This window comes from Nicotiana sylvestris, chromosome 8, assembly GCF_000393655.2.
Source record: "Nicotiana sylvestris chromosome 8, ASM39365v2, whole genome shotgun sequence".
In the NCBI taxonomy this organism is placed as follows: Eukaryota; Viridiplantae; Streptophyta; class Magnoliopsida; order Solanales; family Solanaceae; genus Nicotiana; species Nicotiana sylvestris.
Genome location: NC_091064.1, coordinates 73,643,231 through 73,715,319, shown reverse-complemented (window position 1 = coordinate 73,715,319; position 72,089 = coordinate 73,643,231). Strand labels below are relative to the sequence as shown.

The 72,089-nt window shown below is 40.8% G+C and overlaps 1 protein-coding gene across 1 annotated transcript; it reads right to left on the bottom strand.

Moving 5' to 3' along the window:
* Positions 1–42,296: 42,296 nt before the first annotated feature.
* On the bottom strand, positions 42,297–42,917 carry LOC138875206 (uncharacterized). Its single transcript, XM_070154030.1, has one exon. The coding sequence runs from the start codon at positions 42,915–42,917 to the stop codon at positions 42,297–42,299; it is 621 nt and encodes a 206-aa protein (XP_070010131.1).
* Positions 42,918–72,089: the final 29,172 nt, after the last annotated feature.

Below are 72,089 nucleotides of genomic sequence, written 5' to 3'. Positions count from 1 at the left end.
TATTCTTCAGAGTGGTTGACATAGATCTATATCCGAGAGATTGTTCGTTTGCATGGCGTCCTGGTTTCCATCATTTCAGATAGAGGTACTCAGTTTACTTCGCAGTTTTGCAGAGCCGTGTAGAGAGATTTGGGTACTCAGGTTGAGTTGAGCACAGATTTTCATCCTCAGATGGACGGGTAGTCTGAGCGCACCATTCAAATATTGGAGGACATATTGCACGCTTATGTCACTAATTTTGGAGGGTCATGGGATCAGTTTCTACCGCTTGTAGAGTTTGCTTATAACAACAGCTATCAATCGAGTATTTAGATGACTCCATATGAGGCTTTGTATGGGAGACGGTGTAGATTTTCGGTTAGTTGGTTCGAGCCCGGTGAGTCTAGGCTATTGGGGATAGACCTAGTGCAAGATACTTTTAAAAAGGTGAAGGTGATTCAGGAGAGGCTTCATACAGCGCAGTCAAGGCAAAAGAGCTATGCTGATAGAAAGGTTCAGGATGTGTCCTACATGGTTGGCGAGAAGGTTCTGTTGAAAGTTTCACCCATGAAAGGTGTTATGAGATTTGGGAAGAAAGGGAAATTGAGTCCTTAGTTTATTGGGCCTTTTGAGGTGCTTCAGAGGATTGGGGAGTGGCTTATGAGCTTGCCTTGCCACCCAGCCTATCGAGTGTGCATCTAGTATTTCATGTTTCTATGCTCCGGAAATATATTGGGGATCCATCTCATTTTTTGGATTTCAGTACGGTTCAGTTGGATGATGATTTGACTTATGATGTGGAGCCAGTAGCTATTTTAGGTCGTCAGGTTCGAAAGTTGAGGTCAAAGGATATAACTTTAGTGAAAGTGAAGTAGAGAGGTCGGCCCATGGAGGATTCTACCTGGGAACCCGAGCAGGAATGCGGAGCAGATATCCTCATCTATTTGAGGCTTTAGGTATGTTTCTTAACTTGTTCGAGGATGAACGTTTGTTTAAGTTGGGGAGGATGTGACGACCCGGCCAGTCGTCTCATGAGTTACCGCTCCATTTCCCCTATTTCTGCTTCTTTATGCTTTGTCTATCTGTGTTATGTGGTATCGGGCTGGTCGAATTGAATCCGGAATGATTTTGGTAAGGTTTGAGATACTTAGTCTCTTTTAAATAAGCTTAAGTTGGAAAAGTCAACCGGATGTTGACTTAGGTGTTAGAGGACTCGTATGTGATTTCCGAGGGTTCGGTTAGCTTCAGAAGGTGATTTATGACTTAGAAGTGTGATCGGAATGTGTTTTGGAGCTCTGGAGTAGATTTAGGGTTGAATTGACGAAATTGGAATTTTGGCATTTTCCGGTTGATAGGGGAGATTTTGATATAGGGGTCAGAATGGAATTCTGGAAGTTGGAGTAGGTCTGTTGTGTCATTTATGACGTGTGTGCAAAAATTCAGGTTATTCGAACGAGGTTTGATAGACTTTTTGATCAAAAGCGGAATTTGGAAGTTTTTGAAATTCTTTGGCTTGAATCTGATGTTAATTTGTTGTTTTGAGCGTTCCGAAGGTTGGAAAAAGATTGAATAATGTTATGGGATATGTTAGCATTTTTCTATTGATGTCCCGAGGGCCTCGGGTGTGTTTCAGATGCCCAATGGGACATTTTTTTGACGTGAGGATTTAGCAGTTTTGCTGGTATTCTGTTGCAGACGTTTTGCTCTTCGCGATCGCGTAGGCTAATTTGAGGCAGAGGTGAAGTTGTTCTATGCGTTTGCAGATAGGAGGTCGCGATCACGTATGTGTGAGAGGTTGTGCTTCGCGAACGCGTGGCCAGGGTCGCGATTTCATTGCTTTACTTGATTCTCGGATTATGAATTTAACTTAGTTGTTTCGTTGTTTATTTCAGAAAGAGACTACTTGGTGATTTTCTACTTATTGATTCGATTGTTGTTCCCTTTATTATGCTCCGACCCCATTAGTACATTAAATACTTTACTTGTTATTTTTTATGCTTTATGTATATATCTTGACAAATTTTTAGTAGGTGTCTTATCTTAGCCTTGTCACTACCTTGTCGGGGTTAGGCTCGAAACTTACGGATTACATTGGGTCGATTGAACATATACTACACTTTTGTACTTCTTGTGCAGATTATGGTGTTGGTCCTAGCGGCGTCTAGCGGAATTTCTGCTTGGACCATTTCTGCATCTAGAGACTTGAGGTAGACTTGCATGGCGATTGCAGTCTCTAAAGTCCACTTCCTTATCTAGTTTTACTATTTATTTTATTTCAAATAGTTGTATTTCCATTCAGATATTGGTTGAATCACTTTTAGTATGCTCATGAACCTGTGACATCGGATTTTGGGATTTGGCTAGTCAGCGTTTGGAGTTATTATATCTATTTTGGAATTCTACAATTTCATTTCTTATTATATTGCTTTCAACTTGGTTTAAAAATAATTAGTTGTGTACTGATGTTGGCTTGCCTAGCAAGTGGAGGATTGGCGCCATCATGGCCCCGTGATTGGGATTTCGGGTCGTGACGAGAAGATTCTCTACCTAACAATTTTAATGGTGCATTTGGGCACCTATTTGCAAATAACTCTATTTTAACTAGTCAGCGTTCCCAAGGATCGGGTAAGGGTTCAAATTACCTCGAAAAGAAGGAATTACGCACTCTTCGAGGTCCACAATTGTGGATACGGTCAAATTTTAAACTATGTGGGAATATTAAGTTATTAACTAAGTTATCCTAGGTGGACATACGAATTGATTCATTATTAAGCTAAATAAGTAGGTGATTAAATATGCTACTAATTATTATAGGTGGGGCGAAATGACAGAATATAGTCCAACTTAAGATATTTAAACCTTAGAGTTACTTAAACAAATCCTAAATACTACTCATTAATCAAGAAAGGACACACATGAATAATTAGACATAGTGGGGAGTCTTTAATTTTTAAGCCTAAAGGATTACCCCGTGCAACATAAATAATACTTCACAACTTTAGGTGCAATGATTGCTCATATTATCCAGTGAGCACATAGTATCATCTTCAGCTATACGATTACTATTTTTAAGGTCTTTGCCTAAATCACACTAATTCAATTCTAAAGCGTGCCCTATGGGTGCCTATCCGTCCCAATTCTATAATCCAGGAGGTGTTGTACAACTATGAGGGTGGTTCTAGACTCGTCCTATGGTTGCTCAAACATTAAAAATAGGACTTCAAAGAATACAATTAGCATGTAAAGGACTCACATAAACCTCCAATATAGACTCATATATAGGTGCACAGACTGTTACTAATTATATGTGGACATGGTAGACTGTATTACAAATTGTGTTCTATGAGCATGAATTCTAAACATTGTATTACACTGGGCAGATCTTTGAAATTGGCATGTACTATTGGATTAATGTTTCATGCCTAAAACAAGATTTCTAGGTGACAGTTGTGACTGTAGTGACGGATAGCGTAAACTGCTTAGGTAATATAGTTAATCCTATAGGCATGATCTCTTGGTAGCAAAAAATACAAAAGCTAGATTTTATTATTTTAACCCTATAGGCAGAATTTCTACGTGGTCAAGAGTTAATAAACACGAACCAGTTAAGTGATAAAAGTAATCAAGTAGCTAGGTTGTTACTTGCAGTCCTATAGGCATGATTTCTAAACATAAGAACTTAAGAACATGATATCAAGATAGTGGTGAAGATAAGAGAGAAAATTAACACATAATAAATCCTGTAGGCATGTTATCTAGGTGATGTTTTTTAATTACTAGGCTTCATAGGCGTGTTATTTAGGCAGTGTTCAACCGTATTAGTTAAGGCCCTAGAATCATGTTTTCAAAGGGAGATATAAATCCTATAGACATAGCTTCTATTTTGACAAGTAAAATGTAAGATTTCAAGACCTATATGCATGTTTTCTTTTGGCAAGTAGCACGTAGTAATTTAAAACATATAGGCATGGTTTCTACCTTAATATAAATAAAATTCTATACACATGATTTTCAAAGATAGAATGCTCGACCCCTAACATCCAATAGCCCCCATAACTATTTTTTACAAGAGTCATTATTACAGACCCAACAGAAAGAGATAAAAAAATACACTGGGCCACAGGCCCAGTGATATAGTAACTAAATAGTAAAAATTGCACGGGGCGTCCTATTTGGTCGCCCCCATTTAACTTATACCCATTTTTTAAAAAAGTTTTAACTTGATCCTACTTTTTAAATAATTTCAGCCCCTTTTCTCCTCCTCTTTCTCCTCCTTTATCATCATCATCATCATCATCATCTTCTTCTTCTTCTTCTTCTTCTTCTTTCTTCAGCTGCTGTTGGTGCTGCTTTTATGAAACCACAGTTCATGAGATGATTGCCATAATTATGTTTATCAGATCATTTAAAAGTAAATTATAAATAATTGCGTATGTTAGTAGACAATAATTTGTGAATATTTTCATGTACGGAAAGTTTAAGGTCACACTTAGTGATTCTTTTCATGATAATTTTGTTCTTTTCACATTTATTATTTCCAAAATTTTATGATTTCGATACTGTTGTTAATCTGATTATTTTTATAGTAGTCTGATTATAATAAAACTAATGAATCCAGGACAAAAAAACTTCAGCTTATTTAGTGCTGAAGTTTTTACAAATGAACTAAATAACTTCAGCATCTTCTACTGAAGTTTTTGAACAAGCTTTATGACAAAACAAATGAATCCAGGACAAAAAAAACTTCAGCTTATATAGTGTTGAAGTTTTTACAAATGAACTAAATAACTTCATCATCTTTTGCTGAAGTTTTTTGAAAAAGCTTAATGACAAAACTAATGAATCTAGGACAAAAAAACTTCAGCTTATTTAGTGCTAACGTTTTTACAAATGAACTAAATAACTTCAGCATCACAAAACTTCAGCTACTAGAATGCTTAAATTCAGAAATTACAAATAAAAACTTCAGCGAATAGAGAACAAAACTTCAACACAAGAATGTTTAAGTACAACAATTACAAACAAATATTTCAGCACACTTGGTTCATCAATTTTTGCTACTTCAGGTCCGTCTACTAGAATGCTGAAGTTTGCGTGCCTTTGCTACTTCAGGCCCAAATGTTAAAGTTACGCGAAAAAGTGGGTACGCTTGCAATTTGTTTTACAAAGCGGGTACAAGTTAAAATGTGACCAAAAAAGCAGGTATAGATGCAAATGCCCCAACTAAATATAATATGAACCAAAGTGTATCTGGGCTTCAGAATTTCTAGAAAAAATGGACGAAGCCCATAAGTTTCACTCATAACTCAGCATCAGTGAAAACGCCTTGTTGAGTGTGATTTTCGACTAATCTCAAAGGCAAGGTTCCCCTAAACATACTCTAGACAAATTAGGGAACTAGTCTCAACAAGACCTACATCCCTAGAGGCAGACTTCGAAATGCATGTGATGGACATACAGTGCATATTTTACGGAATCAGTCATTCAACAAGATGTGAAGAATAGGGCTTCAAAAATAGCACAAAATGAGAAATAAGGCAGCGTGATATATCATATCATGCTTGTTCCTGGTACAGACAAGTAAATCATGAAATCAAGTCATGTTGGGCCAACGAACTTGCACCAAACGAGTAACTAAAGTCTGTAGACAAATTCAACATGGAGTAAGTAGGTGTTAAGAAGTTATAGATACCACAGAACTTAAGCACATAAATAAATGCCTTCCAGTTTCAGGTCTTATTAGTGACCAAAGCAGTAGGAGCAGAATTTATGGCAAATTTAAATGCCGGCTTAACATGGTAAAAGAACGCATGTGAGCCCTCTCGTCAACCAACATGTGAGGTGAATCTGTAACCTGCACTCTAGCAATCCTAGCCAATTTCAGTCACATTCTAAGTTTGATAGGAACTAACGGGCGAATCATATGGTAGAACGGTCACCAAAGAGTGGTAAGACAAACACCAAATTCAAAAAATATCCTTATCCAATTGATTAGACATGTCTAATTATACAATCAAACATCGAAGCATAATCATGATTCTAACAGCAAACAATCAGCAATTGAACTTCATGAGATGAACCAGTAGCAAAGATTTCCTATGAGCATGCTTTGACTAATCAAGAAGAGACCGTGATTCGAAAATCATTCATAGAAAACTCTACGACTAAGCAGGCAAGAGTAAAATAGAATGGCCAAATATAATGACCAGTCAAGATAGTAATAAGAACATGCAGTAGAAATTGAAAAGAGTGCCAAATTGTGTTCCCCGAACCTTGAATCCCGGGAAATCAGAGTTCCCGAGGACCTCTAGGGATCCGAGTAGTGCTTATGTTGCGAAAGGTCTAAGAATTAATGTCTGCTGGTTATTTCAGCCGGCCACAACTAAACCAAATAAACAGTGAAACCAGGAACAACAGAACAATAGAAACAACAAGTGTGAGTGAGAGATGAGAGGTGAATGATCTAGGTCTTCCTCTGAGGGGAAAGGGGAGGGGGTTTATATAGTACTCGTAAAAGGTTAGCAAGTAAGGAAAAGATCAAAGCCATGCAAACCTAGTTGGAATCGAATTTAGGATAAATCACATGCAAACCCTAGTCAAGAAGAAATCAGAAGGAATACGCCAGAATGGGAAGATATTCTCTCTTCCCGGATATATATAAAGCCAAGCTCGTGTCCAAATCCATAAGGTCAAAACTGTATCCACCCATTCTTGCCATAGACGGACGGGTAATGAAAGTTACCATAACTAAGTAACTAATAACAAATAAGGCGGGTGAGTCCGCGTATGAACGCGTAAAAGGAAATGGTGAAGGGAGATCTTCAGATTCGGCTAGGGTTTTGCTTTAAGAGATGAAAAGAGCATTTGAGGGCGGCCGTGGGTGATAGTGGATTTTGGGTTGAGGTTGGGGGTATATAAGGAAAAGAGGAGAATTGGTGTGGATCGTTGACCATTTAGTATCAACGGCTGATAATTAAAAAATTAAATGGGGCGGGTGGCAGGTCACCGGCCAGGTATGGCTACCGGGTCACATATAATTGGGCTCAGCGTTGTTGGGCTTAGAGATTTTGGACCTCTTTTGGTCCGAAATTCAACCTAATTGGGCTGCATATTTTAAAAACATATAAAACTGATTAAAAACTAAATTGTAAAAATAGATAAAAAATGTATAAGCATGCCATTTATGAAATTAAAGACTTTAAAATAGTAGATTATGATTATGAAAATAAATGTTATTTTGACATAAAAAGTATAATGAATATAATTACTGCGAAAGTATAGGCTATTATTGCAAATAATGCATAAATAATATTGTCACGACCCAAATATCCCACTCTCAGGAGTTGTGATGGAGCCTACTCGTAAAAGTTAGGCAAGCCAACACTTTAGATATTACACATTAACAATGAACCAAAACAGATATAAACAGTAACTAAGGCTAAACAAATGAAAAGTGCACAAGAGTTATAACAATCTCAAATAGTCCAATACACGTCTACCCCCAAATCTGGTGTCAAAAATTCATGAACATCTACGAATTACTACAAACACTGGTCTGAAAAGAAAAGTACAACTGTTCTTGGAATGAAAAGAGACAGCAGAAATCTAAAGCATGGAAGGGAGACTTTAGGCTCTGCGGACGCCAGCAGATCTACCTTGGTCTCCCTGGACTGAAAGCAGCTACCTTAGCTATTCACCGGGTTCGATACCAAAATATGCATAAAAGAGTGTAGAGTGTAGTATTAGTACAACCGACCCCATGTACTGGTAAGTGTCGAGCCTAACCTCGGCGAAGTAGTGACGAGGCTAGGACACGACAACCATATAAACATGTGCAGTTAAATCATATACAAATAGAATTATAATAACAAGAATCAATATAATAAGCTGGGAATGGGACATGCTGCGGGGGATATCAGATTCTAACAGTAAACCAATAAAGAGGCATCAATAAAGAAGCATAATGAACATCATATCTATTAATAAGAATAATGAAACGGTAACATGTGCACTGCCGTCCCATCTCCATGTCTTTACAATTAATGCATTATGTACTATGTTGTATTTTCCCCTTCTATATAGAGGGGATCCTCACCACTTTGTAAAGGGACGTTGTTGCTCTAATCATTCTACACAAGATCAATAACAACTCTCTCTTTTTTCTCTCTAACTTGCTTGCTCGAGGCGACTCTTTCCATTTATTGCTTTCATACGTGTTCTTCTTTTATTGTTTGATACTGGCCATAAAGAGTCTCCTTTAATCATATCCTAACTGTTATTCCCCTCCCGATTACCCCCATAGCTCGAGCTCGAGCCCAGGCATCGACCTCGAGGCCTTTCATCGATCAGTCCGAGGCCTGGGTAGCAAGCCTCTCGATTTGGTTACTGCCCCGTGTTAGCTTGTATTTCGTCGAATAACTTCACATATCTAGCATCCACTGCTCTAACAACTGGCATAAAAATAGATCATGTATTTTTAGAGTCCCTTTTACAAATTTAATTGTTATTACCATTTTCACGGTAAACAGTTTGGCACCCACCGTGGGACAAAAAATAATAGTGATTATTTTCTTGCTGGTTTTGTTACACAAACGCAAGTTATCTTTCACACTTTTTCTTGTCCAATATCTTTTGATTTCAGGAAAAAATGTCTGGCTTGGTAAACAGAGTCGAGAACAGCAACCTTTAATACCACAAGGGAAAACGGTGTGGTTGTTCCAATCGTCGGCGCACCACCGCAGAATCACAATAACGCGCCCGGACCGATTTTAGCAGACGTGGATTCGCAGGATGCATAGTAGGTCAACAAAACCTCACATACCAGCATGAGCATACGACACGACGACCAACAAGAAGCCCACAAAATCCCAGCCCGGAAAGAATAGGAAGTCAGTCTTCATGTTATTTTTGAAATGTTGCAGGCTCAATAGTTGGCTATCGCTTAGTTGCAAAGCCACTCGAAGACTCCCAGCACAGTAGCGTCAGAAACTACTTCCTCAGCCGAACAGGTACCGGAGAGGTCAAGCAAAAATGTATCAACAGCCGATCCTGCCATCGTGAAAATGCTAGAGGACCTCACCAAAAGGATCGAGTTAGGCGAGAAAATGACAGCAACCAACGATAAGAAGGTCGATACTTATAACATCAGAGTCGACCAAATCCTGGGCGCACCCCCAGTCCTGAAGGGTGTAGATTCGAGGAAGTTCGTACAACAGCCGTTCCCAGAGGAAGCAGCTCCGAAACCCATTCCAAAGAAGTTCAGAATGCCAGAACTCCCAAAATACAATGGGATTTCAGATCCCAACAAACACGTCACTACCTATACGTGCGAGGTGAAAGGCGACGACATAAAAGGCGATGAGATCGAGTCCGTCTTACTGAAGAAGTTCAGAGAAATGCTCTCGAAGGGGGCCATGATGTGGTACAACAACCTAGCTCCTAACTCCATAGATTCATTTGCCATGCTAGCATATTCCTTCATAAGGGCGCACGCCGGTTCCATCAAGGTAGCGACAAAGAAGTCCGACATATTCAAGATTAAGTAGAGGGAGAATGAAATGCTACGAGAATTCATGTCTCGTTTCTAGACAGAACGGATGGAGCTACTCATGGTCTCTGATGACTGGGCAGTGCATGCCTTTACTCAAGGCCTGAATGAACGAAGCTTGGTGGCCTCAAGACAACTGAAAGAGAATCTGATCGAGTATCCCGCTGTAACCTGGTCGGACGTCGACAATCGGTACCAGTCAAAGATCAGGGTTGAGGATGACCAGCTGGGAGCCCCCTCGGGCTTAGTATAACCTAGCAGACTCCTAGCATAGAAGTTAAAATCGAATAAAGAGAGGTACCAGTCGTACCCCGATGATAGGAGAAATGCTCCGAGATGCAACCCGCCTTGAAACGATCGATTGGTAAACAGAGGACAGAACCCTCGGGGACCCCTCAATAGAGAGGGATTCGACAGAAACATGGGGCCAACAGGGGAACCTCGCCTATCAGAATACAACTTCAACGTCGATATGTATGACATCGTGTTCGCCATCAGCAAAATCAAGGACGCCAGATGGCCCAGGCCTATACACTCGGATCCTTCCCAAAGGAACTACAACTTGATTTGAGAGTTCCATAACTTACAAGGGCACAAAACCGAGGATTGCAAGAAACTTCGAGAGAAAGTGGCCCGACTACTCGATAACTGGCACCTTCAAGAATTTCTCAACAATCGGGCTAACAACTAGTCCTGAGAAAGAGAAACAACCGAAAAGAACAAAGCAGACGATCCCCAACACATTATCCACATGATTTTTTATGCTCTTCCTCGGACGTATTCAAATAAAGGACCACATAGCATCCGCCAAACAAACGCCGAAACCCGAAAGCTCCATCGCCACCAAGGTATAACCACCTCTCCCTTTTTCTATCTTTTACTTCACGGTAACTCTTGCGCAGGCCAGTGAAGAAGGCCTTCGGGACGCCGCTTCGGCTCGAAGGCCTTGAGGTTTTAAAGCATCTGCTGCACTCTTTTCCTTTGACCGATTTTTTATCCCGAAATGGGTTTTTGCCGGCAAGGTTTAACGAGGCAATGTCCACGCACTACCTAAGAAGGACTCAACAAGACTATTGGATTATCTTTGCAATCAACCCTGTACAGGGAAATGACAAACGAGGTTCCAATAGGAAATGATGTACCGGGCCAAACGGTCGAACGAACTGTGTCTGCATAAGCGGGGATTACGGCAAGACAATGACATGTATTTACGCCAACCAATCAAAGAATATCTTTCGCCAAAAGCATCTTGTACTCCAAAAGAAAATTCAGCATGCTCACGGCAAGGATCTCTCCATCGAGTACGTCCCGAAATACTCTGAGACTTAGCATCAACAATTTGGCACCCACACGACCTCAGGGTCGGAACTCCATGATTATAAGGCCCCAACGAGGCAATTTCGAGCTCACGAGTAACAACCTTCGAGCCTAAGCAAACTCGATGACTCGGAGACTATCGTCAATTTCCATTCACTGAAAAACCTGAGGCCGTAAGACCCCAAGCGGGGAAACTCGGTCTAGCCAGATCTATATTACATAACAACAAGAAACTGTAAGACCTCAACAGGCATGAAAAAACTGTAAGACCTCAACACGTATGAAGAAATTATAAAACCTCAACAGGCATGAAAATTTCGCAAGACCTTACTACAGGCATAAAACTCAATCCCGAAGATTAGGCTATATGTCGCATTTGTATGACTCCCAAAAGGGCATACCCTCGATGTATATGCCTAAACTACCGCATTTGGGATCAAAAACTGCTATGGCCGAACATATATGACTACCGTCAAAATGGCTGCACCAGCTAAATTAACGCGACACGGGGACGCCCGACCGTCGCTAACAAAATCACAGGCCATTACATCGAATCTACTTCAAAAACAACTGGTTAAGACAGGTTACCCTCAACAGGCAAACAAGTTTCGACCATGTCAGCTCCAAATCACAGGGCTTCGAGCTACTCAGCCTACGAGCTAAACCTTCTGAGGTGCTCGAACATCGCCGCCAACGACATGAAATCGAGGTTCTTCCCGAACCGATGACGGATCAGGAAAAATTATTTCAAAAAAGTCCTTAACGAGGGAAAAACAAAGCCTACATATGCCTAAGGGCAAAAACATAAGAGCCATACTCGCCAGCCAAACGAGCCTTAGGGCCACACACTAAAAGGTCGCAATGACCAAAAGCGTAAGATCCACCGTTGCCAGCTTAAAATTTGAAAACTTGAGGATTAAAATGAGCTCGAGTCGTAACCCGATTCGGAGACCGGATCCAAAATAGTTAACTATAAATGCCCAAGGGCATAATGTATGAGCCATCATCGCCAGCTTCACAAGCCTCAGGGCCACATACACATAAGGTCGCTTCGACCCAAGGCATAAGAGCCATTGTCGCCAGTCCACGCAGGCGTAAAACTTGAGGGTCGATTGAGCCCGAGTCGGAGCCCGACTTGGAGATTGAACCCAAAACAGTTACCGTTTTCACTGACCTAAGGAATATCAGGGCCATATTACAGGTTCAGAGATTCCTACCGATCCAAAGGTCGAATCGACCCGATTGAGATCTTGGCGAACAGAAATACAGAAGATACAAATTGCGGGTTTTCCTTTTTATATATATAGGCGGTGAAATTCAAGCTCAGTCTAGAACATATTATGGAAGCTATGAACACAAGAAGGAGGCAGGGAATAAACGTTTCCCCCTTCGGAAACTATGGCCCGAGGGTCCCTCTTCACCGTCTTCAGCATCGGATAGAAGGAACTTGGCATCATACTCCTCCCCCTTGGCTTGGTCGATCTCCCAGGAGATCGAAACCCCTGGCATAAATTTCCTCGAGGACTTCTCTCCGGGATCTGCACCTCGCATACTCCTTGCTATTTCTTGTAGATCGAGGGTTCTCTTCAGGTCAGCTTTAGCAGCGGCAACACTCCTCGAATAGGCCGCCACGTTCTGTCCCACTGTCACGACCCAAAACGATAGGCCGTGACGGGCACCCGGTACCTTACTCAACCGAGTACCAACGTAACATATCTTTCTTATTACATTATCATATACACATGACATACGGGCCTAATAGGCTAATATGATCTTTAATAAACACGAAACATAGGCCGACAAGGCCGCACAATATTTCATGTACACGACATATGTCTACAAGCCTCTAAGAGTACATAAATGTCATAAAAGTCGGGACAGAGTCCCACCATACCAAACAATACACGTCTAAATCATACTAACCAAACACGCAACTCCGAAGAAAATGGAGCGCACCAACATCTTCCGCTGAGCTTATAGCCTACTTGGAGGGCTCTCGACCTGTCTATCTAGACCTGCGGGCATGAAACACAGCATCCCCAGGCAAAAGGGATGTTAGTACGAATAATGTACTGAGTATGTAAGGTACATAAATAAGCACATAACAGACATGGAGGAAATATAGAGTAATTGACTCCACCGGTAAATCATGAAATAATTATAGCATCATGCATAAATGTCATGTCGTGCATAGATACATGTCTCATAGCATCATCAACCTCTGAGGGCTAACCATCATATCATCTTGGCCACTGTGGGCAAATCATCAATGTATACCAGCTAATCAGGTGGTGGTGCGTATATAAAATTATAGCCTTTTTCCATATCCCATATACATATACATACATATATACGCGAATATAATGCCGGTTGAATCATATTTCAGCCACTGTGGGCAACATCATCATCATATACCAGCTGATTAGGTGGTAGTGCATATATAACACCGTAACCTTTTCCCATATCTCATATACATATATTTACATATATACGCGTATATAACGCCATCTGGTCATGGGTCAATGCACATGTATAAATGAGTGAAATGCATGAAAAATACATAATAATCTTGATATTCCTTCCGGATAAATTTTTTCAACTGCGTATTATTTTGAGCCCCATGAACAGAAGATAATAATAATTCTCATGGGGCATCAAGAAAATAGACACCCCTACTATTTCTATGAATAGAATAATTCATAGAAAACTGTTTATATGCTCGTTTCTTTAGTATAATTTGGACCACGCCAAAAGAAAGAACTAATGGTCCTTACATACCTGGAGTAGGAATAACTCCGTATAATTATCCCATTAGAAACCTTCGTGGATTAAACTTAGACCCAAAATTTGAATTTAAGAATCGATGTTTTGCTTAAATGCTAAAGTAAGAATTGATGCAAATTTTTGGAGTGAGTCTTGGACGCTTGGTGAGCATGAAAATGCTTCTGCCTTTCCCTTAAGAAAATGCAAAATGTTTATGTTTTATCCTAAAGTGAAATGTTTTTTATCTCTCTTTTGATTCATAAAGCTTTAAAACAAAGTCTTGCCAAGACTTTGAAATTAAGCTTTTGACACTTGTCAAGCTTAGATAATGGCTCACCTTATGCTAAATGGGGGGGGGGCTGCCATGTTCTTCCTTGGGGTGATTTTAATTTATTCACTTATTAGTTAACCGGGTAATGTTTCGTTATCCGGTAATTAATCTATTACCCACATAATTTAAAAATTATCACAAATTACTTAAGATTCTATATATTTTCAAAATACTTCATATATACTTTATATATTACACTAGCGTTGTCATATGGTACCTTACATGGTACAAATTTATAATAATCGGATATTATCGCTCGACCCGTATTTTATTCTGAATTGGCCATTCCCAACGAAACTCGTTTTCGTTAATCCGTGTACCCCTTTATCTTTCATAACACTTATTCATCGCTTGTTATAAATAGTATAATCCTTATAATTTCCAAATTATCTTTTGCTTGGACTGATGTCAATTATCTTATGGCAAATGCAACGTACAATACTACAAGGTGCAACATCATCGTAACCTAATACTGCAAAGTGCTGGGTGCAATACTGTCGTAACTTAATACTGCAAGACGTAATATCGACGTAATATTACAGGGCGTAATATCATTCCCCCCTTTGGAACATTCGTCCTCGAATGTTGGCTGATGCTCTTATCATTTTCGTAACTTATAGCTTTTGTGAATACCTTAATACTCTTCTTGCCATTTAAGCAGTTGCTTTGTGAATAAATCCAAAGTCTAGGGTATTCTCCCTTTTTGTCTTTTTGCTCATATCATGACCTATGGTTGAAATCTTCCTAATCTTGCAATTGTTGTTACCTCATGTCATGCAACCTGTATGACCCTGGCTTGTAAGTGTACTTATGCAATTCATATTTCCTTTTATCTTTTAGTCAATATCTAGGACTTACTTTGTATATACAAGGCTTAATAGGATGCCTCTCTAGGCCTCTATAGGTGTACTGAAGTCCTTTGCTCGATACTTTCTAAAATGTAAAACTTGCGAATATGGTCATATCTCATTTCATAGATCTGGTTACCCATTCATATGACTTTACTGCATTTACATGGGTTATACTATACACTAATTTTTGCTTCAATCTTCCTTTATTGAGGTATGCTTACCAAGCTCTCAGTTACTTTTGTTGCCTATCCTTTAGGTATAAATCGCAGTCCTTCAATGCTCCTTCATTATCGTCCGTCTTAAGAATTGCAGCCTAATCTCATCTCATACTCTGTGACTTTTGTCCATCCCTTGTTGATTTACCTCAATATTAATCTACAATATACCACTGATAACTTTAAACTTCTTACGTCATACTTTGCCATTAGGGCTTACGTTCCATCGAGGAATATTTGAAGTGATTTTCCTGATCCACTTAGGGGTGATACTATACTTCAATGACCATATTTTATAGCATCCCAATGTGATTCACTTATGTAGGTATTTTAATCTCGTACAATCCATGGAATCCTCTTCAAATCATTACTTACTCGAAGGCCTAAACGTCATCCTTTATCCATCACAATTACACCCTCATTGTACTATCAAGGAAGCATTCCATCTTTTCCAAATGCTACTAGTCTTAGACTCCTTTGAGTTCATTCAGGCGATACTGAACTTTCAATTACTTAGAGAAACCATCAGCTCTTCTTGTTTTTAGAGGCTTAATCCCGAGGACTTATCCATTCTCGTCACCTTCTCACTCGCCTTTTCTTATCCTTACTCCTGTCTTCCTAAAACCTTGTCGCTCTACCATACTTTATCTTGTAACCTATACATATCCATTTATACTACTTGCAACCTTTCTTCAACTTGCTTGCACCATATATTTCCTTATGTTATTCGGGAATATCAAGCGAGATGTCACATTGTCTCTAACTCTTCTATACTCTTTTAACTACACCTCTCGATACGTAGAAACCATAGGCTGGAAGATATGCCACTAATGATGCTACTATCATTCCTGGATATTGAATCCCCGTGCTTATAAACTTCTATCCGAAGTATGAACTATTCACAACTTTCTACATTTTAGTACCTCGTACGTTGATCACTTTTACCTTACTTACTTAAAATCTCGTATCATATCTTCTATCTCTTTCATAACCTCCCTTACACCTAGGTGTGATTCAAGTCCATAACTTGAAGCTCTATTATAATACTCGCACCTCTGATATATACACAATTCGGTGGGAGCGTCGTACTGACTTCTTATGAGGCTGGTACTTCTTCTAGTTGGCTTCCTTGTAAAGCCCTTATAGATTATGGTTGTTGTGTTATTTCTCTTGAACGTCTGATATTAAGAGCGATTTTGTCATGTTCTCAAGCACAACGTCTGTAATTTTTTCTAGGTCTAATAATCAGACTCCTGATTCAATTAGGTAATGTAATTTGTTAGTTTCCTTTTCCTTCTGATCAGCCTTTATGTAGGCTTAAGCTATCTTCCAATTTGTGGCTCATGGTATTAGTTATTACCTTAGCCTTTCATGGGAATTATGGAATATCCATGATACAATCTTCTAACAATTCAATCCTTTGTCTATGCCCTGGGCTCAATTCTTTCTTTTAACTTATACCGGAGTCTTCTATGGCTGTATGATTGTTAACAAATATGCTGCATGGATAATGTTCCAAAATCTTGAGTGTATCCATAACGTACTAACATTGGATCATTGTTTAAACAATTCTTTTGTTCCGTCTTTGCTTTCTTTCAACATAAGCTATTACTTTTCCTGGTTTTTCTGCCCCCTTGTTGTGTCCATACTTTGCTTATCTTAGTGCCCACACTTGCTAGAGTTTTCATGCAACTCATATGATCTCGAATATTACTTTTAATTCTTACTTCCCATTCATTAGCCACGGTAGGTGCCATTTTCCTTTGGAATGCTTACAAAGTTGTTACGAGATTGTTGTTACACGACCATTTCCTCTTTAGGTCATTGTGCTTAGGTTGAAGCCTTCTTCCTTATCTCCCCAGCTAGTCTTTTGTTGTAGTACTTAGGGAGAACCCTTGATTCTCATAAAGTCGTGAGCTTATTACGGACCTTTTTGATGTCCTTACTTGCCTATAATCTAATCATCCATAGTTGCTTACTTTAATGCCCTTGTTCTTGTATGGTTGCTTCTGAACTGATATTTTAACTGCCTTCCCAGTGGCACTTTCTTTTATCCCCGTAACACTCATACGGTACCTTTAACTAACCCGATGCTTGTTTGAATATATTTCAAGTATTATAATAACATTCTTCGAGGCTGAATTCTCCATGTTGGGTTCTACTATGTTTATCTTACACGATCTGATGACTCATCTGTAACCTCCTGTTTAGCCATAACTGGGATCTTCCTGACCAATTACTAACTACTCGTTGGCCTATTCTCATATCAATATTTCTCGTAATCTTTCTTGGGTTATTTCCATTGTCTTAACTTACGTCTCACACTGGCTCCTTATTTATTAATAACAGCTCGGGCAGGAACCTTTACTTCCTTTACCATTCTATAGTCACTAGAACCACTTAATTCTGACTTAACGCCACATCACTCCATATTCCCCCCTTTAAGGGTGTACTAAAAGCTGAAGCCACAAGGATATACCTATATATGTTTTACCTCTTCATCATTGGCGTCGTTTCTCAACATCAATGATCCTTACTCGCCTCGCGACAATCCTTCTGTACCAAGGATGACAAATTACTTTACTTGCGAAGGTGACACTTAGCGTAACTGGAACATACAGTCTCTTAAGCTTAACTTTGCTAACATTGCTTGCTGTAGGGAAGCGTCTCCCTGAATGACCATTCTCTGAATTCATCATGAATCTCCTTCTATGGTCCATTCTATTACCGCCGGAACAAAATCTAAAATTACCATAATGCTGAGCACTTTCCAATCATTCGGTCCCTAATTCATATTTAGTTTATATTTTTTACCAACCCATACTGATTTCTATTACTTTGGGGATTAACTCTCCCCTCTGGTAATCGCATTGGAGTCACGAACTTATTTCTCGAAATGAGGATATAACCTTATGGCCTATACTCTTTTGTTGTCTTAAGGCCCATCACCTTTCGTCTCTTCCTTTATTTGACTATAGGTTCTGTAACACTCTACCGTTTTCATCCATGTATCATACCTTATTCATAATGCTTCCTTTTCTCTATTCTCATTACTCTGCTAATATTTCTGCATATCCCTTTTCTTGTGAAAACTTTAATACGATATTCTTTCGCTTTTAGCTTTCCTTTGCTCCATCTAGTGGCTCTTCAAGTTGCTTAACTTTCTCGCTTTACTAGGGACGCGAGCCCCACTAAGGTGACATTTATCCCTTCAAGGCTTATAGTGCGTGTCTTTGTAGTACTCATATCTGGCTGCACTATTTTAGAGTGCACCATCTAGGTGTTTCATAAAGAGATCTATTAGCACATTTGCAATATCCTTCAAAAATGTCAACTGACGCAATCAATTCATCCATCGTATCTTCTTATACTACTTTTGTTAACCTCCATAGGGCATATCTGGAAGGGGTGCGACCAATTGTATATACCTCTGTTACTATTGAATATAAGTTAAAAATCTTATGTTCCTCTGCCTCAATTATAAACGTTGTTAACCTTAATTAACTGGGTACCTCGTACCCTTTTTCACCTTACTCCTTTTACTTGCTGAAACTTGTACTTAACTTCTTAATCTCTCATCATCCTTCACCATAAAGATGGATCGACATTCTTGCCTTGAAGCTTCTTATCAGGAAGCTTACACCTTTCAGTACACCCATGATCTGCTAAAGACCTCAATTTATTTATTGTAGACATCATACAAAAATCCAATTCCTCTGACTCAGCTCTTCCATAACTATCTCTCTTTCCAACCTTCTTCAGGATGTAGGCATCGTCTTATTACGAATAAAATAGAATTTTAGAACATGAATTCTTATAAGTGAGCACTACCACATGATATAGAGTAAGAATAAAGAGTGGCAATCCTAGATACCCTGTAGTCTCCGGCTTATAAGTGTGGTGCACGACACACCCATAAGCAAGACTCTACTAGACACAGCTTGTAGACTCCCTAGGACAGAACTGCTCTGATACCACTTTTGTCACGACCCAAATCGATGGGCCGTGACGGGCACCAATACCTTACTCAACCGAGTAGCGTATCTTTCTTACTACATTATCATATACACGTGACATACGGGCCTAATAGGCCAATATGATCTTTTATTAACACGAAACATAGGCCTACAAGGCCGCACAATCTTTCACATACATGGCATATGTCTACAAGCCTCTAAGAGTAGATAAATGTCATAAAGGTCGGGACAGAGTCTTGCCATACCAAACAATACACGTCTAAATCATACTAACCAAACACACAACTCCTAAGCAAATGGAGCGCACCAACATCTTTCGCTGAGCTAATAGCCTACTTAGAGGACTCTCGATCTGTCTATCTGGACCCGCAGGCATGAAACGTAGTGTACACAGGCAAACGGGATGTCAGTACAAATTATGTACTAAGTATGTAAGGTACATAAATAAGCACATAACAGACATGGAGGAAATATAGAGTAATTGACTCCACCTGTAAATCAGGAAATAATTATAGCATCATGCATGAATGTCATGCTGTGCATAGGTACATGTCTCATAACATCATCAGCCTCTGAGGGCATCCCATCGTATCATCTTGGCCACCGTGGGCAAATCATCAACGTATACCAACTAATCTGGTGGTGGTGCGTATATAATGCCATAACCTTTCCCCATATCTCATATACATATACAAACATATATACACGTATATAACGCCGTTTGAATCATATTTCAGCTACTGTGGGCAACATTATCATCATATACCAGCTGATCAGGTGGTGGTGCGTATATAATGTCGTAACCTTTTTCTATATCCCATATACCTATATTTACATATATATGAGTATATAACACCATCTAGGCATGGGTCAATGCACATGTATAAATGTGTGAAACGCATGAAAAATGCATAATAATCTTGATATTCCTTCCGGATAAACTTTTTAAACTACGTATTATTCTGAGACCCATGAATAGAAGATAATAATAATTCTCATGGGGCATCAAGAAAACAGACACCCCTACTATTTCTATGAATAGAATAATTTATAGAAAACTGTGCATTTGCTCGTTTCTTCAGTATACTTTTGACCATGCCAAAAGAAAGAAGGGATGACCTTAACATTCCTGGAGTAGGAATAACTCTGTATAATTATCCTGTTAGAAATCATCGTGGATTTAATTTAGACCCAAAATTTGAATTTAAGAATCGACGTTTGGCTTAAATGCCAAAGTAACGAATTGATGCAATTTTTTGGAGTGAGGCCTGGACGCTTGGTGAGCATGAAAATGCTTCTGTCTTTCCCTTAACATAATGCAAAATGTTTATGTTTTATCCTAAAGTGACATGTTTTTGATCTCTCTTGTGATTCATAAAGCTTTAAAACAAAGTCTTGCCAAGACATTGAAATTAAGCTTTTAACAATTGTCAAGCTTAGATAATGACTCACGTTATGATAAATGGGGGGCTGCCACATTCTTCCTTGGGCTGATTTTAATTTATCCACCTATTAGTTAACCGGGTAATGTTTCATTACGCGGTAAATAATCTATTACCCGTATAATTTAAGAATTATCACAAATTACTTAAAATTCTATTTATTTTCAAAATACCTCATATATACTTTATATATTACACTACCGTGGTCATATGGTACCTTGCATGGTACTAATTTATAATTATCGGATATTATCACTCGACCCGTATTTTATTCCAAATTGGCCATTCCCAACGAAACTCGTTTTCGTTATTCCGTGTACCCCTTTATCCTTCATAACACTTATTCATCGCTTGTTATAAATAGCATAATCCTTATAATCTCCAAATAATCTTTTACTTGGACTATTATCAATTACCTTACGACAAATCCAATGTACAATACTACAGGGTGCAACATCGTCATAACTTAATACTGCAAAGCATAAATCCACCGTAATGTAATACCGCTGGGTACAACACTGCCGTATCTTAATACTACAAGATGTAATATCGACGTAATATTGCGGGGCGTAATACCTGCCCTGGTATTGCTCATCACAACCTCCGCCCGAACATTCACCACCTCGGTCTTCGCCTTCGGAAGCTCGGACGAAAGCCTTGCGATCATATTCGCCCGGGCAGAATCGTTCGCGCGAACGGTCTGGATTTGTGCCTCAAGAGCAGAAACCATGGCTTGAGCCCTCTCTTTGGCCACAAAATGGGCAATTACATGTGCCTGCAGCTCGTTGGATTCGCGTTTGGCTCGGCCAACCTTGCCCTAGAGCTATCCCAGCTTCTCCTCCTTGTCCTCCAACTGAAATATCAAAACATCAAAACGCCGAGGAAGGAAGAGAGTACAAGCCGGCATGAAATATAGGGTACCTGTTTCTCCAGGCGGATCTCACGGCTCCGTTTCCGGTCCACCTCGTGCCGTAAGGAAACCAACTCACTTTCCTTTACCGCACAAAGAAACTTGAGGGATTTTTCCCTATCCAAAGCTTCCCGCAACGGGGCCTCGCTACGAAGCAGCTCAGATTTAAGCCTGTCAAAGGCCTACGAAAGAAAGCTAAATAAAGAAAGAGAAAAGGGGAAAAAGAAAGGCACAGGGACAGAATAATCTTACAACATTCAAAACTCACCATGAGGCCAAACCGCTGAGCCTCGCCGAAGGCCAAAGCAACGTCCAATAATGTACCACTTCCAGAAGGTAGCCGATCGACCGAATCACTTTTCCTTAACCGTTGAGAAGGAGTCGCCTCATTGTAAGCCTTTTCGTGCCCCGAAATATCTTTTCTTTTGTCATCACTCCTCGATCCCGAGGCTAGCAATCTCTCCTCCTCCCCCGGAGAATGTGGCCTCATTTCAAAAGAACCGCCAGCACCGACGACAGTTGAGTTAAATAAGACGGCAAGAAAAGCGCCATTTTCTAGGAAGCAGAGCGCTGGGCACCTACCACGATGCTTCGCCTCCCATCTCCTTTTGGAAAGATCTCGCCACCGGTGCCTATCATAAATCAATCAAACTGCTAGCTTACGAGACCACTCGGCTAAAGTGGGGACCTCGCTTGGTGACCAATGAGTTTCTACAAATAAGGAATAGAAAGATATCGTTATAGAGCCTGCATCCGGTCAAAACGATGATAGTTCAGATGAGACACTTATGTGTGAAGTTCTATTTCTCAGGAAATGGCAAAAATTCTCTAGGAATGACATCGATCGTTCGAATCCGAACGATCTGATTCATCCACTCTCGGTCCTCATCCTCCTCACTGCCGACGACAAGAGCTCGGGTGGATCGACGTTGAAGAGCAATCAAGCCCCGGTAACGCAGTGGCCGATATAACCTTACGAGATGGCAAAGGGTAAACTCTATCCCTGCCTTATCCACAAAATATCTCATCGCCTGCACTATTTTACAAAGGGAGGGATGATCCTGCGCTAGTGTAACCTGATATCTCTAGCAGAAATCGAGCACGACCCAATCGGGGGAACCCAGCTTGAAAACATGCGTATATACGCTCAAAAGTCCCTCAACATATGTCATAACGCTCTCCTTAGGGGAAAGTACTTGTAATATCACGCCCTCTCCCCATCCGCAATCAGTTTTGACCATTTCGAGGTTTTTCTCTCCCACTGATGAAATGATCCTCAACATATGCTCCTAGTGGCCCGGAACATTGGGAGGTTTTCCCGGCATGACAGCTCTCCTCCAGACAGGGCAACCCGAGCCTCGCTCGCCTGACATCGGAGGTGAGCTGTTGGCACCAACCGAATGCGGAACGTATGAGGAACTCCCCTCCACCCGATGATCGGACATCGACGTAGCAGTCATGGCTATGGTAAAATAGGAGGGGAAAGATGAGGGTATGAGCAAAAAAAATTCTAAAATAGGGGAACGGAAGGACTAGCACAAAGCGTCAGGCTGAGCGGAAGAGATAGCCTTTTAAAAGTAGCAAATTCACTGTTGGAAAGACGGATGGATGAATATATAGGGGCAAAGCAACAACTGCCAGCCTACCCAAGAGGGACAATTAATTATGGCCGCGTTAACGTCACCCTCTCCTAGGGAAATGTATTGGCGGAATCACCCTAGGCCCCCTTTTTTATCGAATCACCTAAATGTTTTTACCCCGCGAAACTCAAAAACCTGCAAGGCCTTGGGGAGCTCCACGACGTCACGAGCATCAGTCCGAGAGAAGCTGACAATTTAACCCCGGGGCATGGCAAGTTTCAGGATCCCGGTTGCTCCAAGAACATGTTCCGAAAGGCCAACGTCGACAGTCAAAAGCTAAATCGCGAAAGCAATGGGGCAAAGAAAGAAGAGACTGAAAAAAGCTGATAGGAGGAAAACCCCTTTTTTGCATTGCCAAGAACGTATTCACAAAAACATCTTTACATAAACCATACCTCGGTGGCTGCATACAACGAGAAAAGGAAGGGATACAAAAATGAATTGGAGACTACTCCTCATCGATATTATCTTCACCCTCATCGGGGGCAATTAAAAGCGTCAGTTCTTCCTCCAATTCGCGGGCTTCCTTGAGATCAACTGATAGGTCGATACCTCTGGCTCTGATTTCCTCCAAGGTCTCTCTCCTCGCCTCCGCCTTAGAATGCTTAATAGCTCGGGTTAACTTCTGCTCAGCCGCTATTGATATTTCACGAGTTATTTTATGCGCCATGGCTGCATCCTCCAGATAAGTGGCAGCATTTCGTTCAACCTCGGACTTAGCCATGGCCAAAGCAGCAACCTCCTTGCGAGCATCCTTGAGAAGACCCCAGGATATCGTCAACTCCCCGGCCGCTACTTTATTTCGCTCTCTCAACCCGGAGATCTCTGTATTCAGTTGATTAATCTGTGAACCATTTGGCTCGACCTACAAAATAAAGGTGAGCTAATTTATGATGGAACACGGGAACAAAAGTTGGGTGCAAGCAAGGCAAAATACCCATGTAGCAAGGTCGGCCTTTTCCCGAAGTGCCATTTTCAAAGCAGCCCGGAGCTCTCCTAGATCTTTCCCTCTTTGGGTAGAGCGAGCCTCCAAATCCCGCAGCATAGAGGTAGCTTTCTTACACTCATTTTCATGATAAGAAATCTCCTGGAAGAATCAAAGGATGGCATGATCGTACATCTCCTTGCACTACGGCATAGCGGATAAGTTAGAAAGACAAGGGGTGACGTCCAAGGATAAAAGGAATGCACGAGAAATGGCTGTCACCTGCTGCATGAGTTTCTCCGCCGCTTCGACGGTGTCGGGAACATCAAGATCGGCACTATCACTAACACCATCTAACATCCTGGCAATAGAGCCTCCCCTTTGGAGTGGAATCCCCGCTTTGACGACGACCACTTCTTGAGCGTCCCGCAGTTCCTATGACGAAACCTGGAAGCATGAGAAAAAGTCATTCAGGTCACCAACTTCTCCAGAAGGCAACCCACGCTCCTGAAAAGCTCCGGGCCCTGACCCTTCAGGATCGATAGCAGCGGTCCCCCCGGCGAAAACTACATCGAACACAGTTGTGCGATTCAAAGTTGCGTTAACAGCTTCTTCGAGGGTCTTTGATTCACATGACCGACCAGAGTTAGCCATTCCGGACTCAGCAGCCTCAGACCGAGGCACCTGCGAGGCTCTCACATTCGCCCTCGTCCTTTGCTCTAACTGGCATTTGTCGTCATCCTTTTCCTCGGTGTCAGGATTCGCGCATAAAATTGAAATAGACGTCCCAACAGCGGCTTGGTGCTCGAGTGACCTGGGTTTCGTTAATAGAGGAAGGGCGACAGTTGCTCTGCTTTTTATCTTTTATCCTTGTCGGGCTCCGAAGCCCCCACTTCCTCCAAGGGGCGGCCTCATCTGCATATTCTCACCAAGACCTACACCAGCGCAGTAACCGCAAGATGCTTTCACTAAGGGCTCAGGAAGAAACACAAGTACAAGGCATAGGTGGTAAAGTAACTTTACCATGATTCTTAGCCACCCATCGCTTCTTGTCCAAGTCGGTCCAAGACCGCACAAGATATGGGAACGCCTTGTCCAATAGCTCGATCCATCTCGACAAATCCAGAACTGCCTCTGGGTACCAAGCAGCGGCTGCAAGAAGTGCAGAGAGGCCATTACTTCAAAGAAAAGCAGTAAAAATGGGTAAGGGAAAGTTGTTTACATTGCGTGTTCCATCTCTCCGGAAAAGACATCCTCCGGGTCGGGATAATATCTGAGGTCTTCACCCGGACAAACCTACTCATCCACCCTCGATCCTTTCCCTCATCGATGCTCGAGAAGAATTATTTTTTGGATAGATGGCGGAGTCTGATCAAACCCCAATAAAAATCGAGGACTATACATCCTGATCAAATGGTTGAGGGTGAAAGCCTTACCCCCAACCCCTTCGGTGAAATGGCGGAGCATCAATACTATCCTCCAGAAAGAAGGATAGATCTGACCAAGCATCACTTGGTACTTGTCACAGAAGTCATCTCCTGGGGGAGAGGACTCAGAAGATTCGTCAGGACCCAAGGTGAAGGGGTAAGTATACACGTAAAGAAAACTGACCTTGTGGTCTGTTATATTCTCATTAAGACCGGGAATCTCCACTTCCACTGCCTCATTCCATCGATAGTCTTTCCTCACTGTTTGTACATTGGTCACGATGCTAACATATGGACACACATGCTCACACCTACCTGGTGTGGATATAGTGGCATCGATATTAAAATCCGTGGACATATCAAGATCAGGCGAGGTGCATTGTTTCAAGGAACGAACCGCTCCGGTTTTATCTTTAGACGGTCGAGAGGGCGATGCAACATCGCTCCACTGAGGGACCATTCTAGATGTCCTAGCCATATGAATGGTAAAAAATTTTCTAGAAAAAGATGAAAGAGTGTAAAAGACAAAGGGTTTTGACTTGTGAATTTGGAGATGGGGTGAAAGTAAGAAGTGTCAAACAGCCGATGCATTTATAGGAACCGCTTGGGGAGCGGAAAGGATGAGCCAATGGCAGTTCATAGGTTCCTAGATTATCGCATTTGACGGCGGCCTTTGCACAGTTTTCTGGAACATGGCATTTAATGCTCTTATCGGTTGACATCACGTCAATGATGACCTCGAGACAACAGTTCAAAATCGTTTCCTATTACTTCATTATAGGAAACATGGAGACTATCTATATACGGTGAAATTGGAGGGACCGATTTCTCGCCATAAAGGTATGTTCAGGGAGTTATGTTGATATCTCAAGGCTGCGGGGTTGCGGTCAAGCTCCCTCCCTCGAGGTACATTCACGTCCGACCCAACAATGACCCCGAGGGTGGGGAACTCCCGAGGCGAGTAGATAGCACCAGTAGAGTCTAATATCATGCCTTGCTGTCCCATCTCCATGTCTTTACAAGTAATGCATTATGTACTATGTTGTATTTTTTCCTCCCACATAAAGGGGATCCTCACCACTTTGTAAAGGGCTGTTGTTGCTCCAACCATTCTACGCAAGATCAATAACAATTCTCTCTCTTTTTTCTCTAACTTGGTCGCTCAAGGCGACTCTTTCCATTTATTGCTTTCATACTTGTTCTTCTTTTATTGCTTGATACTGGCCATAAAGAGCCTTCTTTAATCATATCCTAACTGTTATTCCCCTCTCGTTTACCCCCGATAGCTCGAGCTTGAGCCCAGGTATCGACCTTGAGGCCTTTCATCAATCAGTCCGAGGCCCGGGAAGCAAGCTCCTAGGTTTGATTACTGTCCCATGTTAGCTTGTATTTCATCGATTAAACTTAACATATCTAGCATCCACTGCTCTAACAACTGGCATAAAAATAAATCACGCATTTTTAGAGTCCCTTTTACAAATTTAATTGTTATTACCATTTTCACGTTAAACATGGAGATTATAAGGATTATGCTATTTCAAACAAGTAATAAGTAAATTCGTGAAGGTGAAAGGGGAAGCAAGTCAAAGAAAAAAAAATCGTCCAAGTTTGGCATGTTGCAATAAAATACGACCCGAGCTAAATACTCGGTATTTATGGACTAGTACCATACGAGGTACCACACGACCATAGTAGTAAGGTGTATAAGGTATGTGAAAAGTGAGTAGTATCTTAAGTAAGTGAGAATAATTCTTAATTTTTTGGGTAATTGATTAATTAACGGGTAACGAGACATTACCTAATTAATTGGGGTTATATTTGGATAAAATCAACCTCCCCACGTGGCAGCCCCTCCATTTAAAATAGGCGACTAAGGATCTTAATTGATCAGGTGGCTTATAGATATACCTTTACCACATTTCAATGTCTTTCAATATCAAAGACTTAGCAAATGTATAATGAAGGTGAAAAACGTTAGTGCCATTTCAAACTTTCGGCAAACCTTTTATTTCAAACCTTTCAAGTAAACCTTTCATTTCAAACCTTTTAGCAAATCCATTTCAAACCTTTCAGCAGGTTCAATTCTAACGCTACAATCAGAAATAAAACATAGCAGTATTCATCTTGCAAGAAGTTCCTACAGAAGAAAATCCAACGAGAATTTTTAGGATTGTAGCAACGTAAAAATTTTGCGGTTCTAAAGGAGTACAGTGCAATCTCTTTCAAGAATATCATATGAATTTTTTCCTACTCCAGGTATGTGAAGACTATCCCTTCTTTATTTTGGAATGATCTATATGACACAAACGAAACGAGCAGATGCACAAATTCCATAAATGACTCCATTAATAGAAGTATTAGAGATATTTATGTTCTTGAATTTCCATGTGTCATAATATTCTATCATCTATTCATGAGTCTCAGAAAAATAATAATACAAAAGCTGAAAAGAGTTTACTTTATGATATTACTCAAAGGCAAAATGGTCTTATGACATTCCGAAAGATATTATTAACGTATTTTTCATGTATTGTATTCATGTACATTGACCCATGACTAGATGACATTATATACACGTATATATGCATGTTATATACGCGTATATATATATATATATATATATATGTATATGGGATATGGGAAAGGTTATGGTGTTATATACGCACCACCACCTAATCAGCTGGTATACGTGGATGATTTTGCCCACAATGGCTAAGATGATTTGATGGGATGCCCTCAGAGGCTGATGATGTTATGAAACATGTACCTATGCATGACATGACATTCATACGCATATGCATGATACTATAATTATTTCATGATTTACAAAGTTATTCAGACTTACAGGATGAGTCATGTACTTTATATTTCTTCTATGTCTCTTATGTATTTATTTATGTGCCCTACATACTCGGTACATTATTCGTACTGACGTACCTTTTGCCTGAGGTAGTTGTATTTCATGCCCGTAGGTCCCGATAGACAGGTCGAGAGCCCACCAAGTAGGCTATCAACTCAGCGGAAGATATTGATGCGCTCCATTTGCTTCGGAGTTGCTTGTTTGGTTAGTATGAGTTAAATATGTATGTTTAGTATGGCGGGACTCTGTCCAGCCTTTATGAAGATTATGTATTCATAGATGCTTGTAGACATATGTCATGTACGTAAAAGATTGTATGGCCTTGTCGGTCTATGTTCAGTGTTCAAGTGGTTATTTTGGTCATATAGTCCCATATGTCTTATGTATAAGATGGCATTACCTGTTGTATTCTACCTATTTCACGACAGCCTCTCTGGCTCAGTTATTTATGATAGTATGACATGAAATGATACATTATGTTGGTAATCGATTGAATAAGGTACCGTGTACCCATTGTGGCCTATCGGATTGTGTCATGACAGCTTTATGGTAAGCTTTGGTAGCCGGTATAGACTTCTTTCAGTTTCGCGCCATCCTTTTTTATCGAATTTTCTTTTGCAGGCCTTTAACATGCTTAAGTCCAAGCTGTTTTGCCATGAGGCCAGGCTGCGAAAAGCTTTTGATAAGGATAAATCCCTTAGGCTGCTTTGTACAAAAAGGAAGGTGAATTGGTATACCTGCAGTGTGAGGCGGATCGATGTTAGAACTGCGAATGTCACCTCGAAAGACAAGTAACCTGCATTTTGTGTTAGATGTATGCTCCCCCTTCCATTTTTAGAGATTAATATTTTGATATTTTAGTTGGAAAACAAAACGGAGGAGGTGGAACAATTTTGGGGCGATGTTGGCCTGGTCAAACACGAGTTTAATGAGTTGAAGGCTCGGCTAGATGCCCAAGTTGCATCCAAGGAGGGTGTTTTGGCTAAGGCTTCTGCCCTGGATGTGCAAATATGGAACTCTCGTGCGAACGATTATGTCCGAGCGAATATGATCACAAGGCTCGAGTCTGAGCTTTTGAAAGCGAAGGCCAAGTTTGTGAATTCCTGGGCTGAGGCTGTAATGAGCCACACTAAGGCTGACCAGAAAGTGGTAGCATATTTGAAGGGCGTTGCTGATGCTAGAGCTAAGTTGAGGAATGCTCTTAATCGTGAGAGGAGTAATAAAGAGTATGTAAGGTGTAAATCTCGGAGGGAAACCCTCAAGGAAATTCATGCCATGGTTTTCGACCTCTCTGAAGAGATAAAGCAGGCAAAAATGGAAGAATATGATGCTAAATTCCTTCTGTCTGATGCCGAGGATGGCGAGGATAGGGCCGTCGGGCCATAGTCCCTAAGGGGGATGTATATTTCTTTTCTGTTTCTGTATATAGTACTTTCAAAGTACGTTGTAAATGGAGTTTGTATTTTCTCGCACATATGTATAAAGAGGAAAACCTCATTGTTTTGTTTCTCCTACATTTATGTTTTGCTTTGATTTTAGCCAGTTGAACTGGTCTTTGAGTTGAAAGGAATCTTTAGATTCGTGGTATGGCCCTAGGGCTCATTAGGCTAGCCCGTAGGCTCTACGCGCTTGGTTGATGCGACCTTTTGTATGGGCTGGCGACAATGGCTCTTATGCTTTTTCTCTTAGGCATATTTAGTTAACTGTTTTAGGTTCAGTCTCTGAATCGTGTTTCGACTCGAGCTCATTCGACCCTCAAGTTTTTGAATTTAGAGCTGGCTCTTAGGCTCTTACGCCTTGGGTCGGTACGACCTTTTGTATGTGCTGGCGATAGTGGCTCTTACGCATTGGGTTGATGTGACCTTTTATGTGGGCTGGCGATAGTGGCTCTTATGCCTTGGTTCGATCCGACCTTTTATGTAGGCTTTATTTTTCCCTCGATAAGGATTTTTTGAAATAGTGTTTGCCTGACTCTTCGATGGTTTAATAAAAAACCTCGATTGTGAGTTGTTATATGGTGATGATCGAGCACCTCAAGAGGTTTGGCTCGGAGGTTGAATATCTCGAAGCTAGTGTTTAGGAGCTGACATGGTCAAAGTTCTTTTGCCTATGTCGAGGGTATCCTGTTTAACTGGTTCTTTTCGAATTATATTCGAAGTAATTGAAGGCCTTTGATTTTATAGCAACAGTCGGGCATCCCCGAGTTGCGTTAGTTTGGCTGGTACAACCTTGTGACCGTAGTCATTTATGTTTGGCCGAAGCCTTTTAGTCCCGAGAGAAGTAGTTCAGCGTCTATATAGAGGGTATACCTTTTTAGGGGATCTTACAAGTTCGATATATAGCCTTAACTTTGAGATCGAGTTTATGCCTTTAGTAAGGTCTTAAAAGTTTTAGGGGATCTTACAAGTTCGATATATAGCCTTAACTTTGAGATCGAGTTTATGCCTTTAGTAAGGTCTTACAAGTTTTACATGCATTTGAGGTCTTAGAGTTTTGGATAGTTGGTACAAGTGTGGTTCATGCCTTGCCCGAGCTCTTACAGATATTGTCACTTGGTACAAGTGTGGTTCATGCCTTGCTCGAGGTCTTACAGATATTGTTACTTGGTACAAGTGAGATTCATGCCTTGCTTGAGGTCTTACAGATATTGTTGTTGCCTTAAATAGGTCTTACGAGACCGAGGCTGCCCGCATGTGGTCTTATGGCCTCAGGCTTTGATAAGTTGATGTAGATGGTGATTGACGGCAGTCCTCGAGTCATCGGGGATTTCTTAGCTCGGGATCGATTACTTGTAAACTTTGGCATTGCCTCATCGACGGCTTACGATTTCGGAGTTTTCAACTCGGGGGTCATGTGGCCTTGAGTTTTTAACGCCAGTCCCCGAGTGTTCGGGATGTTTTTGGCTCTGGAGCCATTTTGTGAACTTGATGTTGCCTCTTTGAGGGCTTATGAGTTCGAAGATCCGACCGGGGGGTCGCATCATTTTGAGTTGTCGACGCCAGTCCCCTACTATTCGGGATGTTTTGCGCTCCGAAGCCATCTTTTCAAAAAATATTAAGCTTTCTTGAAACGCATAATACTTTTGGGAAGTATCCTTTGATTACTTGGTATAGGCATACATGCATTTGCTGTTAAGGGCTCAGTTGCTCTATACGGACATGGTTCATTTGACCGTTTGGCCCGATACATTATTTTCCTATCGAGACCTCACTTAGCGCGTCTAGTCTTCTCCGAGTATTTGAGGTTGATTACAAAAGAAGCCTTGAATACTTGATGGATCTTCTTTAGGTAGCATATATATGTTGCCTCGTTAAAAACCTTGCCGGTAAAACCCTTTTCGGGATAAAAACTTGGTCTATGGAAAAGAGTGCAACGGATGCTTTAAAACCTTAAGGTCTTCGAGCTGGGTTAGCGCTTCGACTGTCTCGTTCGGGCACCTGCACAAAGGTTAGTACGATGTGTAAATTTCAAAGGGAGATGGTTGTACCTTAGTGGCGATGGTGCTTTGAGCCTCAGTACGCCTTCAGTTATTTGCTCGAAGGACGCGGTTCGGCCCTTTGTTTTTCATCCGGATACAGTCGAGAATATGCCTCGTGGTCCCTGTGTTGAATCCGTTTAGGATTTGAGGGCCGGGCATAATTTGGTCAATTAGTTTGAGCTACTCTGTTGCCCTTGACCTAATAATATTGGTCGATCTACGTGGTCCCACAAGCATAAGTTTTAATTTAAAATGTATCCATAAGAAAAGAAGTTACTAGTGCGCCGTTATGGGGCTGAGATAGAGCCTCGAATTTGCTTTTCCCTGGTGAGGGATGTTTTCGTTCGCCTGACCGTGGATTCCTGCAAGGCACCGATACATTTTTCTTTTAAAAAATCAATATGGGTCACATGTTGTGGCTCATTTGCTTCGTCCTTTTTGGTCGCCTCTCTTTCTCGAAACTGGATTTTGGCTTGATTGCTGAGGAATTCCTTGAGGTGACCTTTGCTGAGTAGTCGGGTTACCTCTTCTCGGAGTTGTCGGCAATCTTCAGTCATGTGACCGTGTGTGTTTTGAAATTCACACACTAAGTTATAGTTCCTTTGTGAAGGATCTAATTATACAGGCCTTGGCCACCTGGTGTCTTTGATTTTACTGATGGCGAACACGATGTCTGATATGTTCACGTTAAGGTTGTATTCTGATAAGCGAGGTGCCTCCGTCGGCCCTGTGTGCCTATCAAATCCAGCTCTATTGAAGAGTCTCCGAGAAATCTGGCCTCGATCCATCCTTCGGTCATTGCGGGGTATGTTACAGCTCAGGACATTTCTCTTGCCGTTGGTGTATGTCTGGTACCTTTCCTTGTTTGGCTTTGGCTCCTTCGCCAGATGCTTGCTTGGGTATACCGAGTCCGAGGGGGCTCCTAATTGGTCATTCTCAACCCTGATTTTTGATTGATATCGATTGTGAACGTCCGACCAGGTCACAGTGGGATATTCGGCCAAATTTTGTTTCAACTGCTTTGAAGCCACCGAGCATTGTTCATTCAGACCTTGAGTGAAGGCATGCACTGCCCAGTCGTCGGAGACTGGTGGCAGTTCCATTCGTTCCATTTGAAAGCGAGATATGAACTCTCGCAGCATGTCATTCTCCTTCTACTTGATCTTGAAAACATCAGATTTCCTTGTTGCTACTTTGATGGCACTGACATGTGCCTTTATGAAAGAATCTACCAGCATGGCAAATGAGTCTATAGAGTTAGGAGCTAGGTTGTGATACCACATCATGCCCCCTTTTGAGAGTGTTTCCCCAAACTTCTTTAGCAAGACAGACTCGATCTCGTTGTCCTTTAAGTCATTGCCCTTCACTGCACAAGTGTAAGCAATAACAAGCTCATTAGGTTTTGAGGTTCCATTGTATTTCGGAAGGTCTGGCATTCTAAACTTCTTTGGAATGGGTTTTGGAGACGCTTCCTCTAGGAACGACCTTTGTATGAACTTCTTTGAATCCACACCTTTAAGGATCGGGGGTGCGCTAGGAATTTGGTCGACCCTGGAATTGTAGGTCTTGATCTTTTTGTCGTTGGCTTCTATCTTCTTCTCGTCCGATTCGATCCTCTTTGTGAGGTCCTCGACCATCTTTATGGTGGCGGGGTCGGCTGCTGACCCGTTGTTGTTTGATCTCTCCGGTACCTGCTCGGCTGGGGGATCCGTCCCGGGTGCTACAGTGCTGGGAGTTTTTTGGTGACTTTGCAGCTGAGCAATCACTATCTGTTGTGCTTGCAACATTTCAAATATAACGTGAAGGCTATCCTCTCGTTCCTTCCCAACCGGGGTTTTCTGAGCTTCTTGTTGGTCTCCTTGGTGTACGCTCATGTTGGTGTGGGAGCTTATATCGACGTGTTGGGCATCGCATGAGACTGCGTCCACGAGAATTGGTTCTGGTGCGTTCTTAGGGTTTCGTGGTGGTACACTAACACTTGGAACATCCACAGCATTTTCTTCATGGTTCTCAAGATTGTTGTTCACCAAATCAGACATTTTGACCTGAAATCAAAGATCTTGGGCAAGAAAAAGTGTGAAAGATAACTTGCGTTGTGTAGTTAAACCGGCAAAAAAATAATCACTATTATTTTTAGTCCCACGGTGGGCGCCAAATCACTATTAAATTTAATTTAGTGGTTCTAAAAATACGTGATCTTTTTTATGCTAGTTGTTAGAGCAATAGATGCTAAATGAATTACTTGGAATCAAGAAAAGATCTTGAGAGCAAGGTGATAACCAGACCGAATGATTAATAATCGGGGCTTCGGGCTTGCCTATTCGAGGGCCTCGGGGTCGAGTCTGAAGCTCGGTTGGGAGCTATTGAGGTTGGTCGATGGAGACTAACAGTTATAAATAAATTAATGGAGGCTCTTTATGGCGAATAATTATCAATAAATGATGAACTATAAGTAGAACACAATAAATATAAACAATAAATGATGTAATGAGATCAAGAGAATGTGTTAGAGAGCAGATAGAATGTTCTTGTGTATTTAGTATTTAGCAACAGATGTTTACAAAATGACAAGGATCCCCTTTATATATTAGGGTAAAATCCAACATAGTACAAATGCATTAATTACAAAGATATGGGGCTGGTACAGCCATGTAATGCCTGCATTCGCTTTTCTGACTAGTCCACTAGACTTGACCAGCTATATGTATGCGCCTTGGGAACTTCAATGTGATCCGTCGAGACCACTAATTCACATTCCTCGAAGTCGATCACCAAGAACCCTTGGAGATGACCACTAAAAACCCTCATGATGCCTCGATGATTGTAAAATCAAACTGCCGATTTCTACCGTATACACCTCTATAATAATGATTTAAGAAAAATGCATACGAAGTAATAATAAGATAATAAATTAATATTTTAAACAAGTTAATAATGCAGGGAAATATCTTGTAAATAATACTTAATAATACAAAAAATACATTATAGAATATAACATCTCACAAAGGCTAAATGAAAAATCATGACAAAAACATTGAGTATCAAAGATTCTCCCTTTACACCGGAATGATGAAAGAATTATCGGCTAAATAAATCAAGATGATGATCAATTTTTGTAAGGCCCCATAAAAGTTTGCCAAGGATTTAAGCTTTTATATTTCCAAGGGAAGTTATGCTTCATGAACTAGGTAGAAGAATTGGCAGAAAAGGGCAATTCTGCTGTCCATTATGCAACCGCGGATCAGTTTCGCCGACCGCAAAATCAACACGGATCGAGTCCGAAGCAATTTTCTTTTAGGGCCATTTCGCGGTGGATTATGCAGATCACATAGCCGTTTCATTGACCGCATATCTGTCGCACAATCAACATGGGAATTTTTGGTAGGATACTTCGCAGTCCAATGTGCAATTGCAGAATTGTTCCGCAAACCGCGGATGCATCGCAGACCTGACCAGACCTAACCCATCTCCTAGTAGCCTCTCTCAACTAGAATGTAGTCCTCCCCATGTGGCAATACCAAACCCAAATTGCAAAGCATCTTATGACATATATCTAGAAATTCCTAATAATCCTCTAAAGTGTCTTCATCAAAGTGAGGATGATGTAAATTCTAAAACCTCCCAAGCTTCTTTTGCTCCTCAGTATTCATAGTGGGCTCAACCACGGGTCTAGCTACCATAATAGGATGCTCGCCGCCAACTAGCAATGCTTTCGGTGTCTGAACCACTCCCTCTACCTACTATGGAGTACGAATGATAGGGGTATGGGCTCTCCCTCTAGCTTGAGATGTTGTTGAGGCCACTGGAACCATGCCAGCCTGAGTTAGGGCATCAATAAAGTTGACCATCTTGGTCATAGCCTACTGGAACACCGGTGAAGCAATAAAACCCTCTGGATGCTGAGTGTGCACTAGAGCCTCCTCCACCTGATCTGTGGGTGGATCTGGTGACACTACTCTGGCACGACCACAGGCTACGGTAGGTCATCTCCACCTTGCTGCGACTGTGCAACCCTAGGCCCTTCCTGATAAGTTGGTATTTTACCAACTTATCTTGTCTTTAAGCCTATATTTTTGCTATGTTTGAGTGATAAATCATGTGTTTGATGTCATTTACTTCTATTTTATAGGTTGTATGTGAATTAGAAGTAATGGTAAAAAAACCAAGTGAAAACAAGTCAAAAAGGAGCTAAAATGGACAATGAGAACTTGACCAGTGATTTACACTTCGCGAAAACGAAGGTCTAACGCAAACGCGAAGAAGCAGGAAACCATACCTTCGTGAACGCGAGGTACCTACCTTGAACATGAAGCATGAGAACTCAAACCTTCGCGAATGCGAAGGATCAAATGCAAACGCGAAGCTCAATGAAAACAAATCTTCGCCAACGCGAAGGTATATTCACGAACACGAAGAAGAAAATGGGTGGAAAAACTAGGCAGTTCTAGAAATTCACATTTTTCACCCCCAAACCATTAAATACACAAACCAGCTCATTTGTAGTCATTCTTTTGGCTTATTTTTAGCCATAGAGATAGAGAGAACAAGGTTGGAAGCTAGGGTTTATGCACTTACACTTGGGTTTTGAAGATTTGAAGATTGTGGTTAAAAATTTCTTACTCCTTTGTACTCATTTCTTCATTTACTTGCTTTGTATTGAATATCTAAGTATGTTGTATTGTATTCAACACTTGAATCTTGTTTCTGGAAATTATCATATTTAAAGTGTGGTTTAAATACCTTGTTGTGCTTATGTATTAAATAATTTTTATCCTTTTATGAAGTAAGTTATTGTTACTTTAATTATTCTTGTTCTTTAATGTTTCCAAAGGGATTAGCTAACCCTAGGACTCGCCCATTAAATCCGAATTAATTTGGGAAATATTATTTGGGGTTGGGAAAAATTAATTAACAAGAACTTTAGGCGTTAACCCTCATTTTATATATTCTACCTAGGGATAGAATTGAACTACTTGTAGCCATATCCGGGAGTGCTTAATCTCTTAATTTATTTAGGGATAATTCAATTGGGAAGTCTTGTTAGTGTTTGGAAGAAGTTAATATAGAATTATTACCCGTGGCTAATTAATATAAACTCACTCATATTTGTAAAATCGTGAAATACATTAGATCGTTACTTGAGTGTAATTCCCGATGCATCCATACTTGTAGCCATTGATCATTTTACTTGCTTTATAGGTTAGTTTATATTTTCGCATTTAGCTATAAATATTTTCTCAAAACAATTCTTAGTGTTTGGCATTGCATAACAAGTGATAATTCTCTTATATTCCTAACCACCTACATATTGTTCTCTGTGGGATTCGACCCCGGCTCATAATTGGGTAAATTATATAGCATGCAACCGTGTCCATTTACTTTTTAGTGCTGAATTTGGATGTTATCAAAATTGGCGTCGTTGCCGGTGAAACATTTGGCGTAATTTAGGTTGTTTGAGAAATAAGGGTAAGTGCTTTGGTCCAAACTTGTGAATATTTGTGTAATTATATTTCTTACCTTGGTCTATTTTTCTTGTTTATTTTCTTAGTTTTGAAAATGGCATCATTTAATGAAAATTGGTCGGATGGTAGTTGTTCATACTTTGATGACCCTTGTCCTTATTGTGGAGGACCACACTCGTGGTAAAATTGTTTAAATTCTCCCGGGGGTGGATTGTGCGCACAATCTCAAACCCATGAGTGGAGTATTTGTGATAAGTGTGGTCGTCAAAATGGTCATTGGGATGATTGTGATTATTTGTCCTTCCCTTCCCCAAGCCCCCGCTATGATGATTCTACTTTTTGTGATGAAAATGATAGGGCCATGGAAGTGGAAGAAGTTGAGCATGGTCAAAATGGAGAGTTCAAGCTCATGTTAGAATGCCTAATTGAAGGAGAAAACAAAGAACAAAGTGCCTTGGAGGAGCTTTTGGAAAATAGTTTCCAAAATGACTTGGCACTTGAAAAGTTGCACTCACGAATGGGAGAAATTCTTGAAGCTTTAGAGGTCCAAAAAGCCTTGAAAGTTAATGATAGCCATGAAGTTTCCTTAGATGTGGAAGCCAAAAATCGTTCATTGGCACTTGATCAAAACCTAGAAGAGCTCTCAAATGCTCAAAATGAGAAGATGATGCTAATGTTGGAGACCATTCTCGCAAATGAGGAGAAGCACAACTTTGCACTGGAGGACTTGAAGCAAGTCTTGACTCAAAATGATGATAATATCCACACTTTAGAAATTCAAATGAAAATATTGGTTGAGGCTCACTATGCCCACCAACTTGAGAGTGTGGAAAGAAATCAAGAAGAGTCCGACTACGAGGAAGAAAGTGAGCTCTACTTTGAGGAATCAAGAATTGAACATCCGCCAACCGACTCCATGAGGGTTAGTGATTCCAAAAAAAAAATATGAAATTAGAGTCAACTGGTGTGAATGAAAATATGGTAGAGGTTGACTCTAATCCGGGGGAAAAAGAGGATGTCAAAATCCGGGAAGAATTGCAATTTGGAGGTTTGATGTCACATTCCAAGCATTTTTCAACATTGGAATTGTGTGGTGATATGTGAATTGAACTACACGAGTCAATGAGGGATTGCGAGGAGGTAAGACAAAGGCCATACATTTTACAATTTGAGGGAACAAGAAGGTAAAAATGACATTTCTCACACGAAAGCCAAGAAGTGCAAACTGAAGAAATTAAGGCTTGGCTTGAGCATCTACTTACCACCCCCACCGCTCGTGGTCACAAGCTTGATTGAAAGTTGGGTGCCCAATTCATATCGTCCAAGTGGCGAGAAAAGTAGTAAAGTTGTTTTGTGTCGTGCCACAACGTTAAATGCGGCGCTTGGTGGGAGGTAACCTATCATTTTTCAAATTTTTAGTCATTTTTGAATTTTTCTTTTTTAGAATAACTTAGAATATTATTTTTGACTAATCTGCCTTGTTTTAGATTTTTTGGAGTTGATTTGAGCAGGTCAGAGTGGTCTGGAGAGCCAAAATCAGTAGCTGCCAGAACTGTACAACTGCAGAAAACTACTCTTTACATTTGCGTGGAACTCTCACGTTTATGTAGGTTTATAAAATTTTAAACCTTCGCGTTCGCGGTGACTCAATCGCGTTTGCGACTTGTTGGCAGTTATGACTCTTTGCATAGGCGACCAATCCCTCGCGAATGCGTAGGGTCAGGTAGGTTTTAAATTCTTAAAACACTGGAAATCGGCCCTAACCCCTCTCTTTGGCTCAAGAACAGTTCTACTCTTTTATTCCTAAAAGAAAAACTCCCCATACTCTTCAAGTTCATTGTGATTCTCCCTCTCCACTCTCAAGGTATGTAATTTCCTCTCTTGTATCTTAAATCTTTCTTCTCTTTCTTGGTGTGAAACAATAGAACAACAATCATGGTTGTTTGGTCCTTATGGTTCAAATCTTCAGCATTAATTGGCAAACTTGTGTTTGAAATTGTTTGTTGATTGCTGGTTGAGGTTGGTTGAGTGTGAGTGTATTTTGTTGAAGAAAAATTTGGGCAAGATCTGTACTTAAATTATCTGTAAAATGAACAAAGAAAAGAGGGAACCCCAACTGTTTGAAGAAATGCCTGAAAGAAAACTAGGTCTGGGGGAGGAAGATGACCTTCGCGAACGCAAGGGTCTTCTCGCGAACGCGAAGGTAAAACTTAGGGACAAAAACTTTTTGACCTTCACGAATGTGATGGTATTCTTGCGAATGCGAAGGTTTAATTCTGGGCAAAACAAATTTCTCTTCGCGAACGCGATGGTCTGCTCACGAACACGAAGAGCAACCACCGGTAGTCCCAAAATTGGCGAAAAACAGTAGCATCGCACAGCTCTGCCCGGGACCTTTTTTGCCCATTTCTTTGGCCTAAATACTTCCTAATACATTTTTTAAGTGTCTATATGAGCTTTTAACATTGTTGGTCTATTTTGTAGGTACTTTGGGCATAAAATGGATCCAGAACACAATGAAATTGAGCAAGAATATGTCATTGGAGCTGAACAAGAGTAACCCTTTGATCATGACCGGTTTCTATCTGCAGCATGTGAGCAAAAATATGATGAAATCTTGTCAAAGACCATCGTCCGGGAAAGAGGCATAAACATGGAAAAGTTTGAAGCTAAAATATCGGGCTTCTACACAAGGTTGATAGAAAGCAGGTGGATTTGTATTGTCGTGCAACCAAATAATACCAACCACACAATAGTTTTGGAATTCTATGCAAACGCATTGAGGACCCACTTCCAAGGCGCCTTTATTACTACTGTGTGGGGCATGCAAGTCCATTTTAGCCTTGAGATAATCAACGGTATTTATGGCCTTCCCAATGCTGATAAAGAGGTCTACAGAGAAAGAGCTAAAGTAGGAGGAAACCAGTGGTTAGTGGATAAGTTACATGATGGGGTTACCCCGAAGTGGATGACAATGCACAAGGTAGTTGATTCTCATGATTTAACGGCTGAGGCAAAGACATGGCTCTCTATTATATGTACAAGAGTATCGCCCTCTACAAATGATACTGATGTGACACCAGAGAAGATACTGATTATTGCTGCTATGATGGATGGACTGCCTGTGAATGCGAGGGAGTACATTGTTTGGGAAATTGAGGAAGCCACTCATGGGAGGTCCAAGAGCCTATTTGTCCCATCCTTGATCACTCAACTATGCTGTCACGCCTAAAAAATCAAGGGGCCCGACCGGCGCCCGACCGGGTAACCCCAGTCAAGCGGACCTGGGTGCCTTTCCTATACAACGTGTTACCCCGCGTTTTCATTATCCGTTAACCAAGTGAAATAGCCATTTATGATTTAAACACATTTTACGAGATTTACATAATATACAAGGTTACTTAGCATGGTTACAAGTTACACTACCCAAATACAAAAATACATAAGTACATAACCCACATTTCCTGTCTACAGAGCCTCTAGGGATGCAAAAGAGTGTTACAATACTTGCCGGTAACAAGGCTCTGGCTATACCTTACGCAAATACCAAAAAGATTTCCGGGAGGAAAAGCAAAATGAGCCATGCAGGGCCTCGAGAGGAAAAAGGGGCTCACCAATACAGCTGACGGAAAGTGAAGGAGTGCTACTGTTGGTGGACTGGAGTACCTGCTATAGAACCACCTACAATCATAACACGAATGTAGCGCCCTCGGAAAAAGGGACGTCAGTATATTTGAATTGTACTGGTATGTATGAACAAACTTTACCCCAAGTAAAATCAAGAAATACACAGGTACCAAACAATAATAGAATCAACAATCCAATGCACATGAAAGGAACACAAATTAGGAAGATATTCATAATTCTAGCTCATTTGAGCATTTTATCAAACACCATATGTGCGTTAATTCTTTATGGTCCTTTTATAGAGGATTTCATCAACCCACAACCCATACTTTACCATCTTTAGCTCAACAATGTTTGTACAACCTTTGACAACACATGCAAGCAAGATAACAACTCCAATACCCACAATCATTGTTTATAATTACCCATGTTTAGCTAAATTCGAAATTAAAGGTTAGGGTATAGAATCTTACCTCAAGGATGAAGGCCTAGTGTGGTTTTCCTTGTTAATCCTTTAAGATTTGATGAAGAGGTGTAGAAGAATTGTCGAGGGATACTTTCTCACTCTAGGGTACTCTCTCACTGTAAAAATATCTGTTTTTTGCTCAAGAAATGGTCCCTTGAATCTATTTGACGAAATGAGGTCGTTTTATAACAAAAACACGATTTTTGCACAGCCGTGCCACATGGGGCAGCGTGGTAATGCAAAATGTGGTTAGAAACGAAACTGGAGGTGCTCTGATAATTTACACAGCCGCGCCGCCCCATGCGGCGCGGTAGTGTAAAATTCTGCACTGCTTTGGGTAATTTGGTCATAACTTTTGGTAGGAGTGTCCGAATGACGAACGGTTTGAAGAGTTGAAAACTAGACTCAAAGACCTTTTATTTGATATGTTGTGAATCATACAAATCCTTATATAACTGAAGATATGATTGTCCAAAGTGAGGTCTTGTGCGCACTCATTTGCAACTTTCGTCTCTTATGAAATTTTCCAACTTGGCTTAGACTTAGGCCTCTCCTTAGACCTCAATTCACTTCTACTATGACTTATACACTTATTAACATATCCAATTGATATCCATAATCTCCTTAATCCTCATTTGCACTCAAGATAAAATATTTGGCCTACCTTGGCACCACGAAATCTTAAATTACTAAGCAAAATTTTCTGGGGCTTTACATTCTCCCCCGCTTAAGATCATTCGTCCTCGAATGAGGATCAAGTTTCATTCATTAGACATCCTTATGTAACTTCTGCTTTTTTCACATTATGAAATATATCATCTGCCCCGAATTTGGCTAACTCCTTAAATGTCCGAAAATTTCGCCAAAGTTTCCTTTGTAACTAGGACTATCCACCTGTCAGAAGGCCCCAGATACATATCCTAACAGCATATACACATTACATAGACATAACATAACTTGTTCAACACCAACCATGGCCGCATAGGCAACATACATAGTCAAAATGGAATAGTTTAACATAGATCAAATCCAAAAGATAAGAGTTTACAAGAACCAATTGCATGAAAGCTATTACATAACTATTCAAACAAATGTGGGTACTTCTTTCTCATTTCTTCCTCGGTTTCCCAGGTGGCTTCCTCAACCTGCTGGTTCCGCCATAACACCTTTACAGAGGCAATTTTCTTAGTTCTCAATTTTCGGACTTGCCTATCAAGAATGACAACTGGAATTTCTTCATAAGATAGTTCTTCATTAACCTCAATAGCTCCAATTGGCACAATAACGGACGGATCTCCCACTACCTTATTCAACATAGACACATGGAAGACCGGATGTACCAATGGCATCTCGAGTGGCAGGTCGAGCTTGTTTGCCACCTCACCGATCCTCTGAATGATTCTACACGGTCTAACATACCTCGGACTTAACTTCCCTTTCTTCCCGAATCGTATGACTCCCTTCATGGGAGATACTTTCAAGAACACCCAATCATCTACTTGGAATTCCAATTCTCTTCGACGCACGTTTGCATAGGATTTCTGACGACTCTGAGCAGTTTTCATCCTCTCCTGAATGACTTTAACTTTTTCCATAGCATGATGCACAAGATCTGGCCCTAACAGTTCTACTTCACCAACCTCGAACCACCTAATCAGAGATCTATACCTCCTTCCATACAATGCCTCAAATGGGGCCATCTAAATACTATTGTGAAAGCTGTTATTGTAAGCAAACTCAACAAGCGGAAAATGGTCATCCGAACTACCTTTGAAACCTAGAACACAAGCTTGCAACATATCTTCAAGCGCCTGAATAGTCCGCTCTGCCTGACCGTCAGTCTATGGATGGAAGGTCGTACTGAGATTTACTTGAGTACCCAACCTTGCTGAAATTTCATCCGAAAGTTTTCTATGAACTGAGCCCCTCAATCCGAGATAATAGAAACTGGAGTGACGTGAAGTCTGACTACTTCCTTGATGTACAACTGAGCATAATGTTCTGCAGTATCGGTGGACTTGACTGGCAAGAAGTGCGCTGATTTCGTGAGTCTGTCCACAATCACCCAAATTGAGTCAAACTTGTGCATAGTGCGAGGTAATCCTACCACAAAATCCATATTGATCATTTCCCATTTCCACATTAGACATTCTATGCTTTGTAACAATCCTCCAGGCCTTTGATGTTCAGCCTTCACTTGCTGACAGTTTGGACATTTTGCCACAAAGTCCGCCACATCTATTTTCATGTTATTCCACCAATAAACTTCTTTGAGATCATGATACATTTTAGTAGAACCCGAGTGTACGGAATACCTAGAAGTGTGAGATTTTGCCAAAATCCTTTCCCGAAGACTAACAATATCTAGAACACATAGGCGCTCTTGGCACCGTAGGGTACCATAATCAATGACAAAAGAAAAGATTTGATATTGTGTTTATGAATTCCCTCCTTCAGCTGTACCAACAATGGATCGTTGTATGGCCTTTCTTTGACCTCCGCTACAAGCGACGATTCAGCGTTATTCTACACAATTACTCTCCCTTCACTAGAGTCCGCAAGACGAACTCGTAGACTAGCCAACTAGTGAATCTCCCCGGCCAAAGGCCTTTGATATATCTCCAAGTGAGCTAGCTACCCATAGATTTCTGTCTAAGAGCATCTGCCACAACATTGGCCATTCCCGGGTGATAGATAATCTCAATATCATAGTTCTTGAGTAGCCCGAGCCATCCTCTATATCTCAGATTCAACTCCTTTTGTTTAAAAATATATTGAAGGCTCTTGTGGTTCATGAATACATCAGTGTGGACCCCATACACATAATGTTGCCAAATCTTTATACAAAAACTACTGCCGCAAGTTCTAAACCATGTGTCGGATAGTTCTTTCCAAGATTCTTGGGCTGCCTAGAGGCATAAGTGAGCACCTATCCATGTTCCATCAATAGTGAACCATCTATATCACATTTCTCTTGCAACTTTCTCTTCCAAATTCTCAACAAAAGACATTACTGGATGAGTTTTCTTATAGAACCTTCTATTTCAAAGGAATAACATCTTCTAGCTTGCGCACACACCTTAATATCATTAACATGCATGACATTGCATCAAGTGTAATGTAACATTGTGCTCAGACCTTTCCTGGTCAACCTCTTTCCTCCTTGTGTGCCTTATAGGATTTAAGAAACCACTCTACTTTCCCTTGTAAACATTCTCGTGATCTCTCTTTACTGTTCAACACCACCCAAAATGCATATCAACACCCTTCGTACATATTCAATTCAGAAAGCGCCACTGGTCCGAACAATATATTGGTACCATCTTTTCTTTCTAAATGGAATATTCATTCACATTCTATTTTGCTCATAGTGCATAATTGATAGCTTCAATTTACCACACACTTGTCTACCTCCCATGAACTTGTAATATCATTGTGCCTAGTTTAATGAGTTTATCATATCGCAACTTCACCACCAGTAGTCTTACTTTCCATTATATGTAGACATGAACTATCTCTAGCTTCTTTAGTAACCATTCAGTGTCACCCAAGTCGATAGCATTACGGTTAGTCCTTTATACCTTCTATTAACACTTGTGCTCCAGGCGAGTCCACCATTTTGATATGAACTGTTTTGCGATAACCATGGACATCTCAATTTATAGATTTTCTCCCCATTTATTAGCACCTCATTCATCCTAGCTAATGAATATCCATGCACTCCTCAATGTGCTACGTGGTATTTTCCCTTAGTTATTTCATCATTCTCACCTCTTAACTCTTGTGAGGATATCCGTGGGAAAGTGTGTTCATCCACATATCACTTAACACCTATTTGATTGTAAGGTTTCCATAGAGCCCAAATACCCTCTTGGGTTATTATAGCATCACATTTATTTCTCCCACTCGTTCCATCTTTCTTAACGTCTTGGAACTTTAGTTGAATCGCAATTCTATCATTAACTCATTCTAAAAACTCGTAAAACTTTCACCTTTGATCTATAGTACTTCCTTGGGATGCATTGTCCCAAGCCCTCTAACAAGTATAGAACCCCTTTACAAACCTACTCTTAGTTTCTAGGATTGTTGACCCTATTATTCACATTTCCATGTATGAATAATTTACCTTCTTTAACCTTCCACCTTTTTGGAGGTACTAGTGGTCTATCATTAGCATATCCTTTCAGATAATCACATTATCCATTATCACTTTTCTAGACTACGCCTATCTTCAACAAAAATATTCAAACATCAAAGCTACATGGTCTTACTCTTGTTTCATTGTATTTAAGTGGCCTTGCTATGGCCCTTCCTCCCCCACTTAGGGCGAATGTCCCGGATTTTGACACAAGTCTTGAATTTAGCAACTTCATGGACATATGTTTCATTTCTCTATCCCTCACATATATGTTCGAGTATTAGGGAGATTGAAGTCACAATGGTATTAACCTCATAAGTCATTTGCTCTTATTCAGCCACACGGGCTTGGGATTCCAATTCCTCATACCAATATCCTTTAGGAGTGTAACAAAACTTCATACACTTATGGGGTTCTTATAACATTCGTAGCATAAGGGTCTTCTCATTATGGGTTCAATTGACTCTCATTTCATAACTTCTTGTCTCCTAGGAGAGACTTGCACTCTCACCATCAATCTCCTGGTCATGTCTCCCATATATCACGTGCTTATATAACCAGTTTTCTTTCACACCTTAGGATCATTTACATACTTCTCATACTACCCACATGTGCTATTCAAGCTTATATAGCACTTATCAATTAAATGTTTCTTTGGAGGTTACAATCATTTGGTACTATGTACGTACCTCATATATTTGTACCATTCATTCAACATAACACATATTCCATCTCCTTAATATTCAGGCCTTTGCCCACGGGTCATTCCATATGACAACATTACTTGAAATAGACGAAAGAGCATCTAAACTTACCTTGAATCATAACGCACGAGTTATAAGACAATCTTATAGTAAAACTTTATCGCATGATCTGGAGTGTTGAAGAAGGGTAACATTCCTAAATGTCCATGTAGCCTCCAACTTATAGATGTGGTCGACAACACACCGATAAGAAGGACTCTACTAGACACGGCTCCGAGACATCCTAGGACACTTTAAAACCTTAGGCTCTGATACCAAGTTTGTCACGCCCCAAAAACCAAGGGGCGCGACCGGTGCTCGACCAAGTAACCCCAGTCAAGCGGACCTGGGTGCCTTTCCTATCCCACGTGTTACCCCGCGTTTTCATTATTCGTTAACCAAGTGAAATGGCCATTTATGATTTAAACACATTCTTACGAGATTTACATAATATACAAGGTTACTTAGCGTGTTTTACAAGTTACACTGCCCAAATATAAAATACATAAGTACATAACTCACATTTTCTGTCTACGGAGCCTCTAGGGATACAAAAGAGTGTGACAATACTTGCCGGTAACAAGGCTCCGGCTATACCTTACGCAAATACCAAAATAAGATTTTCGGGAGGAAAAGCGGAATGAGCCATGCAGGGCTCCGAGAGGAAAAAGGGGCTCACCAATACAGCTGACGGAAAGTGAAGGAGTGCTACTGTTGGTGGACTGGAGTACCTGCTATAGAACCACCTACAATCATAACATGAATGTAGCGCCCCCGTCAAAAGGGATGTTAGTATATTTGAATTGTACTGGTATGTATGAACAAACATTACCCCAAGTAAAATCAAGAAATACACAAGTAACAAACAGTAATAGAATCAACAATCCAATGCACATGAAAGGAACAACCAAAGTGAAACAAGCTCCACAATATCTCCTTTTCCCCTTTCAACATTATTTCATCACATCAATGGTTTCAAAACTTTCACATATTTTCATTTCAATAGTGATTTCGATCACTTTTCCACCCTTATTACCTCGGCCACCCTTCGTGTTGCGGCGCACAACCCGATCCCACCGGACAATCAAATTTCACACGACAACAACAATAATTCACACGACAACAACAATAATTCACAAAGAATTTTCATAACATCAACACTATTTCCATCATATGCAACAACCCGTATACAGTTTAAGTCACAACAATAATTGCCCGCGACAAGTCACATATGATGTTACCCCAGTTATTTCAATTGTATCAATTACGATTTCTTTCCATCATTTGTTACACAGTTCTTACCACATGAACACATTCACACACACGCACTTGGTTTGTTGCCATTTACTTACACCATTATATCGCAAGACTTAACCAACAACGTTCAAAGCATATTAATCACAAGAATTGTCATTTCAAGGAAGCACAAGTTCATATCAACAATTCATACATTTGGGCCCAAGATACCATAGATGTCACCAAGTAGTAATTCATGTACAAGGTGTTGTCGTAATCGTTCAACTCATTTACGTCATTTCAGAATACCATCTTTCATTACTTACCATGCAGGGTTTTAGCCATTATACACATTCCCATATTTGGACACTTTAACGTTCTTTCATTCGTTAACACATACTCCCATATCGTCATCCTCAAGCATTTACAAGCTTATCACATAATAAGGTAGGCACATCAAATCACTTTTCACAATCACATATAACACGGTGGTGTGGAAATCAACTAAAACAATCAATACACATATTTTCATAGAACGTACACATACCGTATGCTCGTCACAACAAGGGGATTCTACAAGAGTTAAAGTTAGCCATACATACCTCAAAGAGCTTTTCCTTAAGTTACTACGACGTTCCGAAAATTCTAGCAATGCCAATCTACTTCGAGACATAACAAAATTAAACACAAATTAGGAAGATATTCATAATTCTAGCTTATTTGAGCATTTTATCAAACACCATATATGCGTTAAATCTTTATGGTCCTTTAAAGAGGATTTCATCAACCCACAAACCATACTTTACCATCTTTAGCTCAACGATGTTTCTACAAACTTTGACAACATGCAAGCAAGATAACAACTCCAATACCCACAAACATTCTTTATAATTACCCATCTTTAGCTAAGTTCGAAATTAAAGTTTAGGGTATAGAATCTTACCTCAAGGATGAAGGTCTAGTGTAGTTTTCCTTGTTAATCCTTTTAGATTTGAGCAAGAGTTGTAGAAAAATATATGAGGGATACTTTCTCACTCTAGGGCACTCTCTCACTCTAAAAATATCTGATTTTTGCTCAAGAAATGGTCCCTTGAATCTATTTGATGAAATGAGGTCGTTTTATAACAAAAACCCCAATTTTTGCACAGCCGCGCTGCATGGGGCCCACATGGGGCTCCACATGGGGCGGTGTGGTAATGAAAAATGTGTTTAGAAACGAAATTGGAGGTGCTCTGATAATTTACACAGTCGCGCCGCATGGGGCGGCGCGGTAGTGTAAATTTCTGCGCTGCTTTTGGTAATTTGGTTGTAACCTTTGGTAGGAGTGTCCGAATGATGAACGGTTTGAAGCGTTGGAAAATAGACTCAAAGAACTTTTATTTGATAGGTTGTGAATCACACGAATCCTTATATAACTGGATATATGATTGTCCAAAGTGAGGTCTTGTGCGCACTCATTTGCAACTTTCGTCTCTTATGAAATTTTCCAACTTGTCTTAGACTTAGGCCTCTCCTTACACCCCAATTCACTTCTACTATGACTTATACACTTATTAACATATCCAATTGATATCCATAATCTCCTTAATCCTCATTTGCATGCAAGATAGAATATTTGGCCTACCTTGGCACCACGAAATCTTAAATTACTAAGCAACATTTTATGGGGCTTTAGATATGCTATGATCCTGGGGTCTCAAAACACCCAAATGATGTTGAGAAAGGTCCAGGAAAGCCAATGATCCATCCTTTGCTGAAAAGGGGTCCCAGTGACAAGTAGAAAAAGAGGAGAATCGATGTTACATTCTCTTCATTTGGGCAGTTCTCTAAGGCCACCACTAATCCTGTCGGATCCTTTGCACCTGCATCAGGGTCCTTTTGTCATGACCCAAACCGATGGGCCAGGACGGGTACCCGGTATCTTACTCAACTGAGTACGAACGTAATGTATCTTTCTTAATATATCATCATATACACATGCATACGGGCCTAATAGGCCAACATGATCCTTTATAAACTCAAAACATAAGCCGACAAGGCCGTACAATCTTTTATGTACACGAAATATGTCTACAAGCCTCTAAGAATACATAAATGTCATAAGGGTCGGGACAGAGTCCCGCCATACCAAACAATACACATCTAAATCATACTAACCAAATGAGCAACTCCGAAGCAAATGGAGCGCACCAACATCTTTCGCTGAGCTAATAGCCTACTTGGAGGGCTCTCGACCTGTCTATCGGGACCTGCGGGCATGAACCGCAACGTCCCCAGGCAAAAGGGACATCAATACGAATAATGTACTGAGTACATAAGGCACATAAATAAATACATGAGAGATATGGAAGACATATAGAGTACATGACTCAACGTGTAAGTCTGAATAACTTTGTAAATCATAAATTACTTTTAACGTCATGCATATGCGTATGAATGTCATGTCGTGCATAGGTACATATTTCATAATATCATTAACCTCTGAGGGCATCCCATCATATCATATCGGCCACCGTAGGCAAAATCATCATCGTATACCAACTGATCAGGTGGTGGTGCGTATATAACGCCATAACCTTTCCCATATCCCATATACATATATACATATATATATATATATACATGTATATAACACCGTTTGAATCATACTTACATATATATACGTATATAACGCCGTTTGAATCATATTTTGGCCACTGTGGGCAACATAATCATCATATACCAGCTGATCAGGTGGTGGTGTGTATATAACGCCGTAACCTTTTCCCATTCCATATACATATATTTACATATATACGCGTATATAACGCCATATGGTTATGGGTCAATGCACATGAATGCAATGCATGAAAAGTACGTAAATAAAATCATTCGGAAGGTCATAAGACCACTTTGCCTCTTGAGCAATATCATAAAGTAACATCTTTTCAACTTTTGTGTTTTTCTTAGACCCATGAACAGATGATAAAATATTATAACACATGGGAATTAAAGAACATAGATATTTCTATTACTTCTATGAGTAGAGTCACTTATGGAATTTGTGCATTTGCACGTTTCGTTCATATCGTATGGATCATGCCAAAAGAAAGAAGGGATAACCTTAACATACCTAGAGTAGGGAAAACTCTGTATAATATTCTTGGCAAAGATTACACCGCATTCTTTTAGAACCACAAAACTTGGACGGAATTACGCTTCTGCTCGTTGATGTATTTGAACGCGTGAGCAACTCTTTTTGGCGTTACATTATTTGAACCAAGAATGAAAATTCTCTTGCTTTAGGATTTGTTGATCATTTCCTTTGGTTTTGTTTCCTTGTCCAAAGATGAATTTAACTTTGATCTCTAGAGTAGTTTTAATGAAATGTTGAAACATTTCATTTTAAAGCTTAGGTAGCTAGCCACCTACTCCAACATGACCATGAGTCATTGTTTGGAAGTGTTTGGATGCCACGTGGGAGTGGTATAATTTATTATATTTTTTATCCATTTATTAGTTTATCGGGTAATATCTCATTACCCGGTAATTAACAAATTACCCGCATAATTTAAAAATTACCATAAATTACTTAAAATTCTATATATTTTTAAATACTTCATATATACATTATATATTACACTATCGTGGTCATATGATACCTTGCATGGTACTAGTTCATCATTATTTGGTATTCTCGTTCGATCCGTATTTTATTCCAAATTGACTACTTTCAACGAAACTCGTTTTCTTTAATCTGTGTACCCTCTTATTCTTCTTAACACTTATTTATTGCTTGCTATAAATAGCGTAAGTACGTTAACTTCAAGATGATCTCATCCCTGAGTCTTACATCGGTTAACTGAAAATGAAATTTTAACGTATGATACTTCAGGGTGCAATATCATTGTAACTTAATACTGCGAAACGTGACATCACCATAATGTAATACTGCGGGACGTGAATTCTCACTCCCGGGCTCTCATTAATTTATTTATGGCATATTTTCATGTAAGAAAATATGGGGTGTAACATCATTCCCCCCTTTGGAACATTAGTCCTCGAATGTTGACTGATGTGCTTATCGTTCTCCTATCCAATAGCTCTTGCGAATACATTATTAATCCTCTTGCCATCTAGGCAACTGTTCTGTGAATAAGTCCGAAGGCCAGGTATTCCCCCCCTTTAGGCCTCTTTCCCACACCATGACTTGTGATCAAATTCCTTCCAATCTCATAATTGTTGCTACCTCCCATCATGCAGCTTCTACGATACTGACCTTGTAAGCGTGCTTATGCGACTCTCCAATCCTTTTTCCTCCAGTTTTTAGCCAATCCTGAAGTTCTTCGCTTTTTGTCGAACTTACGAATATTGCTTTTTATAGACGTGGTTATCCATTCATATGACTTCACTGCATCTACATAGGTCATATTATACCATAACTCTTACCTCGACTTCTCGTTATTGTGGTCTGCTACCAAATCCCAGGTTACTTTCATTCTTATCCCATACGTATAAATCTATGTACTCTAATGCTTCCACATTACTGTTCATCGTAAGAATGACAACCTAATATCTTCTCATACTTTATAACTTTTATCCATCCATTGTGGATTCACCTCAATTTTGATCCATAATCCACCCCTGATAACTTAACCTTTTATGTAATATTTCTGATAGGATTCATGTTTTATCGGGGAACATCTTAAATGATTAGATTGATCCACCTGGGGCGATACCCTACTTTCATAACCGTATCTCACGGCATCCCAATGTTATTTACCTTGCGTGGGTATTTTAATCCTGTCTAATTCATGAGATCCCTTTCTTTTATTCGTGAGATCATTACTCAATCGAAGGCCCAAACGTCATTTTTTTTCTATAATAATCACACCCTTATTCTATTAACAGCGCAACATTCCATCTCTTCTGAATGTTATTAGTCTTAGACTCTTTTGAGTTCATTCAAGCTATACTAGACTTTCTATAACTTAGAGAAACCATTAGCTTTCTTGTTTTCATGGGTTTCAATCCCGAGGACTTATCCATTCTCGTCACCCTTTCACTTGCCTTTCCTCATCCTTACTCATGTTTCGTTAAAACTTTGTCGCTCAACTATACTTTAGCTTGGGACCTATACATATCTATTTATTCTATTTGCGGCCTTCCTTCAACTTGCTTGCACCATAGATTTCCTTATGTTGTTCTGGAACATCAAGTGAGACATCACATCATCTCTAATTATCCTTTACTCTCATAATCAGGCTTTTCGATACCTAGACCATAGGCTGGAAGGTATGTTACTGACGCCGTTGCTGTCATTACTGAATATTGAATTCCCGTGCTTATAGACTTCTATCCGAAGTATGGATTATTCACGATCTTCTGCCTATGAGTATCTCGTACGTTGTTCACCTTTACCTTACTTACCTTAAAATTTCACATCGTATCTTCTATCTCTTTCATGACCTTCCCTCCACATAGGTATAATTCACATCCACAACTTGAAGCTCTATTAAAATAATCGCACCTCTGCTACATACACTATTCGATGAGAGCTTCGTACTGACTTTTTATGAGGCTGGTAGTTCTTCTAACTGGCTTTCTTGTAGCGCCATTATAGATTATGGTTGTTATGTTATTTCTCTTGAACATATGATATTAAGAGTAATTCTGTCATGTTCTAGCACAACTTCTATAATTTTCTAGGTCCAATAATCAGACTCTTGATTTACTTGGGTGACGTGACTCTTTAGCTTCATCTTTCTTCCGATCAACCTTTATGTAGGTTTAAGCTACCTTCCAATTTGTAGGTCATGTTATCAGTTATTACCTTAGCCTTTGATGGGCGTTATGGAATATCTATGATACATTCTTTTAACAATTCAATCATTTGTTTATGCCCTGGGCTCAACTCTTCTTTTTAACTTATACCGGAGTCTTCTATGGCTATATGATTGCCAACAAATATAATGATCCAAAATCTTGAGTGTGTCCATAATGTACTAACTCTGGATCATTGATCGAATAATTCCTTTCGTTTTATTTCAGCTCTCATAAAACGTATGAAATTACTTTTCTGGTCTTTCTACCCCTTGTTGCGTGCATACTTAACTCGTCCTAGTTCCCACATATGCCAAAACTTTTGTGCAACTCATATAGTCTCAAATATTACCTTCAATCTTTCCCGCCGTTCATTAGCCACGGTAGGTGCCACTTTATTTTAGAGGGCATACAATTTTTGTTGTGAGACTGCTTTTATATGACCTTTTCTTCATTAGGTTATTGTGCTTAGGTTGAAGCATTCTTCCTCATTTCCTAAGCTAGTCCTTCACTGTAGTACTTACGAAGGATCCTCTGACTCTTGTAAAGATGCAAGCTTATTATATCGTATACTTGACGGACCTACTACTGTCCTTCCTTGCCTATACTTATCCGTAGTTACTTATCTCCACGCCCTTGTGCTTGCGGGGTTGCTTCTGGACTGATATTTTGACCGTCTTCCTAGTGGCACTCTCTTTTATTTCTGTATTACTCATATAGTACCTTTTTAGCTTCTCCAACTCCTATATGAATATATCACAAGTATTACAATGTCAAAACTGCGGGGCTGAATTTTCCATGTTGGGGTTTACTACATTTATCTTGCATGATCTATTGATTTGTCTGTAACTTCTTGTTTAGCCATAACTGGGATCTTCCTAACCAATTACTAACTACTCTTTGACCCATTCTCATAGCAATATTTCCCATAATCTTTGTTGGTTTATTTCCTTTGTCTTACTTTATGTCTCGTACTATCTCATTTTCTATCAATAACATCTCGGGCAGGGACCCTTACTTCCTCTTATTGATGTCATATTTGCATAATGTTCTGGAATTGTAGCATATATGTAGAAGCTGAATAAGTGTAATCTCATTCCTTTTTCTTTTTTACCGCATTATTCATTTATTACTCCATATTCCCCCCTTTAAAGGAGTACTAAGACTTGGAGCTATGACGACCTGCCTACAGATGTTTTTTTTCCTCTTCATCTTTGATATCCTTTCACTTCATCAACGACCCTTACTTGCCTTGCAGCATTCCTTCTGTACCAAGGATGACAAATCCCCTTACTCGCGAGGGTGACACTTAATATAACTGGTATATTGTCACGACCCAGATTTCCCACCATCGGGTGTCGTGATGGCGCCTACTATCGGAGCTAGGCAAGCCAAATATTTAAAACACCTTTCCTGCTTTCTTTCAAACAATATAATAAACGAGACAAAATCTAAGCGGAAGACTTTAAATCTAAAGCAACTGAAAACCAAAAGTGCGGAAGTTTGAACCAAAATGCTACCCAGAGTCTGGTGTCACTAGCTCACGGACTACTACAGAATACTACAATCAATGTCTGAAGGGAAAATACATCATGTTTGTCTGATACAAGATAAACAAACAAAAAACATGGAAAGGGACTTCGGCCTGGGAACGCCAGCTAGGCTACCTCGAGAGTTCCTGGACTGAAGATAGCTCCCAGAAGTCCTACTGCAGTGGTCCGTAAGCTGCTCCCTGATCTGTGCACCAAAAATGCACAGAGTGTAGCATCAGCACAACCGACTCCATGTGCTGGTAAGTGTCTGGCCTAACCCCGGCGAAGTAGTGACGAGTCTAGAAAGTACCTACCACAATTAACCTATACAAATATATATACAACAAGTGCAAGAAAACAATAACAAGATAATACAAAGTAAAACTGGGAGGGGACATGCTATCGGGGAGTAGCAGATAAAAATGAAATATCGGAAATAAATAGAAGAAACTCCGGTTTCCATGATATATATATATATATATATATATATATATATATATATATAGTGGACGACGTGCCACACGATCCCATAATATCATATATAAGTGGACGGCGTGCCACACGATCCCATAATATCATATATAAGTGGACGGCGTGCCACACGATCCCATAATATCATATATAAGTGGACGGCGTGCCACATGATCCCATAATATCATATATAAGTGGACGGCGTGCCACACGATCCCATAATATCATATATAAGTGGACGGCGTGCCATACGATCCCATAATATCATATATAAGTGGACGGCGTGCAACACGATCCCATAATATCATATATAAGTGGACGGCGTGCCACACGATCCCATAATATCATATATAAGTGGACGGCGCACCACACGATCCCATAATATCATATATAAGTGGACGACACGCCACACGATCACATAATATCATATATAAGTGGACGACGTGCCACACGATCCCATAATATAGATCGTAATATCTGACTTCATATAGTAGACCCCTTCAAGGGAGAATAACAACTCAATACCTTTAACCCGGCAAGGGTACAATTAACAGCCCAAAATATCCCGACAAGGGAGAATATATATATCAGTCTACACATCCCAACAAGGGAGTATTCACAACACATTCTCCTTTTAAATCATTCTTCCTCAACCGTTCACATTATATGAAATTTATCAAATAAACAAGGAGCTTGTGTCACATTATTCGAATTAAAAGCAATCAAGACTCACGGTCATGCTAGACTCCGGTGCATAGATAACTGTCACCATGCCTATACACCGTACTCCACATTAGCAAGTAGCAAATATCATCCTAATCCTATTCCCTCAAGCCAAAGTTAGAACAAACACTTACCTCGAATGCTCCAAACTCAACTCACGCTTCTAGTATAGCTTTACCTCTTGATTCCACCACCAATCCGCTCGAATCTAGTCATAAGTTACTTAATCACATTAATAATTACTAAATGAATCATCCCCAATGCATGAAAATAGATTTTTCAAGGTTTTTCCCAAAAAGGTCAAAAATACCCCCGGACCCACGTGGTCGAAACTCGAGGTTCGGACCAAAACCCGGTTACCCATTCCCCCATGAATCCCAATATATGATTTGTTTTTAAATCGGACCCCAAATTGAGGTCCAACTTCTCAATTTGTAGAAAACCTAGGTTCTACCCAAAACACCCAATTTTCCCCATGAAAATCTTTGATTTGAAGTTGAAATCATGTTAAAAGATGTTAAAGAATAAAGAAATTAAGTTAGAAATCACTTATCAATCGTTTTGGAGAAAAAAAGTTGTTTGGAAAATCGCCTCTTAGGTTTTGGGTTTTTGAAGAGTGAAAAATGACTGAGATTTTCTGAACTTGTATACCTTTTTGAGGACCTGGCGCGGACCGCACAAAAATGTCTTGCGGCCGCGCCGAGTGGGAAAAAAATTGGGGCTTCTCTGAACCCTTCTAGCACGGACCGCACTGTTTTGGTGCGTGGCCACGCTGGTTGACCTGAAACCCTAGCCCTCAGATTCAGCCACGCGGACCGCACAGAAAGGCATCGCGGCCGCGCGGCTCCAGCGCGGACCGCGCGGAAATGACCACGGCCGCGCTAGTGTCTGCAACACCTGAACCTGCTGCATTTTCTTAAGTCCAAGACCTCCCGGGCCCCATTCAAAACTCACCCGAGCCCTCGGGGCTCTAAACCAAACATGCACACAACCTTAAAAACATCTTACGGACTTACTCGTGCGATCAAATCGCCAAAATAACATCATATACATAGGATCAAGCCTCAAACACATGATTTTCTTTCTTCAACTTTCATAACTCAAATTCTCCATTTTTAGTCTGAAACACGTCATATGACGTCCGTTTTTAGCCAAACTTTACAGATAGTGCTTAACACATATTTAAGACTTGTACCGGGCGTCGGAACCAAAATACGAGCCCGATACCTATATTTTCTAACCCCTTTTTCATTTCAAATTTTCATATCAAATTTCAGAAAAACAATTTCTTTCAAAAATTCATTTCTCGGGCTTGGGACCTCAGAATTTGATTCCGGGCACACGCCCAAGTCCCATATTTTTCTACGGACCCTCCGGGACCGTCGAATCACAGGTCCGGGTCCGTTTACCCAAAATGTTGACCGAAGTCAACATTATGCATATTAATACCAAAATTCATCAAATGTTTCACATAATTCACATATTCTAACATAAAAACTTTCCGGCTACGCGCCCGAACTGTGCACGCCAATCGAGGCAACTAAAAGCGAGGTTTTAAAGGCCTCGAAAGTGCGGAACAAGGATGAACTACGGTGATGACCCTTCGGGTCGTCACATTCTCCACCTCTAAAACAACCGTTCGTCCTCGAACGGACAAAATAAAGAAGTACATGAGTCGGGAAATAAATGAGGATAACGGCTCCGCATATCAGACTCGGACTCCCAGGTCGATGCCTCAGGAGGCTGACCTCTCCACTGAACACGCACCGAAGGAAAACTCTTCGACCTCAATTGTCGAACCTGCCGGTCTAGAATAGCCACCGGCTCCTCCTCATATGACAGATCCTTGTCCAATTGGACAGTGCTGAAATCCAACACGTGCGATGGATCTCCGCGATACTTCCGGAGCATAGATGCATGAAACACGGGATGCACAGCTGACAAGCTAGGTGGCAAGGCAAGTCTATAAGCCACCTCTCCCACACGATCAAGAATCTCAAATGGACCGATGAACCTAGGGCTGAGCTTGCCCTTCTTCCCAAATCTCATCACGCCCTTCATAGGCGATACACGGAGCAATACCCGCTCACCGACCATGAAAGCAACATCTCTGACCTTGCGGTCTGCATAACTCTTCTGTCTGGACTGAGCTGTACGAAGTCTATCCTGAATAATCCTGACCTTGTGCAAGGCCTCCTGAACCAGATCCGTACCCAATAATCATGCCTCTCCCGGCTCAAACCATCCAACTGGAGACCAACATTGCCTACCATACAACGCCTCATACGGAGCCATCTGAATGCTGGACTGGTAGCTGTTGTTGTAGGCGAACTCTGCTAAAGGCAAAAACTGGTCCCACGAGCCTCCAAAATCAATGACACAAGATCGGAGCATGTACTCAAGAATCTGAATAGTCCTCTCGGACTGACCGTCCGTCTGGGGATGAAATGTTGTACTAAACTCAACCTGGGTGCCCAATTCTTGCTGAACCGCTCTCCAGAAATGCAAGGTAAACTGCGCACCCCGATCCGAAATGATAGATAGCGGCACCCCATGAAGGCGAACAATCTCCCTGATATAAATCTCGGCTAACCTTTCGGACGAACAGGTGGCTGCAACAGGAATAAAATGCGCTGACTTGGTCAGCCTATCAATAATGACCCAAACTGCATCAAACTTTTTCCGAGTCATCAGGAGTCCAGTAATGAAATCCATCGTAATCCTCTCCCACTTCCATTCGGGAAGTGCAATCCTCTGAAATATACCACTGGGTCTTTGATGCTCGTACTTAACCTGCTGAAAATTCAAACACCGAGCCACATGCGCAACGATGTCTTTCTTCATCTTACGCCACCAATAGTGCTGCCTCAGATCCTGATACATCTTCGCGGCGCCCGGGTGAATAGAATACCGAGAACTGTGGGCCTCCGCTAAGATCAACTCTCGAATCTCATCAACATTGGGCACACAAACTCGCCCCTGCAATCTCAATACACCATCATCATCTAAGGTTACTTTCTTGGTACCTCCACGTTGCACCGTGTCTCTCAAGACACATAAATGGGGATCCTCAAACTGCCGCTTGCGGATACGCTCTAATAGTGAGGAACGAGCAACCGTGCAAGCTAACACTCTGCTAGGCTCAGAAATATCCAACCTCACAAGACGATTGGACAAGGCCTGAACATCCAAAGCAAGCGATCTCTGGCTGACTGGAATATAAGCAAGACTACCCATGCTGGCGGACTTACTGCTCAATGCATCGGCCACCACATTGGCCTTCCCAGGGTGGTATAAGATAGTAACATCATAATCCTTTAGAAACTCTAACCACCTCCTCTGCCTCAAATTCAACTCTCTCTGCATGAACAGATACTGAAGACTCTTATGATCAGTGTAAACCTCACACGTCATGCCATATAAGTAATGCCTCCAGATCTTCAAGGCATGAAATATGGCTGCCAACTCGAGATCATGAACCGGATAATTCTTCTCGTGGATCTTCAACTGCCTCGAAGCATAAGCAATGACCTTGCCTTCCCGCATCAACACTGCACCATGCCCAATACGAGACGCATCACAATAGATCGTATATGGCCTTGAACCTGTGGGCGGAACTAATACCGGTGCCATAGTCAGAGCCGTATTGAGCTTCTGGAAACTCGCCTCACACTCGTCCGACCACCTAAATTGGGCACCCTTCTGGGTCAATCTGGTCATAGGGGCTGCAATGGATGAAAATCCCTCCACAAACCGACGGTAGTAACCTGCTAACCCCAGGAAACTCCGAATATCCGTAGCTGAAGCTGGTCGAGGCCAGTTCTTGACTGCTTCTATCTTCTTCGGGTCTACCTAAATAACTGCTGCTAATACGACATGACCCAGGAATGCGACCGAACTCAATCAAAACTCGCACTTTGAGAACTTAGCATACAACTGACTATCCTTTAGGGTCTGAAGGACCACTCTGAAGTGTTGCTCATGCTCCTCCTGACTGCGGGAGTATATAAGAATATCGTCAATGAAGACTATCACGAACAAGTCCAAATAAGGTCTGAACACTCGGTTCATCAACTCCATGAACGCTGCTGGGGCATTAGTCAATCCAAATGACATGACCAAAAACTCATAGTGCCCATACCGAGTGCGAAATGCTGTCTTAGGGACATCAGACGCCCTAATCCTCAGCTGGTGGTAGCCAGATCTCAAATCTATCTTTGAAAACACCCTCGCACCCTGAAGCTGGTCGAATAAATCGTCGATCCTCGGCAGTGGATACTTATTCTTAATTGTAACCTTGTTCAATTGCCGGTAATCGATGCACATTCTCATCGAACCATCCTTTTTCTTAACAAACAACACTGGCGCACCCCAAGGCGAAACACTGGGTCTAATGAAACCTTTCTCAAGCAAATCCTGCAATTGTTCCTTTAACTCTTTCAACTCCGGCAGGGCCATACGATATGGCGGGATAGAAATGGGCTGAGTGCCCGGATCCAAATCAATACAAAAGTCGATATCCCTGTCAGGCGGCATACCCGGCAAGTCTGAAGGGAAAACCTCAGGAAACTCCCGAACAACGGGCACAGAATCAATAGAAGGGGCCTCCGTGCTAGAATCGAGAACTTACGCCAAGTAGGCCAAACATCCCTTCTCGACCATACGCCAAGCTTTCACATACGAGATAACACTGCGGGTACAATGACCAGAAGTCCCCCTCCAATCTAAACGGGGTAAATCCGGTAAGGCTAAGGTTACGGTCTTGGCATGGCAATCCAAGATAGCATGGTACGGGGATAACCAATCCATCCCCAATATAACATCGAAGTCGACCATGTCCAAAAGCAACAAATCAACACGGGTCTCAAGACCCCCAAACACTACGATACAAGAACGATGAACTTGGTCGACCACAATAGAATCACCCATCGGTGTTGACACATAAATAGGAATACTCAACGAGTCACTAGGCATAACCGAATAGGGTGCAAAATAGGACGACACATATGAATACGCAGATCCGGGATCAAATAGCATAGAAGCATCCCTATCACCGACCAGAATGGTACCTGTAATCACAACATCTGATGACTCAGCCTCTGGCCTGGTGGGCAAAGCATAACAATGGGGCTGGGACCCACCTCCATGAATCATATCCCTGGGACGATCTGCTGCTGGCTGACCCCTACCTCTAGCGGTCTGAGCTCCACCTCTAAGACCTCTACCTCCACCTCTATGTCCTCTACCCCCGCCTCTAGCAGGCTGGGCAGGCGGTGGGGCAACTGGTGCCTGGATCATCGGGCGAGAACCTTGCTACTGCGAGCTGCTGGAAGCTCGAGGGCAATATCTGGCAATGTGACTCACATCGTCGCAAGTGTAACAAGCCCTCGGCTGCTGAGAAAAACAAAGTGGTGGTGCACTGATAGGTGCTAATGGTGAACTGAAGAGCTGCTGGTCAGAATACTACAGCTGAGAACCACGACCACATGGTGTACCATGAGAAGCCTGGAGAGCTGACTGAAAGGGCCTCGAAAGATGGCCTCTACCATAAGAATCCCTACCTCCAGACGAGGTACCACTGAATCTACCAGAATGACGGGGCCTCTTATCAGACACATGACCACCTCCCTGAGCAAGTTCCATCTCTATCCGGCGGGCACCATTTGCCGCCTCCTGAAATGAAATCTCACTACCGGCACTCATGGCCATCTGAACACGGATCGGCTGGGCCAACCCATCAATAAACCTCTGCACCCTCTCTCTATCGGTGGGGAGTATCACAATGGCATGACGAGCAAGATCAATGAACCGGGTCTCATACTGGGTGACCGTCATAGGACCCTGCTGGAGACGCTCAAACTGCCTGCGAAGAGCATCTCGCTGAGTAACTGGAAGAAACTTCCCCAGAAATAACTCTGAAAACTGATCCCAGGTCAATGATGGCGACCCTGCTGGCCTGGCTAAATAGAAATCCCTCTACCAAGTCTTGGCGGATCCTGCTAGGCGAAAAGTGGCAAAGTCGACCTCATTGGTCTCTACAATGCCCAGAGTCCGTAGAACCTCATGACAGCTGAATATGAAATCATGAGCATCCTCTGAGGGGGTGCCACTATATGTGGTTGTGAAGAGCTTAGTGAAATGATCAAGCCTCCACAAAGCATCCGCGGACATAGCCGCACCATCGCTGGACTGAGCCGCAATACTTGGCTGGGCTGCCACGGCTGGCTAAACTGCCACGGCTGGCTAAACTGCTGGAACCTGAGCCTGAGGAGATACCGGCTCTGGAGTATGAGTATCGGGAGTCTGAACTCCTCCCCCAGCCTGAGATGTGGCTGGAGCTACGGGAAGCAAACATGCTCTAGAAATACCCTCCATAAAGCCTACCAGTCAGACCAAAGCGTCCTGAAGCACTGGAGTGGCTATGAAACCCTCTAGGACCTGAGTTGGGCCCACTGGAACAGCTGGGGCCGGAACCTCCTCCTCAAAATCGACCTGAGGCTCCGTCGCTGGAAATGCTACTCGGGGCTGAGCTCTGCCCCGGCCTCAGCCTCTGGCACGGCGTTGGCCTCGCCCTCTGCCCCTAATAGGGGCTGCTGCTGGGGGCTCAGGCTGTTGCGCGGTAGAAGAGGTAGCATGTGTCCTCTCCATATGCGAAAGAACAGAGTGGAAAGACAATCAGTACTTGAGAAACAGAATCGCACGACAAGAATGAAGAAGGTGAAGTTTTCCTAACTCAGTAGCCTCTGCGGGATAAATACAGACGTCTCTGTGCCGATCCCTCAGACTCTACTAAGCTTGTCCGTGAGTTGTGAAACCTAAGTAACCTAGTGCTCTGTTACCAACTTGTCACGACCTGGATTTCCCACCATCGGGTGTCGTGATGGCGCCTACTATCGGAGCTAGGCAAGCCAAATATTTAAAACACCTTTCCTGCTTTCTTTCAAACAATATAATAAACGAGACAAAATCTAAGCGGAAGACTTTAAATCTAAAGCAACTGAAAACCAAAAGTGCGGAAGTTTGAACCAAAATGCTACCCAGAGTCTGGTGTCACTAGCTCACGGACTACTACAGAATACTACAATCAATGTCTGAAGGGAAAATACATCATGTTTGTCTGATACAAGATAAACAAACAAAAAACATCGAAAGGGACTTCGGCCTGCGAACGCCAGCTAGGCTACCTCGAGAGTCCCTAGACTGAAGATAGCTCCCAGAAGTCCTACTGCTGCGGTCCGTAAGCTGCTCCCTGATATGTGCACCAAAAATGCACAGAGTGTAGCATCAGCACAACCGACTCCATGTGCTGGTAAGTGCCTGGCCTAACCCCGGCGAAGTAGTGACGAGGCTAGATAGTACCTGCCACACGATCCCATAATATCATATATAAGTGGACGGCGTGCCACACGATCCCATAATATCATATATAAGTGGACGGCGTGCCACACGATCCCATAATATCATATATAAGTGGACGGCGTGCCACACGATCCCATAATATCATATATAAGTGGACGGCGTGCCACACGATCCCATAATATCATATATAAGTGGACGGCGTGCCACACGATCCCATAATATCATATATAAGTGGACGGCGTGCCACACGATCCCATAATATCATATATAAGTGGACGGCGTGCCACACGATCCCATAATATCATATATAAGTGGACGGCGTGCCACACGATCCCATAATATCATATATAAGTGGACGGCGTGCCACACGATCCCATAATATCATATATAAGTGGACGGCGTGCCACACGATCCCATAATATCATATATAAGTGGACGGCGTGCCACACGATCCCATAATATCATATATAAGTGGACGGCGTGCCACACGATCCCATAATATCATATATAAGTGGACGGCGTGCCACACAATCCCATAATATCATATATAAGTGGACAACGCGCCACACGATCCCATAATATCATATATAAGTGGACGGCGTGCCACACGATCCCATAATATAGATCGTAATATCTGACATCATTTAGTAGACCCCTTCAGGGGAGAATAACAACTCAATACCTTTAACCCGGCAAGGGTACATCTAACAGCCCAAAATATCCCGACAAGGGAGAATATATATATCAGTCTACACATCCCGACAAGGGAGTATTCACAACACATTCTCCTTTTAAATCATTCTTCCTCAACCGTTCACATTATATGAAACTTATCAAATAAACAAGGAGCTTGTGTCACATTATTCGAATTAAAAGCAATCAAGACTCACGGTCATGCTAGACTCCGGTGCATAGATAACCGTCACCATGCCTATACACCGTACTCCACATTAGCAAGTAGCAAATATCATCCTAATCCTATTCCCTCAAGCCAAAGTTAGAACAAACACTTACCTCGAATGCTCCAAACTCAACTCACGCTTCTAGTATAGCTTTACCTCTTGATTCCACCACCAATCCGCTCGAATCTAGTCATAAGTTACTTAATCACATTAATAATTACTAAATGAATCATCTCCAATGCATGAAAATAGATTTTTTTAAGGTTTTTCCCAAAAAGGTCAAAAATACCCCCGGACCCACGTGGTCGAAACTCGAGGTTCGGACCAAAACCCGGTTACCCATTCCCCCATGAATCCCAATATATGATTTGTTTTTAAATCGGACCCCAAATTGAGGTCCAACTTCTCAATTTGTATAAAACCTAGGTTCTACCCAAAACACCCAATTTTCCCCATGAAAATCTTTGATTTGAAGTTGAAATTATGTTAAAAGATGTTAAGGAATAAATAAATTAAGTTAGAAATCACTTACCAATCGTTTTGGAGAAAAAAAGTTGTTTGGAAAATCGCCTCTTAGGTTTTGGGTTTTTGAAGAGTGAAAAATGACAGAGATTTTCCGAATTTGTATACATTTCTGAGGTCCTGGCGCGGACCGCACAAAAATGTGTTGCGGCCTCGCCGAGTGGGAGAAAAATTGGGGCTTCTCTGAACCTTTCCAGCGCGGACCGCACTGTTTTGGTGCGCGGCCGCGCTGGTTGACCTGAAACCCTAGCCCTCATATTCAGCCATGCGGACCGCACAGAAAGTCATCGCGCGCGGACCACGCAGAAATGACCGCGGCCGCGCTGGTGTCTGCAACACCTGAACCTGCATTTTCTTAAGTCCAAGACCTCCCGAGCCCCATTAAAAACTCACCCGAGCCCTCGGGGCTCCAAACCAAACATGCACACAACCTTAAAAATATCTTACGGACTTACTCGTGCGATCAAATCGCCAAAATAACATCATATACATAGGATCAAGCCTCAAACACATGATTTTCTTTCTTCAACTTTCATAACTCAAATTCTCCATTTTTAGTCCGAAACACGTCATATGACGTCCGTTTTTAGCCAAACTTTACAGATAGTGCTTAACACATATTTAAGACTTGTACCGGGCGTCGGAACCAAAATACGAGCCCGATACCTATATTTTCTAACCCCTTTTTCATTTCAAATTTTCATATCAAATTTCAGAAAAACAATTTCTTTCAAAAATTCATTTCTCGGGCTTGGGACCTCAGAATTTGATTCCGGGCACACGCCCAAGTCCCATATTTTTCTACGGACCCTCCGGGACCGTCGAATCACAGGTCCGGGTCCGTTTACCCAAAATGTTGACCGAAGTCAACATTATGCATATTAATACCAAAATTCATCAAATGTTTCACATAATTCACATATTCTAACATAAAAACTTTCCGGCTACGCGCCCGAACTGCGCACGCCAATCGAGGCAACTAAAAGCGAGGTTTTCAATGCCTCGAAAGTGCGGAACAAGGAAGAACTATGGTGATGACCCTTCGGGTCGTCACATATTAACAGTCCCTTAAGCTTAACTTTGCTTACATTGCTTGCTTTAGGGAAGCGTCTTCCTGAATGAACATCTTCTGAATTTCTCATGAACCTTCTTCTGTTGCCCGTCCTATTATTGCTGGAATACGATATGAAATTCTTATGATGCCGACTATTATCAACTCACTCAGTCCCTATTTCATGTTTAGTTTATCTTGTTCACCAATCCATACTGGCTTCTATTACTCTAGGGTCTAACTTTTCTTTTTGGTAATTGCGTCAGAGTTGCGAACTTGTTTCTCGAAATGAGGATATGACTTTATGGCCCATGTTCTTTCATTGTCTCAAGGCATGTCATCTTTTGTCTTTCCCTTCACTTAATTGTAAATTCTGTAATATTGTCATCATTTTTTTGACCTACCCTTATCATCCGTGTATCTTATCTTACTCATAATGCTTCATTAACTCTCTTCTCATCTCCCGGTACTTATCTATGTCTACTGCTTTATTCTAAAGACTCGAACAAAACATTCTTTTGCCTTTGGCTCCCTTTGCTCCATCCCTTGGCACTTTCAGTTGCCTAGCATCTTTCTTTACTGGGGCGGGAGCCACACTAAGGTAATATTTATTCCTTCAGGGCTTCCAGTGCTCATATCTAGCTTTAATATCTTAGGGTGCACCATCTAGGTGTCTCACGAGGAGATCTACTAGCACACTTGCAATATCCTTTGGAAATGTCATCTAACACAAACAATCCATTCACCATAGGGTCCTGATGTTCCGTCCTTTTTTTAAACTACACTTTTAGCCCCCATAAGGCATAACGGAGGTGGGTATGGCCAATTATACATATCTTTGTTACTGTTGAGGGTAACTCTTAATGCTTATATTTTTCTACCAGAACTATAATATCGATAATCTTCATTAACTGGGCGCATCATACCCTTCTTCACCTTACTTCTTTTACTTCTTAAAAACATTGTCTTTTACCATAAAGGTGGATAAATATTCTTGCCTTAAGGTCCTTTATCAAGAGGCTTACACTTTTCAGTACATCCATGATTTACAAAAGACCTCACATTTACTTATCATAACCAAGATGCAAAATCGAGTTCCTCTAAATCAATAATCCCACAACTGTATCTTTTATCGATCGTCTTTCTGAATGTAGGCATCGTCTTATTACGAATAGATGTTCGGGACTTGAATTCTTATAAGTGAGTTCTACCACACGATCTACAGTAAGAAGAAAGAGTGACAATCCTAAATGCCATGTAGCCTCATGCTTATAAGTGTGGTGCACGACACACCCATAAACAAGACTCTACTAGACACGACTTATAGACTCCCTAGGACAGAACTGCTCTGATACCACTTTTGTCACGACCCAAACTGATGGGTCGGGACGGGTACCGGGTACCTTACTAACTGAGTACCAACGTAACGTATCTTTCTTAATACATCATCTTATACACATGCATATGGGCCTAATAGGCCAACATGATCCTTTATAAACTAAAAACATAAGCCGACAAGTCCATACAATCTTTTATGTACACGACATATGTCTACAAGCCTCTAAGAATACATAAATGTCATAAGGGTCGGGACAGAGTCCCGCCATACCAAACAATACACGTTTAAATCTTACTAACCAAATGAGCAACGCCGAAGCAAATAGAGCGCACCAACATCTTTCGCTGAGCTGATAGCCTACTTGGAGGGCTCTCGACCTGTCTATCGGGACCTGCGGGCATGAACCGCAGCGTCCCCAGGAAAAAGGGATGTCAGTACGAATAATGTACTGACTACGTAAAGCACATAAATAAATACATGAGAGATATGGAAGACATATAGAGTACATGACTCAACGTGTAAGTCTGAATAACTTTGTAAATCATAAATTACTTTTAACGTCATGCATATGCGTATGAATTTCATGTCGTGCATAGGTACATATTTCATAATATCATCAGCCTCTGAGGGCATCCCATCATATCATATCGGCCACCGTAGGCAAAATCATCATCGTATACCAGCTGATCAGGTGGTGGTGCGTATATAACGCCATAACCTTTCTTATATCCCATATATATATATATATACGTGTATATAACGCCGTTTGAATCATACTTACATATATATGCATATATAATGTCGTTTGAATCATATTTCGGCCACTGTGGGCAACATCATCATCATATACCAGCTGATCAGGTGGTGGTGCGTATATAACGCCGTAACCTTTTCCCATTCCATTTACATATATTTACATATATACGCGTATATAACGCCATCTGGTCATGGGTCAATGCACATGAATGCAATGCATGAAAAGTACGTCAATAAAATCATTCGGAAGGTCATAAGACCACTTTGCCTCTTGAGCAATATCATAAAGTAACATCTTTTCAACTTTCGTATTTTTCTGAGACCCATGAACATATGATAAAATATTATGACACATGGGAATTAAAGAACATAGATATTTCTATTACTTCTATGAGTAGAGTCACTTATGGAATGTGTGCATTTGCACGTTTCGTTCATATCGTATGGATCATGCAAAAAGAAAGAAGGGATAGCCTTAACATACCTAGAGTAGGGAAAACTCTGTATAATATTCTTGGCAGAGATTACACCGTATTCTTTTAGAACCACAAAACTTGGACGGAATTACGCTTCTGCTCGTTGATGTATTTGAACGCGTGAGCAACTCTTTTTGGCGTTACATTATTTGAACCAAGAATGAAAATTCTCTTGCTTTAGGATTTGTTGATCATTTCCTTTGGTTTTGTTTCCTTGTCCAAAGATGAACTTAACTTTGATCTCTAGAGTAGTTTTAATGAAATGCTGAAACATTTCATTTTAAAGCTTAGGTAGCTAGCCACCTACTCCAACATGACCATGAGTCATTGTTTGGAAGTGGTTGGATGCCACGTGGGAGTGGTATAATTTATTATATTTTTTATCCACTTATTAGTTAATCAGGTAATATCTCATTACCCGGTAATTAACCAATTACCCGCATAATTTAAAAATTATCATAAATTACTTAAAATTCTATATATTTTTAAAATACTTCATATATACATTATATATTACACTACCGTGGTCATATGGTACCTTGCACGGTACTAGTTCATCATTATTGGGTATTCTCGTTCGACCCATATTTTATTCCAAATTGACTACTTTCAACGAAACTCGTTTTCTTTAATCTGTGTACCCTCTTATTCTTCATAACACTTATTTATTGCTTGCTATAAATAGCATAAGTACGTTAACTTCAAGATGATCTCATCCTTGAGTCTTACATCGGTTAACTGAAAATGAAATTTTAACGTATGATACTTCAGGGTGCAATATCGTTGTAACTTAATACTGCGAAACGTGACATCACCATAATGTAATACTGCGGGACGTGGATTCTCACTTACGGGCTCTCATTAATTTATTTATGGTGTATTTTTATGTACGAAAATATGGGGTGTAACACCTTTAAACCCGTGGGACCGCTCCAGTCTGGCGCTCACAATATGTGCCACTTATCCAGTCAAATACATGGAGTAGATGCACATATTAGGCAGCTTATAGCTGGCCTTCCTACTGGTCCACCTGGGGCTAGCACATCTACTGGCCTTCCTACTGGCCCACCTGGGGCTAGCATATCTATAGGCGCTACTGCCCCAACTTCCATGGAGGATGACGTCAAAGAGCAAAAAGTAATCACGGGCAAGGCGGAGGCCATTAACACCAGGTTGGAGAATATGAGTCACCGACAAGGAAAGATTGAGAAGAGGCAGAGAAAGTTCAAGGAGCATGTGAAGAAGAAAAGCAAACTTTTTTCTAAGATGATGCACAAGCTGAGTACATTTTGTTATTCACATGAATCGGAGGATGATGATGATGCGGATTTGGAGCATAAATTTCCCACCACCTCCAGCTCCGACTGATGCGGTTTCAAGGAGAGCCTCATTCATTTTATCTGGTTTTGATTAGTTACATTGAGGACAATGCAACACTTTAGGTTGTGGGTGACTCATTTAGATATGATGGATTTATGCGGAGCATGAACAATTTTTTGTGTGATAACTTGCGTAGATTGGTCGATGTATTAGTTTATTAATTGTTATTGCACTTTCATGTGATGTGTTATATTAGTACGTTTACTAGCTTCTTGAATTTTTGTTTTTATATATAGTATGTTTTAGTGACTTGATGTTTACTAGCTTCTTAATTTTTTATTTATATAGTATGCTTTATTTTGGTGGCAATACCTTTGGTTTCCTTTGTACCACAGTTCTTTTTCCGAGGATGCCAAATTTTGTTTTTTGAACCGGATAATTGTTAGTGAATTTTTGTCAACTTTTCCCAACTATGGATAGATATGTGACTTTCTTAAGGGAATTAGTCTTGTAGTTTAAATATATCTTATGTTAATTTAGGAAGAATAAATTGTTTGAGTTGGGATTTGTGCCCATTAACCAATTTGTGTCTTGCTTGGTACCAACATGATTTAAACCTCGGCATATGAATTTTTGATCATTGAAAAAGAAAATAATTGAAGTAAAGATAATTGTCATGACTTTTAGACTCAAATTTTGGCTCTTTGATTCACTAAATAGCTTCCTATGCTATATGTAACCTTTTCGAGTCTTTGGTTTCAATTGGATTTTGGATTTGTATTCCATTTGAGTGTTCATGTTCCATGTGTGGTGAGATTTATTGTGAGTTGTTTTGCATTATTTGTAGTCTAGAACTTTCCCGGAATGTGCTTCAAGGCAAAATCATAGACTCACTTTGTTTGAAAATGATATTAGGCCTTCCTTGGACTGCTATTGTGCCTTAAATTTTTCTACCCTTTAATATTTTCCCTAATCAACCCATTTTGAGCCTTTAACCTTGTTCTTTGGCAACCATGTTGCAAGCTTTAATCCTTTGTTCTTTATTGATCTAGCATTTTGCACCCTACCTCCCTAAGTACTTTGAAAATGTAATAATAGGCTAAAAGCCTATGTTTGGGGGTGAAGGTTGGAAAAGTTATGATATGGAAGTTGCTTATAGAAGTGAAAGGTAATTAAAAAAAAGTGAAACCTTCCTTGATTTTGAAAGGGAAGGAAGAAAAAAATAAAATAAAAAAATATAAGAAGTTGTGAATAAAGGGAAGATTAGGTGTGGAATGAAAAGTAAAGAAAGGATGGAAAATATTTTTGAAGGAAGTGGACTTTGATTGTAAATTTTGTAGTGCTTGGGGAGGTTTTGAGTCACTCTAACCAAAATGTGCCCTACCTTAACCAAAAGCCTAAACTACAACCCTTTAAGTCCTAATTGATTTTGAACCAAGTTGTCTACATTAGTGGAGAGATACATGAGGGGCAAGCCTATGGTACTACTTGTATGCATTTGAACATCTTTGTGAGAGAGAGTTAATTATTTCCAATTGATATCCCGCTATTGTTTTGGATTAAGATTTATGAGCATGGGATTCTCTCTTAAATGTGTGGTCACATGAGATTTGAGTTGTAAATTTAATCTCATTTTCAATTGGAAGGAATGACCAAAGAAAGTTAATTGTGATAAAGAGGCAAATTGTGAAGCTTTAGTGTCATGACCTGATTGCTACTTTGATTTGCATAGTGTTTGAGCACTTGAAATGTAATAAAATTCATGAGAAGTGTTTGGCAATTCATATGCTTTGGATTAATTTTTGGTACCAATCGAAGTCATGTGTTTGTGCTTATTTAAGTCCTTTTTGGCTTGGCACGATATGGATGCACTATTGAGTTAAATACTTGGGAGGAGATTTTGTTGCTTTCATCACTTGAGGACAAGCAATAGTTTAAGTTTGGGGGTTTGATAAGTTGGTATTTTACCAACTTATCTTGTCTTTAAGTCTATATTTATGCTATGTTTGAGTGATAAAATTGCGTGTTTGATATCATTTACTTCTATTTTACAAGTTGTATGTGAATTAGAAGTAATGGTGAAGAAACCAAGTGAAAACAAGTCAAAAAGGAGTTAAAATGGATAATGAGAACCTGCCTAGTGATTTATCCTTTGCGAATGCGAAGGTCCAACGCAAACGCGAAGAAGCGGGAAGCTAGACCTTCGCGAAAATGAGGTACCTACCGTGAATGCGAAGCATCAGAACTCAAACCTTCGCGAACGCGAAGCTCATGGAAAACAAACCTTCGTGAACGCGAAGAAGAAAATGGGCGGAAAAAACTTGGCAGTTCTAGAAATTCACATTTTTCACCCCAAACCATTTAATACACAAACCAGCTCATTTGTAGTCAATCTTTTGGCTTATTTTCAGTCTTAGGGCTAGAGAGAACAAGGTTGGAATCTAGGATTTATGCACCTACACTTGGGTTTTGAAGATATGAAGATTGTGGTTAAGAATTTCT

Coding starts and splice junctions, on each gene's coding strand:
- LOC138875206 (XM_070154030.1), bottom strand. CDS start 42,917: ATGGCCCCATTTGAGGCATTGTATGGAAGGAGGTATAGATCTCTGATT.